Here is a 52439-nt window from a genome sequence, read left to right as displayed (position 1 = left end):
AAGCATCAATCATTAGTTTCTCATTGGGACACCTTAGTTGTTCACTGATTGCTTTCTCATATGTGCCTTGACTGTGGGGCTATAGCAGACCAAGTAACCACTTGATTGAGCCAGAGACCTTGGGTCCAAGCTGGTGAGCTTTGCTCAAAGCAAATGAGCCCGCGCTCAAGCTGGTGACCTCGGAGTCTTGAACCTGGGCCCTCTGTATCCCAGTCCAATGCTCTATCCACTGTGCCACCACCTGGTCAGGCCTGGCTTTTCTAATTACCCCTTTCCTGCTGGCAAAATCTTTTTCTAATTGGTTGTGAATAAACCTTAGGCAACAGGGTTCTAGTAAAAGTCACTAAAATTTCCTAAAAACTCCACTAGTTTTAGGCCTATTTTACTGGTAGTATCATCAGCTGCTTGGTTTTTCTTGAGTTTCTAGGGAGTCCCCCTCTTTTGGTGCTCTGGACAGTGGATGATGACCACTATTTCAGGGGAGCAGGCTTCCGCATTGTTGGGTGCAGGTTTGAGCCTCACCTTTGTTAGTTCTTAAGCCTTCTCCGGATGGTCCCTTTTCGACTGTGCCTGTCTTTTAGGTTGTTCCTGCCTTCAGGAATCTTACCCGTAGTTGACTAATCAGTCATCTTAGGGGCCAAGCAGAGTTATGTGATTGAGGGAGGTACAATGTCCCTTCCAAAATGCTTAGTATTATTTATTTTTAGCAGCTGACGATGCTAACTTTTTAAAAACTTTTAATACATTTCTTTTCTAATTTCTAGAGCTGATTGCTAAGCTGACTGCCTCAGTATCTTTTCTGATCTTGGCTAACAGGAACTGGTGGAAAGTGTCTAAGAATATCCTCACTTGTGCCTGACCAGGTGGTGGCGCAGTGGATAGAGCACTGGACTGGGATGCAGAGGACCCAGGTTCGAGACCCCTGAGGTCGCCAGCTTGAGCGTGGACTCATCTGGTTTGAGCAAAGCTCACCAGCTTGGACCCAAGGTCTCTGGCTCAAGCAAGGGGTTGCTCGGTCTGCTGAAGGCCCGCGGTCATGGCACATATGAGAAAGCAATCAATGAACAACTAAGGTGTCGCAAAGCTCAATGAAAAACTAATGACTGATGCTTCTCATCTCTCTTCGTTCCTGTCTGTCTGTCCCTGTCTCTCCCTCTCTCTCTGACTCTCTCTCTGTCTCTGAAAAAAGAAAAAAAAGAATGTCCTCACTTGTTTGGGTGCTAGAATCCCACTTAGGCCAGGCAACAAGAAATATTTTCTCGAGGTGTTCTTGATTGTCTTAAGTGGGGCAGCGTATGTACAGTACAAATTCTAACAGTCCTGTTAGGGTTCGAAGCTTCCCTGATAAAGGGGATTCTGAGCTTTCTAATTGTATAGGTCACTTTGGGAAAAAAAGGATTTAAATTATTTCCTATTACATTTATGTCTCAAATTCTAAAGGTTTAATTAAAAGCACCAACTGAAATGACCAATATTTCATAGAATAAATCTTATATTCTACTTACTCACAAATTTCTTTTACATTCCAAGAAAACCTACCTTCTTTATGCTGTAACTTTACGCACCCTAACAGATAATGTCTAAAAAGCTCAAGAGAAACAGGTTTCTGTTCACATCCTTTAGCCCTTTTAATCTGGGCTCAAAACTTAAATGTTTCCTACTACCACAATTAGTTACCTATTTTCTCCTTTCCACCTATTATGTTGAGAATTCTACCATTAAGCCAATCAATACTAGTATTTGTCACTCTGGGTCTGGTGACCTAATATTGAACAATACTGCTTCAAAAATGATAATAAGCTAAACATTTATATACCACATAAAAAGATATCATTAATAATCAATATATATTCCCTAATATTTAAGCCAAGATTTCAACATCACAGGGCTATGAAATAGCAAATAAAGAGGAGACTTAACAAAAGACTCTTAAAATAACATATACAGGCCCTGGCCGGTTGGCTCAGCGGTAGAGCGTTGGCCTAGCGTGCGGAGGACCCGGGTTCGATTCCCGGCCAGGGCACACAGGAGAAGCGCCCATTTGCTTCTCCACCCCTCCGCCGTGCCTTCCTCTCTGTCTCTCTCTTCCCCTCCGGCAGCCAAGGCTCCATTGGAGCAAAAATGGCCCGGGCGCTGGGGTTGGCTCTGTGGCCTCTGCCTCAGGCGCTAGAGTGGCTCTGGTCGCAACATGGCAACGCCCAGGATGGGCAGAGCATCGCCCCCTGGTGGGCAGAGCATCGCCCCTGGTGGGCGTGCCAGGTGGATCCCGGTCGGACGCATGTGGGAGTCTGTCTGACTGTCTCTCCCTGTTTCCAGCTTCAGAAAAATGAAAAAAAGAAAAAAAAATAACACATACATTTCTAATATAGAAAATAGAGTGTGTATGTAAAGTCATGGTGCACTTTTGACCAGTCACAGGAAAGCAACAAAATACAATAGAAATGTGAAATCTGCACCAAATAAAAGGAAAACTCTCCCAGTTTCATACCTATTCAGTGCAGTTCGATGTGGGCTCATGCACAGATTTTTTAGGGCTCCTTAGGTAGCTATCCTGTATAGCCTCTACAGACTTGTCACTGACTGTTGGCCTACCAGAATGGGGTTTCTCCACCAAACTGCTGGTTTCCTTCAACTGTTTATCCCACCGAGTAATGTTAGCTTCGTTATAAATGCGCCGATATTCACGTTGCACTTTGGTCACGAATTTGAATTTAGCGAGCCACAGAACACACTGGACTTTCCTCTGTACCATCCACATCTCGACTGGCATGGGCGTGGGCTGCTCCGCTGTATACATGGTATTATGTCATCATCTGTGCATGCGCACATGCTACCACATCATCCTACAGAAACTGGGAGGGTTTTCCTTTTATTTGGTGCAGATTTCACATTTCTATCATCTTTTGTCACTTTCCTGTGACCAGTCAAAAGTGCACCATGACTTTACGGACACACTGTACTTTTTCTTTTTGCAAACATGGCTTCTTTCCCTGCAAAACTGGCTTCCTCTTCAGCACTCTGCATTCTCTCTGCTCTCCCTGCAAAACATTAGGTAGACAATAGCCCTTCCCCATAATCCTATCACTCATTCTCCTTCTTTTAGCTGTAATTCATTTCAAGAAACTGATAATCAACAAGGTCCACAGCCATAGTTTGTTATTTTCCAAACATATTTATTTGGCCCGGTTCCCTTTTCTTTCTCTAAGATTTTTCTAAAGAAAAGTTCTAATCTTTTTAATATTATTCCTACCTTGCACTTCTAAATGGGCAAAACTTCTTTTGTCCAGTAAGTGGACATCTGAATATCTGAAACTAGTTTCTACTCTATACTTCCTCCAGTCCCCCCACCCTTAGTTGTCCCAGCCACCTTACTCCAGCACCCTTCCTCGCCGCTCCACATACAGCACATCCCAGCCCATCCCACCCACTGTTCCCTCGCCCAAACCGCTTACTTGCCAGCCCTTTGCCCCCAGAGGCTGAAGAAACATTTCCCAGAGTGCATTCCTCAGCCCTCTCCTCTTTGCAGTATGTGCACTGATTCTTTCCTAGCAGTGTCCTAGTCCTTCTCTCGAATTGCTTCCTTCTCCTCCTTTATTTTGCTCCCTTGGGGGCCCCTTGTCCTTAAAAGAGTTCGTCTCTTGGAGTGCTGCTACTACTACTTTAGCTATCCTTTTATCCTGTTTTAGACTCAAATCTAGCCGGACTAGGAAGATGTGGCACTCTCTCTGTATGGAGCATGCTTTTAGCCATTGTGATGGGTTCATTGTTAAGTTTAGTCATTGATCAATGTAGGGAAACTGGTCAGGGTAGCCTGGATCCCTGGTCACCATATTCCAGACTGCCCTTACCACCCGGGGATTAAAAGTCCTGGCCTGTGGCCATCTAACCCTGAAGTTGGGCCATTCTGATTCACAGATAGTGTGAAGTCTTCCTTTCGACCATTTAATTCCATACCCACGATTGTCTCCATAGGCTTCTTGAAAGTGCTTTAGGAGACAACCTATGGGGGTCTTTTGTGCACTGGGCCCTCCTCCCATATTTAATAGCTGGGGCACTGATTTATAAAATTGAAACTGTCTGGGAGGATGCAGGAATCAGCACACCAATAAAAGGCAAGAAAGATGAGACAGATAATTAACTAGCACTCAGAATAAAAGATGTTTGACTACAGAAGTGTCAATCATCATCAGAAAAAGACAATTTCTTCAGGAAAGAAGTCAGAGTTTCTTGAAGCCAGAGGTCTTGGATCCAAGAAAAGAGATTTAGTGGGTCTGGGGAAAGAGGCCCATACCATGAAATGTCACAAGAGGTTTCTTGGACAAAGAGAATCTACAGTACAGACAATTCACCATTTAAGAATTTTTAATACTTCTATGAATTTTGCTAGTTTTATAATTTGTGGGCTTGTTTAGGAATTTCCCTCCACTTTTGCCCTCTGGTTTTAAGCCAGAAATTTCCAATTTTTGCATGCAAGAACTTAATTCAGGCCTTAAAAACAGACATGTTTAGACATTAAACAAAGACTTCACATACAATCACACAAATCAAGAAATTTAAATGAGCACACTTTACTTATTCCAATTAAAATTACACCAGAGATTTTCCTGACAAAGAGAACTTACAAAACAGATCATTTACTATTTACACTTACACTTGACTTTTAGGCACACAGTTTAACAAAGGAAGCAGTTCCCCATGAGGGGCCTCTCAGGTGCTCACCTAGCTGTGTACCTTTGGAACTTAGGCTCAGGCATCACTTACACACCATCACTCAGGGGTTTTAGACAGAAACAATAAAAGCAAAGAATGAGATCTCGACAAGCACAAAGGTGTCCCTGGAAGTTCAGAACAGGACTGAATAACTCAGTCCCCACTCAGGTCTCTTCCTGAGAGCACTACCAAATGTCCCCACTAATGTCTTTTCCTGAGAGCACATTAAACTCTCCACCAACGTCTTGGTCTTGGAGAGTCTACTGCATGAGTAAGACCACGTCCAATCCCCACGCAATAGTTCCAAATTGACTAGTCCCAAACAGAAAAGCTAGAATTCAGAACAAACAAAAAGCTAGAATTCAGTAAAGCAAAAGAGTTGCTTTACTTACCTCCTGGATTTCTTTGCTGAATTGTCAAATTTGGGGACTGGAGGTGTCTGCCGAGTTGTTGTCCGAACTCCACAGGAAAACAGAAGCCCTGAAACATCTCAGGTGGTGCCTCTCCTCAAGATCCAAGCAGGGTCAGGCAACCCTCTGGAAAGACCAGCCAATCCAGGTGTCTTTACCTGGTGACACAGAACACCGGCACCCCAGACAAGCCCCCAAATATTGTAAAGTAATGTACCTTAATTCCACAGGTTTACGCAGAGACACCAAGACAGGATACAGAAGAATATTTAGGAAGAGATTTATTAATAAGCCGGCTGCATATGACTTACATGGAGTATAGCTGACCCAAATCGTGTGTGTGTAAAATATCCCTGCAGCTCGTTATATAGACTTGATCACATACAGGTTGGGGGGAAAAGGAAGGGGAACATGACACAATAATCAATTATTAACAAGCTTATAACATTTGTCTATGGGATCTATAAAAAACATTCCTACACATTAAAACTTACAAGGCGACACAACAGCAATGTCGCTCTACATATCAGACATTCACAAATCTCTTAGTGTCTACCTCCCATCCCTTTGTCTAGAGGTATATGTTACTCTCAGGATTCCAGAAAGGGAGGAAGAGTTAAAATCAGTAGGATATGTAAATATTGTCTCTTATTGAAAGGGAAAGAAAGTTCTTCAGACAACCTTTATTCTTTCAGAGAACTATAAACTAAAGACCCAGTTGTCCTTGTAAGCTAGGAAGCTCCCACATCCTTCTCCCTCCATTCTCTAAAGAGGGGGCAAGAAACCTGACTTTTCCTCTTTAAAATGGCATTGCCAGTACTAAGTTTTACAGTTCTTTGGCACCTTATCACATATACAAGAACCTGCAAGCCCAGTATATCTGGAGGACTCTCTAACCAACTATTGGGCAAACCAACGTGTTTCAAGTGTGAAACAGTGTGTTTAGGTTTGCTTGCTTGTATTTTGCATTGGTGTGGGGCAGCGCCATGTAAGTGTGGTCTATAAAGGCTGTGGGTTCTTGCCCTCAGGGCGACAGATTGCAAAAAACGGATTGCCTGCTGCTGTGGAGAGGGGCAATTATTTGCTATTGTTTGCTGAAGATGGGGTATTTCCACCTGGCCTGTTGTGCTGGGGAGTGCTGAGGCTGGTGGGGGACCGATGAGTCCAGTGAATCTGGAGTACTGAGGGGCTTAGGAGCCCTGGGAGTGAGAGAGAAGCGGTCTTCCCTGCCTGTTTGTTTGTCTGCCATTATGAGACTTTAATAAACAAAATGGCCCACCATTTTCTGGCTCCACTGTTCCTTTACCGTCTGCCTGAATCCAATGGGAACCTGTATCTGCATGGCCATGGTCATGGCCACTGGCCTTACATCAACCAAGCTACCTGGCCAAGCCCAAGAAAGTAAAGTTTCTATCTTTTTCTTTTTTTAAGGTTTTATTTATTGCCTGACCTGTGGTGGCACAGTGGATAAGTCATCAACCTGGAATGTTGAGGTTGCCAGTACAAAACCCCAGGTATAATGCTGGTGGCCGAGACCCAGCAGGTCCACATTGGATTCGAGCAGATAGTAGAGAAACTGCAGAGCCAGAAAGCGTTGGGTTATTACCAATTAGTAAAATCTCAGAACAGCGGACAAGCACACAGTCAGGGGAAACTACCTCTCAGGCAAACAAATAGCAAAATGGCCTCTCACAGCAGTGCGCAGGCAATGTGAGCATCCATGATCCCCCGTCTCGCATCTCTCTCTCTATATATAGCGCAAGCACCCATACATGTGCCTCTACCACATGCTGATGTGCTAATCAAGTACAGTGCTTGCAGCTGGTAACCCCACAAGCAGGCCTAACACAGCTGCCCCACACCAGGTGTATGGTCAGTAGCCTCAGCCACCATCACAGCCGCGCCGCCTGGCCCGTGCTGGTTTAGGTTCGCATTGAATTTGGACGATTGTAAAAAAACAGTGGAGCCCAAAACTGGTGAGCCATTTTCCTTTATTTTAGACTCATACCAGCCAACAAGTAAAAAACAAACACACAATACACCAAAACCCATTCTTTCTGGTTTTTCCCTAGAATCAAAGGCCCTCACCAGTTTTATTCACCTCTGTTCCCCATCTCCTTCTCCTGCACAAACTGGCTTCTCCTTCAGCATTCCACCATTTTGGCTGCCTCCTCTCCTCCACGTGGCCTCTCAGCTCTGAAACAAGGTGATCTCTTCTCTTCTCTCTACAAGAACATGGTCTCCGCTCCTTAAAATGGCCTCCTAGCTCCTCCTTTAAAACTTTTCCGCACAAAAGCCCTCCCCCAACATACATTAGCATAACCAAACCCCTTCCCAAGCATGAAAGTAATTAGGTGCCCCACGTGCACAGTGGCCATCTTTTTTTTTTTTTTAACTTTATTTATTCCATTTTTAGGGAGGGGAGAGAGAGAGAGAGAGAGAGAGAGAGAGAGGAGGAGCAGGAAGCATCAACTCCCATATGTGCCTTGACCAGGCAAGCCCAGGGTTTCAAACCGGCAACCTCAGCATTCCAGGTTGATGCTTTATCCACTGCGCCACCACAGGTCAGGCCGCAGCAGCCATCTCTAACAGAATGAGCATAAAATAACTTACCTGCCTAACACTGGGCTTGCCCAGTCAAGGCACACATGAGAAGCAACTACTATGAGTTGATGCTTCCTGCTTCTTTCCCATTCTCTCTCTCTTTCAAATCAATACAGTATCAATTCACAGTTGCTTCATTTTAGTTGTTGTTTGCTTATTGTATATGCCTTGACCCCAGGGTTTCAAATTGGTGACCTCAGCATTGCAGGTCTGTGCTTTATCAACTGTACCACGATAGGCCAGGCCTAAGTACATTTTTTTTTAAACCACCAGAAAACTTTCTGAAGGCTGCAACTTCCTCCTTTCAGTATCCCACCCCGTTTTCCTCACCCCACTCCAAAGCTTCTTCAGCTTTGTTTCCCAGTTGGTCTATTAAACTATTTATTTGCCTGAGGCAAATTTTCCTCATTCTTTCAGTTTCACTCCTCCCTGCTTGAGAAATTCTGGGCTTGCTCTGGATGTGGTTTTTTTTTCAGTCTCAAAGTTAAAAAAAAATTTTTTTTTCTTTCCCATTAGGCACAGTCCAGGATTTTTGTGGCTTTGTTGTCTGCCTGTTGATCACTGACAGGGTTAATGCCAGCAGGTCCTTAAAATACCAAGGGATGGTCCAGGTGGCATTTTCACCCACACCCTAAAACTCCTCATAATTGTATCAGTGCTCACGTACCTATGTGGAAAATACTTGTGGACTGTCAGGCTTAGGGTTTACTGGTTTCAGTTTACACCTTAGGGGAGCAGAGTCCTCATATACATGTAGCCCTGGTACAAGTGGCTCAACCAGCTTCACTCCAGGAGTGGCATCCTAAAGAAAGCAATTCCTTCTACTCCACCCCTTTCATACACCGCCTTCAGCTCCTGCCAAATGGAACAGAAGAAATCTTAGATTACAAGTTTTCAAACTCAATTAATTATTCATTAATATCCAGGCAGGACAGATATATGGTTCTTCCCTTTTCATGGCAGGTCAAAGATGAAATCTGATTATGCTTTGAAGTATGTGTTTCACCTCTAGAAATTCCCTGCTGAATCTTTATCAGTGTTGTGTTGCCCAGACCAGCTGAAAGTGCCCTTATTTAACCAAGGGAGGCGCACTTGTCTGCATATATAGACAGGAGCCAGCACTGGGAGAAGTCAAACCTGGTCTGCACAATGAAGAAGCAACTACAGACAAAGGCAGCGCCACACTGTGAGCTAAGTAAGTAACCAGCAACAGCCCAGAGAAGTAGCCCAGCTGAGCCAACAAGGGCAACAAGGACTCCAGCCATTTTATTCCCTAGTTGCAGCAGAGGTTCCCAAAGGAAAAGTTCTGGTTTAGAGGGACTTTCTGAAACTCCCCAGATGTGTTATAGATTCTCAGGACTAATTTGTGCATTTTCTTTTCTCTCCAGGAGAAAATCTGTATGCAAACAAGCCTGTACCAGATAACTAACAATGCTCAGCCCAGTTTTTGGTCCCCAAGTTTTTTTGTACTTTATTTGGATTTTTCTTTTTGCAGTTCATTCTCCTTTTCTCCTCTTGTGAACTTTTTTTTTTTTTTTTTTACCAACTATTAAATTTTTATCCTAGCAGTTTTTACATGAAAAAAGAAGTTGGAGTTTATGCTTTTCCTCTCTAGGATAGACTTGGTTAATAAGCTTGGTTATCTTTAATATAAGCTGGGGCAGGGGGTTGTCTAAGACTGTTTCTATAGTTCTGAACAACATTGTAGTAAATTAGGAGGTTTGTCAGACCATTTGTTTTTTCCCCCTCTAAAGTAACCACTCATGTGGCTACCATCTTCAGCAAAAGACTGTAGGGCAGTGATTTTCAACTAGTGTGCTGTAAGAATTTTTAAAACATGCAATACTTGACTTATTTAGTCAGGGGCATTGACCTCTTTTCCCTTGGATTGTAAAAAAACAAAACAAAACAAAAAAACTGACAACAGCCAATACAACAATAGCCATCGTGTGGATGAATCAATATTACACCTATTTTTTGTCAGATCGGTAAAAAATTATATATATTATTTTGGTGTGTCGCAGAATTTTAGTAATTAACTTATGTGTGCCATGAGATGAAAAAGTTGAAAATCGCTGCTCTACATTGTAAAGTTGAGGCGGAGGATGGAGTAGGATTGCTTTGGGGTAGTTGGAGATAAAGCTTGGGGAAAGAAGCGCAACTTTTGGGTAGGATGGAGGAACACAATTCATTACCAAGGCTTGGGAGTAGGACAGCTAATGCGGTCAAACTGGCTGCACTAGTTGATATTTCGCAGTTCCTCCCAGGTGTGGGGTGCTCTTGGTGGGGCACAGATACTATGATAATGTGGCTCTGGGGGCGAGAGGAAATGGCTCTGCAGGTGGCTACTATATTTTATAGGGTGGAGCTGTACTTTGGCGAACCACGTCTCCAGAAGGAACAAGCTTGACTGCCAGTAGCTGACGTGAAACCGCATAAAACTATCGCAAGAAACATACCTCTCTTCGGGGTGGCAGCCTCCAGACGTACACTCCGTGGGTGGACTGGAGCAGGCACCTGCTTTGTAGGCTGCGGCTCCGCCCAGGCCGCTGGGATCTCGCCCCCAGCATGAGCTCCCGCTGGGCGGAGCCTCGGGATTCGCAGTCGGGCTGCCAAACGCGCGGGCGCTACCGGGAATACGGAAATCGAGCCAATAGGAATGTGCGGCTGCTGTCCTGTCGGCCAATGGTGGGGCGTGCAGGGGTTGTGGGGGCTTGGCGTTGGCTCCTGGGTTTTGGAGTCGCAGGCGCAGGGACAACTCCTTTAGTGGCGGCGGAACTGGTAAGGTTAAAGGCAGGCGAGGTCAGGGGTCAAGTGGGTGCTCGGTACTCCCCAGACGAGGTGGTAGGGCGTAGGTAGGCTCGAGGACCGGCCTGGGAAATGGCCCCGCGGCGCAATAGGGCACGTGGGCGCGGCGCAAGGCTGCGAGGGCGGTGTGGCCCGGCGGCCCTGAGGCGCGCGGACTGACGGAGCCTTATAACTCGGAGAGAGAAGAGGGCGCGGGCAGCACGGTTCCGAGTGGGCGGGGAGGGAACACGAGAGTTCGCGGGGCTTCGCCCCTCCCACCCCGCAGTCCGGGAGGAAGGCCGAGCTCCTGGCCGGACGAGGGGCGGCGCGGGCCGGTGGTCGAGGGTGCGGTGACCCGCTTCACGACGCGGAAAAGGCAGATGAGTACAGGCAAAGTCCAGGTGGCCTCCTTTTTATTGCGGAGCCGTGGGGCTGCGTCTGCTCCCTGGGCTGCCCAGTTCTACATGAAGTTCATTTTTGTGCAGCCGACCAGCAGCCCTTGTGGAGGGCCTGGGCAGGCCGCCGCGGACTTGTGTGCAGAGTGGTTTTAGGCCTGTTTTTCGCATATACTGTGTTAAGTGGGGAGGACACTCTTCCTCTCTTCGGTTTCACATGTACCTATTTTAAAGCCATCGCTTACGTTTTGTTATATCGCCTTTGGACTCTTTTTCAATTTGTTTTTCCCAAATACCCTACCTCATATATCAGACTATTTCAAAGAGCATCATTAGGGAGAATTCAAGGAACCTGGGCTTGAGAGTTTCCTCTGTGTGTGTGTGTGTTTGTGTGTGTGTAATGAAGATACTTTCATATTGTCCACTGCTTGCAAAGGACTGTAATGAAATTAAAGGAATATGACATCTCTTTAATGTGGAAAGTTAAAGCAAAAGTTATATGGAAGGAGAGAGGAGAGACAAGGGGACATAGGCTTCCGGAAACTAGCTGGCCATAGTTGGTGAAACTAGGGGACCATATGTTTACCTGACTCCTGTGGAATCTGAAGCCCTAACAGTTTGCACCGCATTTTGGCTGTGTAAACCTTTGAGTAAGTGGCTTAGCCTCTTTGTTCTTTTGTTTCTACTTAAAATAGGGATTAATAATAGCAGTTTTATAGTGTTATTGTGAATATTAAATGAGTTAATATGGAGTGCTTAGAACTGTTCTGGCATGTGAGAGTATTTCTAAACTATTTCCTACATGTGTCTCAAACATTCTAAACTTAACAATTCTGATCTTATTACTTAACCTTTGCTCAGAATCCTGTTAATCTATTGCCAGTGAACCCTTGTCATTAACATTGATCTGAGTGTATAATATAAATTACTTGTGACTAGAGGTTTTATGCTGGGTGTTTATTTTATCATTAAATAACGTTGGAAACCGTCACTATGCTAGGTCTGTTGTGATAGCTGCGTTGGGTAAATTAAACTTGAGAACTTCTTTGGTTTAGTTTTTCATTGGATAACATTGTATTTACAGCCTTGGGGGCCTAGGCACAGTTTATTTTGGATCCAACACCAAAAAGGCTATGATTGCAGCACACTTGATTTCTCCTGTTTCCGGAATGGCCAGGTTGGGACTGCGGAGGGGAATTTCTGGGCAGCCTGGCAGCACTTCTTGTTAATGAATGGGGAAGCGTGGTATGAATCTCATCTGATTCCGCTGTTAGGAAATCAGCGATGTTCCTTAGATGACATATTTATAGGGCTACTAAGCAGCTTTGGTTCAGTTTGACTCAGTGATGTGAAGGTTAGAGGTTACAATGATACCACAAAGTAAGAGCTTTTCTGTTTTACTCTTAATGCTAAGAGCTCGGGTGGGTGCTGTGGAATCAAAGACATCTTTATTTCCTGCCTCCTTACCATTTGCCTAAATACAAATGTGTGATAGCAGATTTATGCTTTTTCTAATGAACCTCAAAGTCCCTCTCAAGTTCTATCTGGAAGGCTCTAATGGAAACTTTGAATTCTCTTCCTCAAGGAAGCTACTTTTTATACATGTAGCCTTATTGGGAACTAGTTGCAGAATGAGAAACTGAATTTATAGAAAAGAGCATGGCTTACTCTAGCAGTATGCTGGCCTGACTTGCTGAAAGTTTAGTTATTTAGCTTTGCAGTAAGACAATCTAGTACTCCTGTAGGGTTGAAAGTTGTATATTGGTGTGGTGAGAGTGGAAGACAGTGTTGTGAAATCTCTTAATTTGTACTTAAATAAGGAGGAAAAAGAGTGACATCTTTAAAGAGTTTAGTGTTTGTTGTAGAGAGGAGAGCTTTTACCCTAATATTGTCATCTTTCTCATCCAAGTTGCTTTGGTTTGAATAAAATATTTTGGAAAAGAAGGCTGGCAGCATTTGAATGTATAGAATATAACAAGGGTCGGGAACCTATGGCTTGCAAGCCAGATGTGGCTCTTTTGATGGCTGCATCTGGCTCGCAGACAAATCTTGAATAAAAAAATAATAACATTAAAAATATAAAACATTCTCATGTATTACAATCCATTCATTTCCTACCGCTCATGTTCATGGTTGCGGGTGTCTGGAGCCAATCACAGCTGTCCTCCGGGACAACACCAAATTTTTATTGGATAATGCATAACGTACATGGGTCGTTGTATGGCTCTCACGGAATTACATTTTAAAATATGTGGTGTTCATGACTCTCTCAGCCAAAAAGCTTCCCGACCCCTGGAATATAAGAAGTTAGAAGACCTATACTCCTGTCTCACTCACTGGATGCCATTTATTCTTTTAATAATTTAACACACTATATATTGAATAATTCACATTTATTGGCCCCTGGAGTCACAAAGAAGAGCCTTACAGGTGTCATCAGGAATATCATTGATAAAATAAAACAGCATATGTGTGTTATAAGCTATATTCAGAATGGAATATAAAGGAGTTGGCCAGGAATGATAAAAATGTATTTATTGTCTAATTCTGCTTCCACTTAAAAATTTTAAAATGTTTTATTGATTTGAGAGTGACAGACAGACATCAGTCTGTTCCTGTATGTACCCTGACTGGAGATCAAACTGGCACCCTCTGCTCTTTGGTACAATGCTTTAACCAACCCAGCTATCCGGCCAGAGTACTTAAAATTTTTTTTTAATTGCTTTTCGAGAGAGGAAGGGAGAGAGAGAGAGGAAGAAAGAAACATTACTTTGTTGTTTCACTTATTTATACATTCATTGGTTGGTTCTTTTGTGTGCCCTTGGTGTATGAGGATGATGCTGTAACCAACTGAGCTGCCTGGCCAGGGCCTCCTCTTCTACTTTTAATTTAAGACCAGTGTAACTATACCAGTTATCAGGAAGACTTAGGTTGGGAAGTTAGGGCGTTCAGTCTTTGTGCCTGTCGCTAGTGGGTCATCTTGTATGAGTAATTTTTGTTTGTTTTGAACCCATTTATTGCTAATAATCAAGTATCTGTTAAAACGCCAGGATAATGAAAGGAGAAAGCTACAAGTTAAAATTTTAGCAGGTTCCAAAGAGCAGAAGGAGGCATGTTTGAGGCTGGAGAATCGTGTTGCATGTGTTGGCTGTCTACACATAATTTTTCTTTGCTTTGAAGAAAGGTGGAGGAAAATATGTACTTAAAATTGTTAAGGCCAGTCTACATTGGGGAGCTAATACTACCATTAGAATAAATGAGTGGAGTGTAATTTAATGATAATAATTTTTTTATAGGTGCCAGAGAAGAAACTACTTAAGCAGGTATGAGAGCAAAACATTTTTTTCCCCCCTGAGGCCAGAAGTAGGTAGACACTGATTTAATAGACTTTATTTTAGCCTGACAAGGCGGTGGCGCAGTGGATAGAGCAGGGGTCCCCAAACTACGGCCCGCGGGCCACATGTGGCCCCCTGAGGCCATTTATCCGACCACCTCTGCACTTCCGGAAGGGGCGCCTCTTTCATTGGTGGTCAATGAAAGGAGCACATTGACCATCTCATTAGCCAAAAGCAGGCCCATAGTTCCCATTGAAATACTGGTCAGTTTCTTGATTTAAATTTACTTGTTTTTTATTTTAAATATTGTATTTGTTCCCGTTTTGTTTTTTTACTTTAAAATAAGATATGTGCAGTGTGCATAGGGATTTGTTCATAGTTTTTTTTATAGTCCGGCCCTCCCAACGGTTTGAGGGACAGTGAACTGGCCCCCTGTGTAAAAAGTTTGGGGACCCCTGGGATAGAGCGTCAGACTGGGACATGGAGGACCCAGGTTCAAAACCCTGAGGTCACCGGCTTGAGCATGGGACATGGAGGACCCAGGTTCAAAACCCTGAGGTCACCGGCTTGAGCATGGTTTGAGCAAGGCTCACCAGCTTGAGCCCAAGGTTGCTGGCTTGAGCAAGGAGTCCCTCGCTCTGTTGTAGCTCCCTGGTCAAGGCACATATGAGAAAGCAATCAATGAACAACTAAGGTGCTGCAACAAAGAATTGAAGCTTCTCATTTCTCTCCCTTTCTCTCTTTCTCTGTTTCTGTCACACACACACACACACACACACACACACACACACACATAGACTTTAGTATAAAGGGGTCTTTGAAATTGTATTTAGGGCTTAGAGTTGTATTCCAGGATAGATGTGTCTGGCCAGAAGGCCAGGTTGGTCCCCCAAAGGGAAATGTACTGCTGTACATTTCTGGTTAGGAGGAAATCAGAGGAAGCTCACACTGTGAGAGCTGGGAGGAATAAAGGCCAAGCTGTATGTAGTCTCAAGAAGTAAGACTTTAGTGAGAGCAGTGAAGGTTTGGAAGCTGGTTAACTCTCAGTGCATTGAGCGGAGAAAGTGAAGAGTTCTATTTAGCAGGTCTCAGGCCCTTTGGATTCTGAAGTCTCTGGTTGATGAGTGATATTTTTGGCTAAAATATCTGTACTTCTTGACAGCCTGGCCACATTTCTTCCTACTGTTATCATCTTTCACACCCAAGCAGCTGGTTTCATTATCAACTGTACAGTTGCTCCACATATCTTACTCCCTCATTCCTTTTGCTAATTAATTTTCTTTTATCATTATTAGATGTTCTCTCTTTTTTAAAGATTTTATTTATTGATTTTATGAAGCAGGAGAAGTAAGAAGTAGCAACTCATAGTTGTTTCAGTTCATTGCTTATATTGTATGTGCCTTGACTGGGCAAGCCCAGGATTTCAAACTGGCGACCTCAGCGTCCCAGGGTGATGCTCTCTCTATCCACTGCATCACCGCAGGCCAGGTTAGATGTTCTCAATGTCAGATATTTCTTTCAACTAGAAAACATTCTCAAAAGTCCAACTTAGGTGAGAAATAGCAGACTTGATGTTAAGTTGAAACTGGGGTTCTCTGGTAAACCATGCAGGATTATTACTCTGGCACACAAAGTCAGTAAAATGAACAGTCTAAGCTGGTATTTCAATGGCCTTGTGCCAGAGAGAGAGACACACACGCACATGCAGATGCTCCAGTGCTTGTTAAGCACATTATCAATAGTAGCACTGTTTGTACTTTATGAACTAGACATTCTTGTGCGGCTTTCAGTTGAAGACATTCTGATATTATCCACTTAGGTACAGAGGAATAGTTTCTAGGCCTTTATTTTAAACTAACACCCACCAGAGAGGCTTTTCAGTTTTGTTCTTTCTGTCAGGCAGTAGATGTAAGCATTCTTCATCATGTTTTTTTTTCCTTTCCCATTTTATTTATTTATTTATTTACTTATTTATTTATTGTGACAGAGAGAGAGACAGATAGGGACAGACAGGAAGGGAGAGATGAGAAGCATCAATTCTTGGTTGTGGCTCTTTGTTGCAGCTCCTTAGTTGTTCATTGATATTGCTTTCTCACATGTGATTTGACCGAGGGGCTACAGCAGAACCAGTGACCCTTTGCTCAAACCAGCAACCATGGGTCATGTCTATGATCCCACGTTCAAGCCAGTGACTCTGCGCTCAAGCTGGTGAGCCCATGCTCAAGCCGGATGAGCCCGCACGCACTTAAGCTGGTGACCTCAGGGTTTCAAACCTGGATCCTCTGCACCCCAGTCCAATGCTCTGCCCACTGTGCCACCACCTGGTCCGGCTCTTCCCCATTTTATATAGAATTTATTTTCATAAGAAAAAAATAGGATACACTTACTCAAATTTATTAAAAAAAATTTTTTTTTAATAGAAAGGGAGAGTGTAAGAGAGAGAAACATCATTTGTTGTTCTCCTTATTCATGTGTTCGTTGGTTGATTCTTATATGTACTTTGACCAGGGATCAAACCTTCAACCTTCACATGTTGGAACAATGCTCTAATCAGCCGAGCTACCTGGCAAGGCTACACTTATCCAAATTAAAGAAAATAATTCCAAACTTCACATCTTCAAGAATAATTTAGAAATTCACATGGCTTTTTAAAGCTTTTTCTCCTTACCTCCATATATTCCAGTGGAGGCACACTGAGTTTTGGAATATATAGATGGATGTCCTAAATAAAAAAATTTTTTTTTTTTTTTGTTTAGCAAGAGAGAGACCCCAGGGACAGAAAGACAGGAAGAGAGAGAGAGATAAGAATCACCAGCTTGTAGTTGCTGCACCTTCGTTGTTCATTGATTGCTTTCTCATACGTGCCTTGACCAGGGGGTTCCAGTTGAGCCAGTGACCTCAAGCTTAAGCTCGCAACCTTAGGCTCAAGCTAGCGACCTTGGGCTTCAAGCCAGCGACCTTTGGGCTCAAGCCAGCGACCATGGAGTCATGTCTTTGATCCCACAGTCAAGCAGGTGAGCCCATACTCAAGCTGGTGACCTCGGGGTGTCGAACTTGTGTTCTCAGTGTCCCAGGTCAATGCTCTCATCTATTGTGCCACCACCTGGTCAGGCCTAAATAAAATTTGTTTTAATTTTTTTTTTTAGGTTTAATTTATTGATTTTTAGAGAGAGAAGCAATGAGAGAGAGAAGAGGCGGAAGCATCAACTCAGTAGCTTCTCGTGCCTTGACCTGGCAATCCCTGGGTTTCAAACCAGTGACCTCAGCATTCTAGGTCAATGCTTTACCCACTGTGCCACCACAGGTCAGGCAGATGTCCTAAATGAAAAAGACTCAGAAAATAGTGTGTCTTCATTGACCTGGAGTGGGAAAATAGAGGAAATAATAATCTTTCATTTAAAAAAAAGTGGCTTGTGGGCTTGCTTGGTTGAGGCACATACGGGAGTTTATGTTTCCTGCTCCTCCCCCCATTCTCTCTCTCTATATAACCCTCCCACTCTAAAATGAATAAAAATAAAATCTTAAAAAAATGTGTGGCCCTGGCCGGTTGGCTCAGCGGTAGAGCGTCGGCCTAGCGTGCGGAGGACCCGGGTTCGATTCCCGGCCAGGGCACACAGGAGAAGCGCCCATTTGCTTCTCCACCCCTCCGCCACGCTTTCCTCTCTGTCTCTCTCTTCCCCTCCCGCAGCCAAGGCTCCATTGGAGCAAACATGGCCCGGGCGCTGGGGATGGCTCCTTGGCCTCTGCCCCAGGCGCTACAGTGGCTCTGGTAGCAACATGGCGACGCCCAGGATGGGCAGAGCATCGCTCCCTGGTGGGCAGAGCGTCGCCCCATGGTGGGCGTGCCGGTGGATTCCGGTCGGGCGCATGCGGGAGTCTGTCTGACTGTCTCTCCCTGTTTCTAGCTTCGGAAAAATGAAAAAAAAAAAAAAAAAAAAAAAAAAAAAAAATGTGGCTCGTAACCTTGCTTATTAAAACACACAGCGTTCAGAAAACAATGTACTCTATGTTTGAACCACTTGGATATTTCAGAGTTTTATTGACTCCCTGTCATCCAAGGGTAGGAGCTTGCCTTAATAAAAAACATCCTTTTTAAAAAATTGTATTTTTTGATTTTACAAAGAGAAGCGAGGTTAGAGGAATGAGAAGTATCAACTCATAGTTTCATTTTAGTTGATCAGTTGCTTGTTGTATGTGCCTTGACCAGGCAAGGTTTCAAACCAGTGACCTCAGAGGTCCAGGTTGACTATCCACTGCATCACCACAGGCCAGGCCATAAAGAACATTTTGGTCAACATAGGTGTTTAGATTAATAGTAATGGTTCTTGTAGGAGTATCAAGTACTTGAACCTTATAGTAGACCTTTAGAGAGAAGGGAATTTTAGTACAATCTGGAAATCTGACATTTTCTTCAAGATAATGTATGAGTGTTAAAAAATTGTAACTCCTTATTATTGTCTAAATCCCTCAGATATCACTTTTTAAAGCCTTGATCTGTGCCTCTGGCAGTTTCTCTCGTCACCAGCATTTTGCTGGCACTGAACATTGTCTGAGGGAAGCATCTAGAGGAGTCAACTTCAAACATTCCTGTTCACATTTATTTAATCATTTGCTTTCTTGAAAACACTTTTCCTGTTTGCATCTTTGAAAGTTCTTTTGCTACTTCAGTGATTTTTCAACCTTGCACATCTCGTGGCACACTTACTACTAAAATTATATGACAAATTTATTCTATTTTCTGCCTGACAAAATAGGTATAATTTTGATTCATTCACACTGGCCAGCTATTATTGTCTTGGCTGTTGTCATTTTTTTATTTGACAATCTAGGGCAGGGTTCGGGAACCTATGGCTCGCGGAATTACATTTTAAAATATGTGGCGTTCATGGCTCTCAGCCAAAAAGGTTTCTGACCCTTGATCTAGGGGAAAAAAGGTCAGTGCCTCCAACTAGTCAGGTATTGCATGTCTTATTTTATTATTATAATTCCCCATTCCGCCCCCGAAGTTAGAAGGGGGGAGGCAGTCACACAGACTCCCGCATGCGCCTGACCAGGATCAACTCGGCATACCCACCAGGGGGCGATGCTCTGCCTATCTGGGGTGTCGCTCCGTCGTGGCTGGAGTCATTCTAGCACCTGAGGCAGAGGCCAGGGAGCCGTCCTCAGCGCCCGGGCCAACTTTGCTCTAATGGAGCCTTGGCTGTGGGAGGGGAAGAGAGAGAGAGGAAGGAGAGGGGGAAGGGTGGAGAAGCAGATGGGCGCTTCTCCTGTGTGCCTTTGCCGGGAATTGAACCAAGGACTTCCACATGCCGAGCGATGCTTTACCACTGAGCCAACTGGCCAAGGCTTTTTTTTTTTTTAGAGACAGAGAGAGAGTCAGAGAGAGGGATAGGGACAGATAGACAGGAATGGAGAGAGATGAGAAGCATCAATCATCAGTTTTTTTGTTGTGACATCTTGGTTGTTCATTCATTGATTGCCTTCTCATATGTGCCTTGACTGCAGGCCTTCAACAGACCGAGTAACACCTTGCTTGAGCCAGTGACCTTGGGTCCAAGGTGGTGAGCTTTTTTTTTTTTTGCTCAAGCCAGATGAGCCTACGCTCAAGCTGGCGACCTCGGTCTTGAGCCTGGGTCCTCGGCATCCCAGTCTGACACTCTATTCACTGCGCCACTGCCTGGTCAGGCAGAAGTTGCTTGATTGGGCAAGCTGGGGGTTTTGAAGTTGTGTCTTCATCATTCCAGAGGATCAGTGCTTTTTCTACTGCGCCACCACAGGTCGGGCAGATGTTTTAAAAATTCTTGTGGCATACTAGTAACACCCAATAAATAAGTAAAAATTTTGTGGCACACCAATGTGTCTCTTGTGGCATACTAGGTGAAAATCGTTGTCCTAGTTAATGCTATCTTTGACTTTATTTATGTAGAGGAGGGGAGGAAGAAAGAGGGGAGAATTACAGTGCTGTTCAAAAACATTTCTCTCTAAACTTTACAATTTTAGTTGGAGACCATTGAACATTGACTGGAGCTCTAAAATAAGTGAAATAGTTTTGAGTGCCGTTGCTCTCTACAGGGGAATTTTACAAGAATAAAATACTTCAAATGCAAACTATTTTTTTTTAACCACTGGTTGGTGGGGGAAAACTTAATGTTATGTATATTTTAATATTCATTTCTTGGGGCAATTTTTTTTTTTTTTTTAATGAGAGGAGGGGAGACAGTCTCCTGCAATTGCCCAGACCTGGATTCGCCTGGCAGGCCCACCAGGGGGCAATGCTATGCCCATCTGGAGCCATTGCTCTGTTGCTCAGCAACTGAACTCTTATTGCCTGAGGTGGAGGCCATGGAGCCATCCTCAGCACATGGGGCCAACTTCCTCCTACTGAGCCATGGCTGAGGGAGTAGAAGAGAGAGAGAGAATGGGGGAAAGGGGAGGGTAGAGAAGCAGACGGTTGCTTCTCTTGTGTGCCCTGACCAGGAATCAAACCTGGGACATACACACACTGGCTGATGATCTACCACTGAGCCAACTGGCCAGGGCCTTTTTTTTTTTTAAGTGTGAGAGAAAGGAATAGACAGGGACAGAGACAGGAAGGGAGAGAGATGAGAAGCATTAACTCATAGTTATGGCACCTTAATTGTTCATTAATTGCTTTCTCATGTGTCTTGACGTGGGGCGGGAGTTGCAGCCTTGGGCTTCAAGCTAGAGACCTTTGGGCTCAAACCAGAGATCTTTGGGCTCAGGCCAACGACCATGGGATCATGTCTATGATCTCACACTCAAACTGGTGATCCTGCGCTCAAGCTGGTGAGAATGTCTCCAGCTAATGACCTCGGGGTTTCGAACCTGGGCCCTCAGTGTCCCAGGTCAGTGCTCTGTTCACAGCACCACCGTCTGGCCATAATTATTCTTTTTTTTTTTTTTCTCCGAAGCTGGAAACAGGGAGGCAGTCAGACAGACTCCCGCATGCACCCGACCGGGATCCACCTGGCACGCCCACCAGGGGGCGATGCTCTGCCCATCAGGGGCGTCGCTCTGTCACGACCAGAGCCACTCTAGCGCCTGGGGCAGAGGCCAAGGAGCCATCCCCAGCGCCCGGGCCATCTTTGCTCCAATGGAGCCTCGGCTGTGGGAGGGGAAGAGAAAGACAGAGAGGAAGGAGAAGGGGAGGGGTGGAGAAGCAGATGGGCGCCTCTCCTGTGTGCCCTGGCCAGGAATCGAACCTGGGACTTCCTCACGCCAGGCCGATGCTCTACCACTGATCCAACCGGCCAGGGCCCATAATTATTCTTAATAATAATGTTCTCAGAGTTGATGGATATATGAGGAAGGGCTCTTTGCCTCATACCAAATGGCTGAAGACCTTTTCCTTTAAGAGCCTTAGTTCCAGATCTGATTTGTGGTTTCTAATTTATTGTGTGTTAGGATAACCTCATTGCCTGGCTTCTTAGAATTGTATGTAAAATAAAAATAAAAAGGTGCTAAGTGGGGCCCTGGCCGGTTGGCTCAGCGGTAGAGCATCGGCCTGGCGTGCGGGGGACCCGGGTTCGATTCCCGGCCAGGGCACATAGAAGAAGCGCCCATTTGCTTCTCCACCCCCCACCCCCTCTGTCTCTCTCTTCCCCTCCCGCAGCCAAGGCTCCATTGGAGCAAAGATGGCCCGGGCGCTGGGGATGGCTCCTTGGCCTCTGCCCCAGGCGCTAGAGTGGCTCTGGTCGTGACAGAGCGACGCCCCGGAGGGGCAGAGCATCGCCCCCTGGTGGGCAGAGCGTCGCCTCTGGTGGGCGTGTCCGGTGGATCCTGGTCGGGCGCATGCGGGAGTCTGTCTGACTGTCTCTCCCAGTTTCCAGCTTCAAAAAAATAAAAATAAAGAAAGAAAGAAAAAAAGAAAAAAAAAGATGCTAAGTGGTGTTTAGGGGCTGTGCTGTGATTGAAAGCCAAGTGGCTGCTGCTACTTTTGAGTTGTCCGATGTGTAAATCTCATTTAGGTGAGGAGCTGTTGTAAGTGGAATTGGATTTAGTCACTGTTATTGGGGTCTATTAGCTGGTGTTTAGTTATCTGGAGGCTCAAAATCTGATGGGAGGGACATGGCTAGTTGTATATTACAACAGAATTGTTGACATTGGTTACTGTATTAATGGAAAATGTTTAGCAAATTAGCATGTTGGTGGTATGTCTTACACCCCAGAATGTAGATAAAACCTAAAACCTTCTTTGGGTCTGAATTCTGTAATTCTATAAGATAGGTATACTATAGACTATGTAGCTAGATGACCTAAAACGAAAGTGGAGGACTGTTCAGTTAGGAGGAACAAAGGGTTAAGAGTGAAAAACAATTTAAAGAATAAAAGATAGCTAAGGGGAGGTTTCATAGCTTTTCCAGTAGGATAGTTATGGGGATATAAGTGTGTGGGGGTGCTACAGTAAGTATTACCTCATCTTTCTGCTTCTGAATTTGGAATTGACTGAGAAGTAGATTCTTTAATCAGTAGATCAAAATTTTTAAAAATCAGCCTTATTGGTGGGGTTGAAGAATACACCATAGTTCTGTGGCCAATTGAGCTTATTAATGCTCCCTTCCCCAAAGCTGAACTTAACCCAACAGAATGCTCAGCATTTCAGACACCTCATCCCCACAGGCTGCTTACTGCAGGACTAAGAAGTGCTGACATCTCCGGACCATTCCTAGCCGTCCTAGTGCATCAGCTCTCCTTGAAAGCCGAGGAGGGGAAGGCTGTGGCCATTAGTTTCTGCTTCCAGTTGTTTAAGGTTGGAGAATGAGACATAGCTAAAGTCTCTCCTCAGGGAAATATGAGGCTGGGAGATAGTGGTCCTCCACTACTGGTATGCTGGTGAGGTGCTGTTTCTCCCCTTTCCAGATAATTGAAGCACAAGTCCTTTGAATAGATCTTTGTCATTTATTTCTAGTCATAGCCTCCTGGGTATGAGGCAATACCGAGGAGAAGGAAAAGTCAGTGTTTTACAGTAAAAAGTACATTCTTCTTGAAAATCAGTTCTGCATTCTTAGCTCCCACACTGGTCCAAGATGATTAGTCATCAAATGTCTAGTGGTTTAAGCAGTGGAACATTTACTTTTTGAGGTCATTTAGATGGTTAACTGGAGGCATCAAAGGCACAATGTACTGATATATTCAGGTAGGACTAGAAACTTCAAAAGCTTAAGTTCCCAGAGTCGGTTAAAACAAAAAAAAATTTTTTTGATGCCTCACCCTACTTGAAGTTAATAATTTAGCAGCTTGATCACTGTGCCTCTTATGTCTTTCCTCTATTTCTCAAGCCAAAATTGTAGGTCAAAGAGAATTATAGATCTCTGCCCTTAAAAATTCATACAAATGGGAAGAAATCAGTCTGATTTTAAATTTGGTTTAGTCTGGAGGCAAAGCAGATACAGGTGATTGCCTTTGTGGAGGTGTGGAGAGCCCCTTGCCCATTGTGCAAGAAGCACATTAGTGGGGAACCTGGTGCTAAACCATTCTATACCGCCTGCTTCTTTTAAAAAAAGCATTTGCCTGCTTCTATGAATGCCATTAGCCTCAATTTTATTTTAAATAGAGAGAGAGACAGGAAGGGAGAGAGAAAGAGAGAGGGTGTTGAAAGAGATGAGTTGCATTGCCTTAGTTGTTCATTGATTGTGTCTCATATGTGCCTTGACGGGGTGGTGGTGGGCTCAAGCTGAGCCAGTGACCCCTTCCTTATGCCAGTGACTTTGGGCTTCAAGCCAGCAACCTTTGGCTGATCCCAGGATCATGTTGATGATCCCGTGCTTAAGCTGGCGATCTTGGGGTATAAAACCTGGGACCTCAGTGTCCCAGGTCATTGCTCTATCTACTACTGCACCACCACTGGTCAGGCTCATTTTTTTAAAAAAAATTATTGATTGCTTTTAGAGAGGAAGAGAGAGAGAGAGAGAGTCAGACAGAAACCTTTATCTGTTCCTGTATGTGCCCTGACTGGGAATTGAACCCACAACTTTGGCATATCAAGATGACACTAACCAACCGAGATATCTAGCCAGGGCTTCAATTTGATTTTGAAGTCTTGTCAGCAAAAGCATGATTAAAACTTACATTTTAAATTAAATATCTCTTAATCATACTCTGAAAACTATAATTATTTTCAAGTTTATCTAATTTAGTAAAATAATTATTTTCATAATAAGGATATGGTTGTACAGAGTACAAAAAGCTGTTTCTGAACTTGTTAATTAAGTCTTTTCCCTCTTTTTTCTACTTTGCAGAATCTTATTCTAAGAAAACCATGGTGTTGGGTCCTGAACAAAAGATGCCAGATGGTAATTTACAGTTTTTGTGTTACTGTCTAATTTTTATTTGGAATTAGGCTTAAGTCAATAACAGAAATTTACTATATTTTCCCTCTTTTGTCTATTCCAACATAAATTGTCCCCATTTGCTCTCCCCAGCCAACAATATCTTTATGGAGACCTGCTCCATCAGAAGGCACAATCTGTGATTTATGCTGTAAATGAAAAAGGTTTTATAACCACAGAGACCTGCCTCATCTTGTTTCCAAGTCTGAAATGAGACAAGATTAGCTACAAGTCTGGTTTCTATAGCAGTAATGCTTGCAAAAGCAGTATTATTCACACACCTGTTATAAAAACCTTGGGTGCTTTGGCTGATGATGGCATTTCAGATATTTATGGGGCAGTAAAATACTGCCTGTGCACCTTATACTGTGTATTTGATTAGAGCTTCTTGACTGCTTTGACTAATCCTTCCTAATTCTAAATTTCCCTTTTAGAACTTTCATTCCCTTTCTTATAAATTTTCTTATCAGTTCAGGGCCACCTAAAGTAAAGTGGGTCAGCTTTCTATAGAAAGAAAGCTTTTTGTTTTTATAATTGGGGGTTGTAAAGATTTCTTGGAAACACTGAGAGTAAAGCTTTGTGGTTCAAAATATCCATTTGATGGCTACAACAAACTGGGTTTTGTGTCCAGTTCCTCCCCCTTTTCCCTCCCTGCATCTAAGATTAACTGAAAAATGCTGGGCTCAGGGGAACACTGACCTTGGTCATAGATGAACCCTATCACGAGGGTCACCCCGTGACATGAAGCTCTTTACTATAGGCCTTAGTCAGGAGGCAAAGGGGTTCCTACTTGGTGGTTTCCCCGGAGCTTCACATTTTAGACTGAACTGTGGCAGGATTTTGTAACTTCTACATTTTTTGAGAAGCCTCCCGGAGGTATAACGTCCAAGGATGTTTCTTCAAGTAAGTCATACCAAATATTGGGAAGAGTGGTGGTGGTGCTGGTGGTGTGTGTCCCACTAGACTGACCTGGTTTCTTTCTTCTAAGAGTTAGGATTTAGGGTAGTAATGAAGCTAGTCTGGAAATCTAATATATTGAGCTATAGACATCAGTGTTATTAGAGGAAAATTAAATGTTTCTAAAAATTACCAAGTTGGGCCCTGGCTCATGGCTCAGTGGATAGCACATTGGCCTGGCATATGGACATCCCAGGTTTGATTGCCAGTCAGGGCACACAGGAGAAGCAACCATCTGCTTCTCCCTGTCCCTCTTTCCCTCCTCTCTCTCTTCCTCTCTGCAGCCAGTGGCTCAGTTGATTCATGTGGGGCCCCAGGCGCTGATGATAACTTGGTTGGTCAGAGCACGTCTGCCTCAGGTGCTAAAAATAGACCGGTACTTGAGCATCAGCCCCAGACAGGGTTGCTGGTTGGATCCTGGTTGGGGCACATGTGAGAGTCTGCCTCACTATCTCCTCTCACCTAAAAGAAAGAGAGAAAGGGAGGGAGGGGGAGAGAGAGAGAGAAAGAAAAAGAAAGGAAGGGAGGGAGGGAAGGAGAGAGGAAGAAAGGAAAGAGGATGGGAAGGGGGAAGAAGGGGGAGGGAGAAGGAGGGAGGAAGGAAGGAAGGAAGAAAGGAAGGAAGGAAAGAAGGAAGGGGAAGGGGAAGGGAAGGAAGGAAAGGAAGGAAATTTATAAGTAAGAAACCCATTGTGAGATTAGTGTTAAAATTGATCTTGAGCTGGTGACTGGGGAAGGAAATGAGAGGGAGCTTTTTTACCATAAGCTTTTTTGTATTTCTCAACTTTTCAATCATGTGAATGTATTGTTTATTCAAAAATTAGTTTATTAAAAATATAAATAAAAATAAAGTGTTAGAAGTAAATTGAGATACAGTCAGGTTATTGGTCTTGTGCCTTGAATTAATTAAATTAAAAAGATTTAATTTCAGTAGTACTAAGGATGAATTGTTAGCGTATTTTTAAAAAAATTCTTTTAAAAATCTGTTTATTCAGATGAATCTTCTGAAGAACATGGAGACTCTGCCAGTCTTGGTGCCATCAACCCTGCTTACAGTAACTCCTCTATTCCACAGTCCATTGGGAACTCAGAGGAGCCCTTCACCACCTATTTTGATGAGAAGATTGCCATTCCTGAGGAGGAGGTTAGTGACAGGTCCTTGGAAGAAAAGTTATGTAGGAAAAACATGATTGAAAAGTCTGCTGAACGACTCAAGGTCAACAGCCTCAGATCTAATTTTTGCAAGCAGTCTCTGAAGACTGAGTTTTGGTAATCAGAATAATAGAAACTGTTAAGGAAAATGAGGGTTTTGAAAACAGTTGCTAAGTTGTATTAGCATTATTTTGATAAAGGAAGTATGAGTTTTATGTTCCAATTTTACAATGGGTTTTGTCCCATTTGGATAGTGGTTGGCACAGAAGTACTGATACTGTTGTTACCCTGGTTTTAAAATGAGAAGCTGATGGAAAAAAAAAAGAAATGAAAATAAAGCCACAACAAAATAAAATATCTTTTCAAACTCCCCCCCCCCCCCCCCCCCCCCGGGCAAATGAGAGGCTGATAGAAAAGAGCAGGTAAGGGAAGGGCTCTTCCTTGGACAGAGAAGTGGCCAGCTTATTGACAAGAAGTGGATAAGATGGAAGTGAAACTTGGGCATACCCAGTAGTCAACATCCTAAATCTTTTGTTCTTATGAGGCTGATGTTGTTGCTTTATGTGTGGTAAAATAGATTGGCAGTTTGGAGGTGATAATTGGTTTGATCTCTTCCTCTTGTACAGTACTCTTGTTTTAGCTTTCGTAAACTCTGGGCTTTCACGGGACCAGGCTTTCTTATGAGCATTGCCTATCTGGATCCAGGAAACATCGAATCTGATTTGCAATCTGGAGCAGTGGCTGGGTTTAAGGTAAGCGTCTAGTCCTACCTGTGTCCCTTTTAACACATACAATACATTTTCACATCCTTTTCCTCCGTTCTACCTTATTGGATATCAACCTCTAGACCGACATGCAGATATTTCACTAGTGTGACACTTAGGTGAAAAGTACTGTCCTATCAGGTTTTTTATTTTATTTCACATAATTTCCTTGAATAAAGGAGAAACTGCAGATGAGAGAAACTAAGGCTCAGAGAGGTACAAGGAGACATACCAGGTTATGTGCAGAACCAGAACCTGATAATAGAACTCAGGTCATTTGATTCCTGACCTGAGCTCTTTCCTAAATATACTATTTCCCATTCACATTACCAAACAACCAAACAAAAAAACTCAGTTGTCTAATGAGTGTCTTGGTGGGATTTTGTTCTCTAGCTGCTCTGGGTTCTTCTGTTGGCCACCATTGTGGGTCTCCTGTTGCAGCGCCTTGCAGCTAGACTGGGAGTAGTCACTGGGCTGCATCTTGCTGAAGTGTGTCACCGTCAGTATGCCAAGGTGAGCAATGTACTGTTCTGGTAGTCTGTCGCTCACGTCATAGGAATTAATGTGCCTGGCAATTTGTGCTGGCCCTACTACTGTGTGCTGAAACAATGGAGGACTTCGGGCTCAGTGGCCCTGAGGACTGGAAGTCCCAAGGGAAATTCTGTAGCCTCCTCTGGCTGCTAAGCAACATTTCTATGCTCCTTCAGAATTTTTTTTTTCAGAGACAGAGAGTTAGAGAGAGGGATAGACAGGGACAGACAGACAGGAACGGAGGGATGAGAAGCATCAATCATTAGTTTTTTGTTGCGCGTTGTGACACCTTAGTTGTTCATTGATTGCTTTGTCATATGTGCCTTGACCGCGGGTCTACAGCAGACTGAGTAACCCCTTTGCTTGAGCCAGCAACCTTGTGTCCAAGCTGGTGAGTTTTGCTCAAACCAGTTGAGCCTGTGCTCAAGCTGGCGACCTTGGGGTCTCGAACCTGGGTCATCCGCATCCCAGTCTGACGCTTTATCCACTGCGCCACCACCTGGTCAGGCGCTCCTTCAGAATTTAACTTGAGATTGACTTTTTTCCAGAAAGTTTCCTTAGAAAAGATCTGTTTAAACATTTACCATTCACTCTGCCTTCTGGCGCCTGTGGTGCCCAGCCCATGGAGGGGTGGGGGTGGAGGGGTGTTCTTTAAGCACTTTTATTCACACATTCATATCACTCTTACCACCTCACATTATCCATATTTTCTTTCTGTTTAACTTTGCCATAAATTTGAAAAAAGTTTCTTCTTTATAATACAAACTATTTGTGGCATGATCTTTAGGTTTGCTAATAATTATTTTTCAATTCAACTGACCCTGGATGTTACACAGTCTTCTACAGCTTCCTTCTGCACACCTTGCCTTTCTTACTGCCACCTACGGCGGAAATGGAGTCTGTGTCTGGAAGATAGCTTTAACCTAGCTTCATCTTTAAATTTAATTTTTTAAATTTAATTTGCATTTATTAATTTAAAGGCCCTGGCTGGTTAGCTCAGTTGGCTGAGTGTTGTCCTGAAACAAGAAGGTTCCAGGTTTGATCCTCATTAGGGCCCATACAGGAAGCAACCAAAACATGCATGACTGAGTGGAACAACAAATGCTTCCCTTCCCCTTCCCCTCTCTCTCTCCCTTCCCTTCTCTCTGTCTAAAACACACACACACACACACACACACACGCACGCACGCACACACACACGCACACACACACACGCATGCATGCCTGACCAGACAGTGGCGCAGTGGATAGACCATCAACCTGGAATGCGATGCTGAGGACCCAGGTTTGGAACCCTAAGGGCTCATTGGCTTGAGCACAGTGTTGCCTACTTGAATGTGGGATCATAGACATGATCCCATGATCGGTGGCTTGAGCCCAAAGATCACTGGCTTGAAGCTCAAGGTTTCTGGCCTGAGCCCAAGGTCGCTGGCTTGAGCAAGGGGTCACTGGCTCAGCTGGAGCCCCCCTGCAAGGCATGTACAAGAAAGCAATCAATGAACAACTAAAGTGCCACAGCTATGGGTTGATGCTTCTCATCTCTCTCACTTCCTTTCTGTCTGTCCCTGTCTCTCTCTAAATTAAAAAAAAAAATCAATAAAGATTAAGCCCTGGTCAGATAGGTTGGTTGGTTGGAGCATCATCCCAGTGTGCAGAAGTTGCTGGGTTTGAGTCCCCGGGATCCCCCTGGCAAGTCCCCTACAGAGTGATACTCTGCCCATCTGGGGCCGCTGCTCAGCAATTGAGCTATTTTAGCGCCTGACATGAGGCCATTGAGCCATCCTCAGCACTAGGGCCAACTTGCTCCAACCAAGCCATGGCTGTAGGAGTGGAAGAGAGAGAGAGATGGAGGGATAGAGAGAGAGAAGGGGGAGAGGTGGAGAAGTAGATGGGCGCTTCTCTTGTGTGCCTTGGCTGGTAATTGAACCCAGGACTTCCATACACACTGGGCCAATGCTCTACTGCTGAGCCAACTGGCCAGGGCCTAAATAATGTTTTTTTGTTTGTTTGTTTTTTTGTGTGAGAGAGACAGAGTCAGAGGGACAGATATGGACAGACAAGAAGGAATGGAAAGAGATAAGAAGCATCAATTCTTCATTGTGGCTCCTTTAGTTATTCATTGACTTCGTTGACTGAGGGGGGTGGGCTATAGCAGAGCGAGTGACCTCTTGCTCAAGCCAGCGACCTTGGGCTCAAGCCAGTGACCATGAGGTCATGTCTATGATTCCACAATCAAGTGAGCGACCCTGTACTCAAGCTGGATGAGCCTGCGCTCAAGCCGATGACCTTGGAGTTTCAAACCTGGTCCTCCATGTCCCAGTCTGATGCTCTATCCACTATGCTACTGCCTGGTCAAGCCTAAATAAATTTTTTTTATAAGTTTATTTGAGCCAGGCTGACAACATGTACCAGGAAGCAAAATCTCAAATGATTTTTTTTTAAATTTGACTTTTTTATTTTAGAGGTGGGGGACACATCAATTTGTTGCCCCACTTATTTATATACTCATTGGTTGGTTCTTTTTTTTTTTTTACAGAGAGAAAGTCAGAGAGAGGGATAGATAGGGACAGACAGGCAGAACGGAGAGAGATGAGAAGCATAAATCATCAGTTTTTTGTTGCAACACCTTAGTTGTTCATTGATTGCTCTCTCATATGTGCCTTGACTGTGGGCCCCCAGCAGACTAAGCAACCCCTTGCTCGAGCCAGCGACCTTGAGTCCAAGCTGGTGAGCTTTTTGCTCAAACCAGGTGAGCCTGTGCTCAAGCTGGCGACCTCGGGGTCTCGAACCTGGGTCCTCTGCATCCCGTTCCGACGCTCTATCCACTGCGCCACTGCCTGGTCAGGCCAGTGGTTGGTTCTTGTATGTGCCCTGAGTGGGGATCAAACCCTCAAATGTTGGCATATTGGGACAACACTCTAACCAACTGAGCTACCCAGCCAGGGCTAACCTAGCTTCCTCTTTAGATGAGATACTGCTGATCTACCTCTGGTTTGTCCTAAATGTTTAATCTCTCCTAGCTGTGAGAAAGTATCCCTATCTTTTTTTCTTAAAAGAAAACCTTGGTAATTTTTAACTTTTCTAAGCTTCTCTTTCTTTATGTATCTTAACAGTTGTTTTTTGTGACAGATTTTTGGGTAGTGGATACCTGGAGGTGTTCTTACTCTGGCCTCAGTAGGCCAGCATTAACCAAATTTATCCTTCACTTGCATTGTTTGACCAGATTAATTTCCTATTTTATTATATACCAGCCAATTCTAGCCACTTTGCCCTGAGTCCTTTTGTGTTATCTGTCCTTTTTTACTTGCTTCCATATTATTACATTAAGGATGACCCCAGCCTTTTCACATTTGTTTTGTCTCTTCAGCTACAGTCAAGATTGATATTTTTTTCCACAGTCATTTTTTATTATCTGTGAACAATATTTTGACAGTATTAGCATCCTCATTTCCTCCTAAGACTTTTAGCTTGATTTTAGACAGGAAATTAATGAATGAAAATTCCATTTTTTCTCTTGAATGGAAGGGAAAGAGAAAAAATTAGGATCAGCTCCTGCCCAGACCTTGACTTGTAAGCTCCACCACATAGAAGCAGCCTTGCCTTCTCCAACTGGGGGCCATAGTGCAATAAGGGTCAAGTGGAGCCAAGTTGTGGTACTTTTATCTCTAGACTGAAGGCTTATAAAGGACTGTTTATAGATTAGTTCCAAAATGTGAATTTCAAACTATGGGGGAAGTTCTGAGAAATGATGATTTTGAACCATGTCTTTCTTTTTGGTATTTAGGTCCCACGAATTATCCTTTGGCTGATGGTGGAGTTGGCTATCATTGGCTCAGATATGCAAGAAGTTATTGGCTCAGCCATTGCCATCAATCTCCTGTCTGTAGGAAGGTGAGGGGGCTTCCCTCTAGAAAGTAATCATATTTTGCTAGATTTCATAGCAACTGTAAAAACAAAAATCCCACTTATATTCAATTTTCAAGATTCAACTCAAGCTTATTATATATACTTTCTGTGGAACCTTTCTGGGACCACCTTCCTCTTTCATGGCAGATGTAGGCTGTATATCTTCCATGTTCTCGTGTTGGGTTATAAATACCTTTATTATGCATATGTCTTTTATTTGTGTAGTATTGTATATCATAATTATTTGTATATTAGATTATCTCACTAGACAGTGAGCTCCTTGAGGGGTAAGACCCCTTCTTTTCAGCTTTGTATCCTAAATGTCTGATATAGTAGATATTCAAGTTTGAATGAATATTATTCAGTTGGTGCTGTAATCCTAAACTACCCAAAGCCTGGCCTGCTGCCACTGTCCTCTCTCTCCCATGTCCTTGCTTCTCCAGATGTATGTATGAAGAGCTTTTGGGAAGAAAGTGCTTCTCAATGTTTCCTTTCTTTCCTTTAGTTTCCATATCTTATCTTTGACCTAGGGTCCCTCTCTGGGGTGGAGTTCTCATCACCATTGCAGATACCTTTGTATTTCTCTTTTTGGACAAATATGGTAAGTAGAGTGGGAATGGAGGGATTAGACAAAGAAGCTACTTTTTCATTATGTGGCTGATGGGGAAGTCTGTCTCCTGTGAACTCACACTTTTACATTTTCTCCTTTAGGCTTGCGAAAGCTGGAAGCATTTTTTGGCTTTCTCATCACTGTTATGGCCCTCACATTTGGATATGAGGCAAGTGTTCATTAGCATTTTAAAACAAAAATTTTATTTTGCCTGTATTATAAAAGACAGTATAAAACTAGCATGTGTTAAGGAAAAGCTAATTGCTTCCTCTTCTTTAAGAGGCTTGAGGTGACCTCTAAAAATGGTTTGCTATTTTTTTGACCCAGAAACCATGCAAAAGCATCCACATGTAGAGGTTCATATCTTTGTGTTCACTTTAAGAATACTCTCAATGAAACTGCCCAGGCCATCAAGAGTATACATATCAGAAAGGCCGTCGAGTATTTGAAGTATGTAACTTTACAGAGGCATTCTGTCATGACAATGGTGGAGGTGGTAGGTGTACCTAGGCCAAACAGTGGGGCTGGACACAGGGTGATGTTTCCAAAAAAGTGCTGAATTTTTGCTGCACATGCTTAAAAAGGCAGAGTGCCCTAGCCAGTTGGTTCAGTGGTAGAGCATTGGCCCAGTGTAGGGATGTCCCGAGTTCAATTCCTGGTCAGGGCACACAGGGGAAGTGACCATCTGCTTCTACCCCCTCTCTCCCTCTCCGTCCTGTAGCCATGGTTCTATTGGTTTAAGCGAAGTTGGCCTTGGGTGATGGCTCCATGGCCTCGCCTCAGGCACTAAAAAATGACTTTGTTCCTGAGCAATGGAGCAACTGCCCCAGATGGGCAGAACATCGCCCCCTAGTGGGCTTGCCAGGTGGATCTCAGCCTGGGTGATTGCGGGAGTCTGTCTCCCTCCCTTCGCTCACTAAAAAGAAAAGCAGAGAGCAATACTGACCTTAAGGGGTTTAGGTATAGATTCTCCTGTGGTCATTGAGCACATCCAGGTGAACAAAGCTCCCAAGATGTGGGCAGAACTTACAGAGTTTATGGATGAATTATCCCATACAAGAGCTTTCCCTGCCACACTGAGATGATACTTACTGAAAAAGAGCAGGTTGTTCCTACACCAGAAGAGGAGATAGCACAGAAGAAAAAGATATTCCAGAAGAAACTGAAGAAACAAAAACTTATGGCCCAAGAATAATTGTAGCATAAAATGAAAAATGTTAATAAAAGTAAAAGCAGAAGGAAAAAAATAAAAGAAAGAAAAAGCCAATTAAGCCTTGGGCCAAACTTGATGGACTATAATCTATTATCTGTAGCAAAGACTAGTGTCCAGGAAGGTCTTCAGGGATTCCTATATGGAAAATAACTAGACATTTTAGGACTTTCCAGATTAGACTCCCTACATCCAAATTGGCCATGTTGACAACAGAACAGCTTTGGAGAGGGTTAGAAAGGGTATTACAGGGTGGTTCTGTTTTTGCTCCTTCTGGTTTTTTACTAGCTGCAGTTTGAACTTTTTCCATATTGCAACCATAGGGGATACAGTGGATGTTTCCTGGTTTTGCTCCAACCCAAGCAGTCCTAGGAATCAGTACCATTATGTGCAGTGATAGCACCTTTCAATGACTAGATTAACTGATTTCTGTTTATTGGCCTGGCTAGACTTTCAGAAATATATCTAATCTATGAGTAGATTATACAGCTTGGTGTAAAGCTTTCAAGAGAAATGCTGAACCAGGAAAAAGTATGTATGAAAAGTGTTTATGAATGAGCCAGTTTATGCTAGTGGTAAACACAGGGATTTTTAGATGAATATAGGTGAACTAAGAATAGTGTGGACAATTAAGAATCAACTGGCTTGACTAGGCAGTGGTGCAGTGGATAGAGCATTGGACTGGGATGTGGAGGACCCAGGTTCAAAACCCTGAAGTTGTTGGCTTGAGCACAGGCTTATTTGGCTTGAGCACGGGATCGCTGGCTTGAGTGTGGGGTCATAGACGTGACCCCACTGTCACTGGCTTGAGCAAAGGGTCACTTGCTCTGCTGGAGCCCCTGGTCTAGGCACATACAAGAAAGCAATCAATGATCAACTAAGGTGCTGCAATGAAGAATTGATGCTTCTCATCTCTCTCCATTCCTGTCTGTCCCTGTCTGCCCCTCTCTCTGACTCTTTAGCTCTGTCAAAAAAAAAAAAAAAAAAAAAGAATTGGCTATATTCTTGGGTCGTCTCATAGAAGTTATTGTAAAATATCTATAAGGCCCTTAGCAGCCATTTTATTTCTTTAGAATATTAATTATATTCTCTATACACCTATTTTGTGTATTTAAAATATGATGTAAAATATCTAGCTATCCTAGTTGAATTCTCTGATCTCCGGTAGCAAACACTTTATGTTGCTTGGTTTGTGATAGTTCTGTATTCCTAATTATCCTAGGTAGTTGTTGAAGAAGAAGGGGTTGTAAGGAAGAGTAAAGATGCTGAGTGTTTCCTAGTACCGTTATCCCTCAGTCTCATATTCCAGTAAAGGCTAATAGTTGTTATGTTGGTATATAGTATGTTACAGTGCGACCCAGCCAGAGTGAGGTACTCAAGGGCATGTTCCTGCCATCCTGTTCAGGCTGTGGCACCCCACAGATCCAGCAGGCTGTGGGCATCGTGGGAGCTGTCATCATGCCACACAACATGTACCTGCATTCTGCCTTAGTCAAGGTGAGCAAGGCCTTTATATTTCAGCGACCTCCTGGATAGTTTATGGGATGTTTTCCTTTAGTTGCAAGGGACACGTACTTAGTTTATAACTCTTAGAGTCCTGAAGGACCAAGGTATTTTTCCATGGTTGGACATTTATAAACTGCAAACACATGGACTCTGTTTTATGACCAGAGATAACTAACCCAGAGAGAAACTAGGACTAAAGTTCTTCATAAAACAAATAAAAGGTCTGAAAGTGCACCAATTCTCTTGTGTTTTAATCTCAATACCCTGAGTGCCTTGAGGAGGTCAGGAGTAAATTGCCCAACCAACCTTTTACCAGCCAGTATTACATAATAGTTTGCTGAAAGATTTCAAAGACCTTTATAATTAAGGTTATGCATTCCTTAGGGCAGGTTGTTTTTTGGTTCTTACAGCCGCAATAACAGAGCTCAGTAGTCAATTACTTTTACCTATTTGAGGAATGTGCAATGTCATCCAAGGGTCATGAAGTTCTTAGTGAACGAGGATGTACGCAAGTTCTCTCACATTTCATTTGATCAGTTGTTTGCCCTCTAAATCTTTCAATTGTCTCTAACCTCATGAAATATTACAATGAAACTTGTTCCAAATAGTCCAAAAAATGACTACTGTTATTATCTCTCCAGTCCAGACAGGTAAACCGAGCCAAAAAGCAGGAAGTTCGAGAAGCCAATAAGTACTTTTTCATTGAATCTTGCATTGCGCTCTTTGTTTCCTTCATCATCAATGTCTTTGTCGTCTCAGTGTTTGCTGAAGCATTTTTTGGGAAAACCAACCAGCAGGTGGTAAGTAAGCCAGGGTCATAAGTGGTCATGTATGTGAGGGTAATATGAAGGCTGGAGTAGGGTAGGAAAATGTGACAGTGACTTGGAGCTCCGAAGAATAGATGTGTAGCCTCAGTGCTGTCCCCTAAGTCACTGCACTAGTCAGTCTCCAGTCTGGGGACTGACTAACCCCAGACCCTTTTTTCCTGCTTTTGCCTGATAAGGGAGATTGGCTCAGACTAAAGATTACCTCATGCTATTTTGTTAGTGGCTTCACATCTACAGTATTTGGCCCTTTGTTTTCTGTTTATCAACTGCCAGCCTCTCTGCCAGTCCTGCCATTTGGTGATGAGGATAGGTTGGGAGGAGTCAATCAAACAGATACTGTTGCTAGTACAGCCTTTTTGAATTTTCTATCTTCTCAGTTCCTGATTGCCTATCTAGTTTTGTTTTTTTTAAGATTTTATTCATTTTTTAGAGAGACTAGAGAGAGAGAAAGACGGGGGAAGTGGGAGAGGAGCGGGAAGCATCATTTGTAGTTGCTTTTCTTATGTGCCCTGACTGAACAAGCCCAGAGTTTCAAATAAGCGACCTCTGCATTCAGGTGGACACTTGATCCCCTGTGCCACCACAGGTCAGACAAGCCTATCTAGTTTTGATCACCACTTTGCTTCCTATCTATAGGACCTCAGACTCCTGGCTCTGCTTTGACTAAGGACTACCTATTCTGGGTGTCCTCTCATATTTGAAGCCTAATTAAGGGTCCTCTCTTCCTGTCATTTAAAATGACCCAACAATGCACACTCTTAATTCAGTAAAAAAATTTTTTTTGACAGGACAAAGAGAGAGTCAGAGAGAGGGACAGATAGGGACAGACAGACAGGAAGGGAGAGAGATGAGAATCCTCAGTTCTTCGTTGTGGCACCTTAGTTATTTACTGATTGCTTTCTCATATGTACCTTGACCAGGGAGTTACAGCAGAGCAAGTGGTGTTGCAGTGGATAGAGGACTGGGACATTGAGGACCCAGGTTCAAGACCCCGAGGTTGCCAGCTTGAGCACAGGTTTATCTGTTTTGAGCAAGGCTCACCAGCTTGGACCTAAGGTCGCTGGCTTGAGCAAGGGATTACTCTGTCTGCTGTAGCCCACAGTCAAGGCACATGTGAGAAAGCAATCAATGAACAACTAAAGTGCCACAACAGAGAATTGATGTTCCTCATCTCTCTCCCTTCCTGTCTATCTGTCCCTATCTATCCCTCTTGCAGACTCTCTCTCTGTCTCTGTTAAAAAAAAAAAAAGAGTTGCTGCTAAACTGCTTTCTCTTCTAGATTGAAGTCTGTAGAAATAGCAGCAGTCCCCATACTGGCCTTTTTCCTGATGACAACTCAACACTGGCTGTGGACATCTACAAAGGGGTAAAGTTACTCAGATTTGTATTCTTTGCCCCTGAATCATTATTCCCGGCATAGTATCTGGTCTTTCCTGTGGGTTCACTTCAGAGCTGAGTGTGTATCTTCTTTGGAGTGTCATTTATTTCAGAGGTCCAGATGCTAGACAAGTATAGAAGGAATAGAGGATCAGCTAAAAAAATGAATTGTTTCAGCTCTTCCCAAACTTGTGCCGATAGTATAGTGTTCTACAGGATGTTAATTGCGGTGATTAAAGAAAGTGTACCTAATCAAGTGTTCTTTATTGAGGCCTTAGTCCATTTTATGCTGGCACATTGTGAACCTCCAAGAGTAGAATATGTATGAATGTAGCATTTTCCAAGTTTTTCTGACCTTTCTTTTCACTCTTGTTATCTTCTAAAATAGTTTTTAAGTGGTATTATTTGGGAAATGTCATGTAGACTTGTTTTTAAAAATGTTTATTTTGTTGATTTTAGTGAGAGAGGAAGGCAGAGAGGGAGAGACAGGAACATTGATCTGTACTTGCAGGTGCCTGGCCAGGGATCGAACCAACAAACTCTGCTTCGTGGGCCAGGGCTAGACTTTTTAAGTATTTAAGGTATGGCTTGAAGATGAAGGCTTTAGGAGCTTGGAGAAGGGAAAGGAGTAGGCTGAGGAATGAGAATCTTTTAGCAAAATATAGGTTGAAAGCTTTTAGAATGAGGTTAGGACCTGAGTCAAGCTTCCGGGACAGTGCCCTGTACAGCGCTTGGTGTAGGTGGTGCATAGTAAAGAAGAGAAAAATGCTGTTTTGGATGTTGTCTAAGCAGTTCACTGACACCTGTTTCTTCCTTGCCTCTCCCAGGGTGTTGTTCTGGGATGTTACTTTGGGCCTGCTACACTCTACATCTGGGCAGTGGGGATCCTGGCGGCAGGACAGAGCTCCACCATGACAGGAACCTATTCTGGCCAGTTTGTTATGGAGGTATGTGCTGTTTTGACTGGTACAGACTCGAGGAGAGGAAACTGCCCTTTTGTTACTTACTAATCCCATGCTTCTGAGGTCTTCCTGAACCTATCCAAGCCTTTCTGTTTCCTATTCTAGACATTCATCCTGCTTTTGTGCTTTCTTCCAGGGATTCCTGAACCTAAAATGGTCACGCTTTGCCCGAGTGATTCTGACCCGCTCTATTGCCATTATCCCCACTCTGCTTGTTGCTGTTTTCCAAGATGTAGAACATCTAACTGGAATGAATGACTTCCTCAATGTTCTGCAGAGCTTACAGGTGAGAGGGGAGCTGGGAAAACTTACATCTATTTTAGTCAGACAGCATTATGTGTTGCCCTTAGGTATCACGCCTAGTGCCAAGTGCTGGGGAAAATCTATTTATTTTTAATTGCATTTATAGGAGTGACACTAGATACCATAATTATACAGGTTTCAGGTGCCCAATTTGACAGCACATCTCTATACAGCCCCCTAGAGGAGGAAAGAAGCATGGCTTTATCTGCACTAAATTTATATGTAATCCCTGGCATCTAAAAGGATTTTAGAAATGATTTGGGTTTTTTAAGCCTGTTGAATGGGAATTATAAACTATAATTACATATAGAACAAAAATTATTATTCATTAAGCTAAGCAAATATTAAATCATATAGGACACTGGTTCCCAACCTTTTTTGGGCCATGGACCGGTTTAATGTCAGAAAATATTTTTACTGACCCGCCTTTAGGGTGGGACGGATAAATGTATCACGTGACCGAGACAAGCATCAAGAGTGAGTCTTAGAGGGATGTAACAGAGGGAATCTGGTCATTTTTTAAAAATAAAACATCATTTAGACTTAAATATAAATAAAACGGAAATAATGTAAGTTATTTATTCTTTCTCTGTGGACCGGTACCAAATGGCCCACAGACTGGTACTGGTCCGTTGCCCGGGGGTTGGGGACCACTGATATAGGACACTGCTAGGTCTTACGTAGGTTAAGACAAGGCAGATACAAATATTCATAGACACTTATGGTCATAATTGATACTAGGTTAATGACAGCCGCATAGATTTCAACATAATGCTTGAACATTTGGGATGATGGGAATAATTTCTCATGGAGTAGAGAGGCAAGGTCTATGTTTCCCTTTCACTAGCAGTGCTGCTCTCTGGGGTGATACAGGGACCCCGGGTAGTCCCATCTGATCTTAGTTTTTTCTTTTCCAGCTTCCCTTTGCTCTCATACCCATCCTCACATTTACCAGCTTGCGGCCAGTAATGAATGACTTTGCCAATGGAATGTGAGTGTACTCTTCTCAGTCTCCCAAAGCTATATGGGGGAAGGTTATCTTCATCAAATAGACTAGTCAAAAAAATGAGTCATATAGGGATTTGAGAGGGGGTTGTGAGCACTGCCCCCTCAATCTTTGGCTTAGAAAATGGAGACTGTGAATGTAGTAGAGGACAAGCTTATCTTTATTTTCAGGGGGAGAAAGTTTAGCTTTTAAGGCTTTTTTTTTTTTTTTGCATTTTTCTGAAGCTGGAAACAGGGAGAGATAGTCAGACAGACTCCCGCATGCGCCCAACCGGGATCCACCCGGCACGCCCACCAGGGGCGGTGCTCTACCCACCAGGGGGCGATGCTTTGCCCATCCTGGGCGTCGCCATGTTGTGACCAGAGCCACTCTAGCGCCTGAGGCAGAGGCCAAGGAGCCATCCCCAGTGCCTGGGCCATCTTTGCTCCAATGGAGCCTTGGCTGCGGGAGGGGAAGAGAGAGACAGAGAGGAAGGCGCGGCGGAGGGGTGGAGAAGCAAATGGGCGCTTCTTCCTGTGTGCCCTGGCCGGGAATCGAACCCGCGTCCTCCGCACGCTAGGCCGACGCTCTACCGCTGAGCCAACCGGCCAGGGCAGCTTTTAAGGCTTTACCTCTAGCTTTAGCAACTGAAGTATAAAGCATTTTATTTATTTATTTATTTATTTGCATTTTTCCGAAGTTTGGAAACGGGGAGGCAGTCAGACAGACTCCTGCATGCGCCCGACCGGGATCCACCCGGCATGCCCACCAGGGGGTGATGCTCCGCCCATCTGGGCCATTGCTCTGTTGCAACCAGAGCCATTCTAGCGCCTGAGGCAGAGGCCATAGAGCCAGCCTCAGTGCCTGGGCCAACTTTGCTCCAATGGAGCCCTGGCTGCAGGAGGGGAAGAGAGAAACAGAGAGGAGGGAGAGGGGAAAGGGTGGAGAAGCAGATGGGCGCTTCTCCTGTGTGCCCTGGCTGGGAATCGAACCCGGGACTCCTGCACGCCAGGCCGACACTCTACCACTGAGCCAACCGGCCAGGGCAGTATAAAGCATTTTAATTCCATGTTAATGATCTGAGTGGGAAATGCCTAAACTATTACCTTTTATATACGTCTTTAGTGGACATGGAGGTAGTTGAAATGACTTGTTGCATCTCTAGGTGCTCTCATACTGCATTTTTAGGGCTTGTTGCATTTTTAGGGACTTAAATAATAGGAGTTATTTCAGGGGTAGTCAACCTTTTTATACCTACAGCCCACTTTTGTATCTCTGTTAGTAGTAAAATTTTCTAACTGCCCACTGGTTCCACAGTAATGGTGATTTATAAAGTAGAGAAGTAACTTTACTTTATAAAATTTATAAAGCAGAGTTACAGCAAGTTAAAGTATATAATAATAATTACTTACCAAATACTTTATGTTGGATTTTTGCTAAGTTTGGCAGAATAAATCTTTATAAAACAACTTACTGTAGTTAAATCTATCTTTTTATTTATAATTTGATTGCTCCGCTACCGCCCACCATGAAAGCTGGAACTCTCACTAGTGGGCAGTAGGGACCAGGTTGACTACCACTGGGTTATTTGGTAGTACTTTTCCTGTTCTTTATCCCTAATAGTGTGTCTAACTTTGGCTTATTTAACCAAATCTGGGACATACTAAGAGTGATATTTCAGTTCATTTTGAAATGCTTCTTTCTCTTGTCCTGTCTATTCCACAAGATGTAGTGTCCTTTTCTGTTTGTGGACCAGCTAGACTATTCCACCAGTGACTGTGCTGATTTTTTTACAGAGGCTGGAGGATTGCAGGCGGGATCTTGGTCCTTATCGTCTGTTCCATCAACATGTACTTTGTTGTGATTTATGTCCGGGATCTAGGGCATGTATTATTGTATGTAGTGGCTGCTGTGGTCAGTGTGGCTTATCTAAGCTTTGTATTTTACTTGGTAAGTCCATTTGGGAGGGGCAGGGCATAGTTACCAGGGGTGGCAGAGGTGGGGCTGACTAACATCCAGAAAGGACCCAAAGGAGTACAGGCTATTGAGATAATTTAAAAACTATAGAAATGATCTCTGAAAGTATAGTTCTTGAGATAATTTACATGAAATTGTTAAATTAGCTGTCATTAAACTATAGCTATTCTTTTTTGGTTAAACAATATATATATATTTTTGTGACAGGGACAGAGAGAGACAGAGAGAGGGAAAGATAGGGACAGACAAACAGGAAGGGAGAGAGATGAGAAGCATCAATTCTTTCTTGCAGCACCTTAGTTGTTCACTGATTGCTTTCTCATCTGTGCCTTGACCGGGAGTTACAGCAGACAGTAACCTCTTGCTCATGCCAGCAACCTTGGGCTCAGGCTGGTGAGCTTTTTGCTCAAACCAGATGAGCCTGCGCTCAAGCTAGTGACCTCAGGGTTTTGAACCTGGGTCCTCCGCATCCCAGTCTGACACTCTGTCCACTGCTCCTCCACCTGGTCAGGCTAAACAATATTTTTAACCGTAAAATTTGGTTCCTAAGAGCTATCTTCTTATTTCTATTACTTTAGTCTAGTTTCCATTCTTTTTTTATTTTTTCTTCTAGTTTCCATTTTTGCTAATTCTTAACAAGATAGTATAGGAACTAGAAGAAGAGGAGCTGTATAGGAAAGAGAGAGTGGTACAAGATGGGGTTGGAGAAAGGTCTGTGCAGTGTGATTTCAGAGCTTTGGGTGGATCACATGTGGATTCACAGCCCTTCTCAGCTCTGCCACTTAGTAGCTGTCCAATAATGAAATAATTAAAAATTGGTATTCTCACATTAAATTATTTTAGAATTACTAAAAAATGATGGTTACAGCCTGACCTGTGGTGTCATATTGGATAAAGTGTCGACTTGGAACACTGAGGTCATGGGTTTGAAACCCCGGGCTTGCCTGGTCAAGACACATATGGGAGTTGATGCTTTCTGCTCTTCCCCCCTTCTCTCTCTCTCTAAAATGAATAAGTAAAATCTAAAAAAATAATGATGGTTACAAAACCACATAGAAAGGAATGCAGAATTATATATATATAATCAAAAATTTTCATAATTCTGGAGTCAATTATATAAAATTGGTAATAGTACTTACTTTAAGATGGTGGGATTATGGATGTATTCTCTTCTTTTTCCCCAAGTCATTTGTAACATTACTTATATTAATGAAAAATGGTTATAGCAACAACAGCAAATCCACCTCCCTGCTCTATGCAGCTTTCTCTGAAAAACACAAGGGTTGAAGATTAGGGACAGCAGAATTTATACCATATCTGCTAAAGAGAATGCTTTGAGGATGGAGGCTAGAAACCCACTGCTGATTTTTTTAACTCGTACCTGGTCCCCATGCCACAGGTTAGGTACTTGACTGAAAAATCACTGGAGTGAATATTGAAAAACTATGTCCTAGATTGACACATTCCTTTTATTTTGCTCTCCAGTAAACCTTGGGCACACTAAGATGATGCTGACCCTGTAATCTAGGGACTTACTCCAAGGCAACCCAAGGAACTAAATATGTCCTTGACAGGAATTGTTTTTAAAATTTGCTATCAAGGTTAAGGAGATCCTTCTTTCATGTAAATTGTTTATGAAGGTTCTGAGTGGTCCTCAGGCACGCTGAGACTATTGAGATTGTTGAAGACAGTTTTTAAGGCCGAGGGCTCTTTCTAGAGTGGTCTACTGCTGTTTTGCTCCGAAACTTCATAGAGCAGCTTACGGGACTCTTCACTTGGCTGTGTGCTGTGCAGGAAGCATGGTACAGAGTTGTAGTTACTCGTGGATGGATTTTAGTAGAAAATTTATTATGATTAATAACAATTAAAATAGTCAAGGCAAAAATCAAAAGGATTTTGAACTTATGTAACCTAAAGTAGAATAAAGAAAAATACTCAACAATTTACACAACATCATGAGGGCCCTTATCTTCCCTGGCGTCAGGGGGAACTGCAGCAGAGCATCTTATCCCACCCTGAAAAACTGACTCAGTCATTCCTGCAGCCATTTCATTTTGTGACCCTTTTTGTTTGTGTTCAGTTGAGTTCAAATTCATATATTTATATTACTGTTCCTCCATAGTCTGTCATTCATTCCCCTCATCATGAGGAATGAGCTAGGACGGAAGAAAAGTAGTCTTCAGGGACCTCCAAGTCTGATAAAAGAAACAAACTGCAAACACAAAGCAGTAGGAGCAGAGGGAACTTAGTATTGTAACTAGTATGAAAAAACTTTGCTGAAGAAGGCAGATTCCAGGATGTTTTGAAGGGGTGGTGGATTTGGAGAATGACTTGGTGACAGAAGATAGGCAAAATTGGATGTTCAAGGAAGAGAGCAAGTTTGCCTCTGAGCCTTACAATGTGAGCAATCACAGTGGGTAAGAGACTCCTAAGAGAGTTTGGTGAATGATGGCTGTTTTGTCTTTCAGATTTGGCAATGTTTGATTGCATTGGGCATGTCCTTTCTGGATTGTGGGCGCACGGTAAGCACCTCTAGAGTCCTGACTGAAGAAGCCTCCAGTGACTACACTAAGTAAACACTGGGTCAGTCTGTCTGATCCAGGTAGCCATCAGAGCCAGTGTGTTTCTATGGTTTACTGTGTGAACATAGCCCAAAGTATGTGCTGTTGCACAGAGTACATTTAGGACTCAACTGTGTGTTGCGAAAGACTTTATTTCACATACATTTGAAAGGTGGAAATTTTTTTTTCCCTGACCTCATAATCTGGAAACTGGATTAGATAGGATCTTTGAAAAACTGATAATTTGCTGCTGTCGTTCTAACACTACACTTTTCAGGAGCTGCTGAGGGCCAGCTTATTTTATCCTTTTGAGAGATAAATCTATATGCATGATTCTTAACTAGGGAATATGTTAAAAAAATTTATGAAATGCAATAAATTTTATAATAAAAGTACAGAATGGGTATGCAGATTTGTTTATTAAAAAATAATGGCCTGACCAGGTGGTGGCACAGTGGATAGAGTGTCAGACTGGGATGTGGAGGTCGCCAGTTTGAGTGCGGGCTCATCTGGTTTGAGCAAAGCTCACCAGCTTGGACCCAAGGTCGCTGGCTCAAGCAAGGGGTTACTCAGTCTGCTGTAGCCCCCCGGTCAAGGCACATATGAGAAAGCAGTCATTGAGAAACTAAGGTGCCACAGCAAAGAATTGATGCTTCTCATCTCTCTCCCTTCCTGTCTGTCTGTTCCTCTCTCTGTCACACACACAAAAAATTAATGGACTATAAAAGGTTGAAAATTACTTATGCATACCCTTATAATTATTTTAATTATAAAAATATGAAATTTCAACTAGAGTGGTTTTATTTATTTTAAATATGAGATTAAGAGACATCTACCTCTATCAGGTTCAGGATTCTTTTATTTCTACTTCAGATTTCTCAGTGGAAGTTAAGAGGGGTGAGAAAGCATAAAGGTGATAAGTGGACAAATAGCAAAACTTATCTGTAGGTGGTTACAAATCACCTTGAAAATCACTTAGATTTTCTTCAGAGATTGAACACTTATCAGGATTTTCTTGAGAGTCCTGATTTTAATAACTTCTCTGTTAATACACAGAGCTTTCCTGATACTTACTCTCGAGCACATATACTTGTAAAACCTTTACCTTCCTCCTTCCTCCTTTCATGATTGAAAAAGATGGTAGCATTTATAAACTGATGTTCTCATAAGACTTTGGGGTGAGGAGAAAAGACTTGAAAAGACAAGAAGAGCCATCTGTTAAATTCCTAAATGCCACCTCCTACCAGAGCCACATGTTTTCCAGAAGTATGCCCAGGACGACTTGCAAGGCAGTCTCAGGCGCTGTGGACCTAACCTCTACAAAGCTCTCTTTCAGCAAGTCAATAGGTATCACCATGGTTGCAAAGTTCTCTCTTGGCAAGGTTGTACTGGGCTACCTCTCTTCAGCCATTCCCTCAGAGGGAAAAGCTTTGAGACCAGATGGTGGAGCTCTGGAGTCAAAGGAAATGGGTCCCTTCAGCATGAAGCTGCTGTTCTTCAGCCACTTGGACATTGGAGCCTGAGACTATGTGATTATGTTAAATCAAATCACATTATCTGATGGAGTTAGATAAGTCTTTTATAGCTGTTGACTTGGTGAGGACAGTAATGGCAATGGCATTGAATGACTTCTCATTTTGTGGGGGGGCTTTCCTTCTGGAGTCCTGGTGAATTGATGTTCTCTGTTCAGTTGTGCATGTAAAAGTATCAGCATTATTGCTGGTACTTTTCACACAGACTGTATAAATTGTCTTTTATAATCATTAAGGGTAAACTGCTATTTCAGTGACTGTACCTTTATCTTAGCCGCTCAAGTAATACAGCACAGGATAAGGAAAGACACATTTCCTTAACTCTTTTTTTCTCATACCCACCCATTTCCCTTGTGACAATATCAGAGTTATATCCTAAACTGTATTAGGTCTGGCCAAATTGACCAAAACATTGTTTATAAAGATGGTACAGAAATATTTACCTTTGCTCTCAGTCTGTGGGCCCAGTCAGTCTCAGATTCATAAATGTTTAGAAGCCCAGGTAAAAACTTCCAGTTTTCTTTTAGAAGTTGTATTTATGACTTGCAATGATAAATAACTTTTTCCCAATTAAATGGCATTTTTTAATACTATGTATGTAGTATTTCACAACATTAAGCACTCCCATACTGTATTCCACTTGATCCTCAGATAATGTACTTCAACCAGTGCTCTGGGTGCAATGAAAAACGTTTAGCCCTTTAATCTTTTCCAGGGCCAGCATGTGCAGTATGTTTTGGCATTGTCTTTGTGTGGAATGTTTAAGGATGTACAGTTGTACTTTATGTAAATTGGTCTTCATTCTCCATCGATGTGACATGAAATAATTGTGCCACTACAGCACATGAGGAATAACAGGGATGAGGAATGCAGTTCGGCTCCTGTGAGGTCCTGCTAGTGGCTTTAGGAGTAGTTACAACAAAGCTCTTAGTAACCATTTAACAGACAATATGTAAACTTGGTTTGTAATTAAAAACATTTTTCTTTTTCCAATTTGGTTTCCTGGTATTTTTTTTTACCTTGAAAAAGTTTATTAATGAGAGCCTCAACAACTTTGAAATACTGAACATCAAGTACCACCTGGAATGACATGTTAAGCCCACCCACACTCTTCGTATTTTCTCTTTAGAAGGGATAGAGAGATAAATGGGGTTAGTCCCTAGAAGACTTGATGAGCTGCATACCAAACACTAATTTCTGCTTACCCGCCTCATCAGATAGTTCTGCTTTTGCTAAAGGTCACATTATTATCATATTTAAACTTGAAAAAAATTGTTACCCGAACCCTAACCCTCTGCCTTTCTTTGCTCTAAATTTAGTAGTGGAATTCAAATAATTTAACAACTGAGTCTCTGCCCTGATGACCATTTTAAGTATAAAAAAGTGATATACTGAAAGGTAGTTTATTATTTCATGCATGTAATACTTAAATAAGAACAATAAAGGTACACAAACTAGATTATAAGAAAGTTTTAAAATATTAATGAAAAAATATTAAATAATACTTGACAAAAATACAATAAAACTGTTATTTAAGATATTTCCATATTGCTTCGTGATTGGCGTCCTCACAATTTTCTTTGCTTTTTAAAAATTTTTATTATTTTTAATTTTTATTTATTCATTTTAGAGAGGAGAGGGAGAGAGAGAGAGAGAGAGAGAGAGAGAGGAGAGACAGAAGGGGGGAGGAACTGAAAGCATCAACTCCCATATGTGCCTTGACCAGGCAAGCCCAGGGTTTTGAACTGGTGACCTCAGCATTTCCAGGTCAACGCTTTATCCACTGCGCCACTACAAGTCAGGCAATTTTTTTTGCTTTTATCTGAGCATCATCGGCTGTGTGATTTATCTTTAATCATCTTTTCAATGTAGTGGTAGGATCCCATTTTTTTAGAATGTAAATTTGTGATTTCCACACTGGGCGGCTGCCCAGGTTCCCAACTTGAAGAGAACCCTGATTACAAGTGCCATTTTAACAACCACTTTGCTGATCTCAACAAAAAGATTAGGTATTGGTTCTGCTGAATTGGTGCCAACTGGCTGAATCCCACCACTGTCTAGACTGAACATTTTTCTACCTGTAATCATATTTCACCAATGAAATAGGTGTATATATTTTGTATATATTGCTAATAAAAAGGAATATTTGAAAAGAGAAAATCAAAATTGTTTAGCTTAAAAATGAGCATTTTGGTAGACCCAGTATAAATGGGAATATTGGCACCATTTAGTAAAGACAAGTTCAGGCATAGTGAATTACTAGCCCTGTCACCAGACTCATGACAGGAAAATCTGAGTCAACATTTCATATGTCCGAAGAGTATCACTAAAACTTAATTTTATTTTTTTCTGTTGCAAGCTTTCCCTGTCTTATATCATAGGAGTAATATGGGAATATTGCTCTCTTTCTTGTCCTACCTCATTTAACTGCTTTAATTTGGGTTTAATTTCAAAACAAATAAAATGCATAACAATTTGAAGATCCTGATTTGAGAGATCTCCTTTAGCTCTGTCCTGGAATTCTTTCTGCTTCTTCATTGGCTAGGCCCTGTGAATCGAAATGTGTCAGCTTCTCTTGACACCTTAGCTTCTGAATGTATAAAACAGCTGACACTTAATACTATGTGCTAATCCTGGTCTAAGCATATGTGATCTCATTTAATTCTTAAAATTAGAGGATCAACTTCATAAAGATGAGGCAACCTAGAGGCCAAAAAATAAAATAACTTCCCCAATTACATTGCTAATGTACAAGTGGCATATGAACTTGAATAGCTTAACTATAAGGCCCATGCTATTAATTAGCAAGCCGTCTTACATAATATCTAGTACACCCTTCATGTGAGTTTAAAACACCAAGCTTTGACATTTAGCAGCACCAGAAACAATACACAGAAGCATTTGCTTGATACTTAGTGTTGGAATATTTTTAGCTCAGAAGTTGCCAACTGGTAGTCGAATTTTGTTTGTCCTGCATTAAATTAAAAGAATAACAGTGCTTTTTGGCAGGTAGAGAAAATGGGCAGGATCCTATCCCATCAATAGCTAAGAACTAATTAATAGTAAGTTGACTCATTTGTTTTACCTCTCTGCCCCTGAAAGGATTTTAGCCTATGTCTGTGCCATTTAGCCTCATTTCTCAGTCTCATAGCAATATGACAAACTTCTCTGTGAAGTTCTGTTAAGTCACCTAAGTGATATACTCTGGGGATCATGGAACTAATAATGCAGTCCTTGCTTACTACATAATGAGGAAGCCCACCACGGTTGCTCACTTGTGAAAAGGCTGCAATGAATTGTCAGTATATCTGACAACTGCTGTTGGTTAGAAAAACCTGAAATGTAAAACACTAAAGTGAGTAAGTCTGAAGATGATATTTTTCTGTCTTAAGGCCAGTGTGACTTAGTATTTCCTAGCCCATTAATTGAAAATAGTTTTATCTTCGGCTCCATTTGGACTCATCTTTATGCAGTCATCACATGCCTGTGAGGTATACAGGACAGTTTGTAAACATGGTAAAAGAGATTATGTTTTTCTGACTAGGTGGTAGCACAGTGTATAGAGTTGACCTGGGATGCTGAAGACCCAGGTTTGAAAACCTGAGGTTGCTGGCTTTAGAGTGGGGTTGCTGGTTTGAGCATGCAGTCGCTTGGCTTGAGTGTGGGATCATAGACATGACCCCGTTGCACTGGCTTGAGCCCAAAGCTCGCTGGCTTGAGCAAGGGGTCACTGGCTTGGCTGGAGCCCCCACCCCCATCAAGCACATATGAGAAAGCAATCAATGAACAACTAAAGTGCTGCGACTATAAGTTGATGCTGCACATCTCTCTCCCTGTCTGTCCCTCTCACTTGCTTAAAAAAATTATGTTTATTGTACACTGACATGAGATAGCATATTAACGTACTTGAAATTTGCAAAGGTAGCATTTATTTCCATTTTGCAATTAAGTTGGATAAGGCTCAGAAAGTATAACATGACTTGCTCAAGGTCATAGGAAGTGGCAGAGTTGGAGCTTGAACCCAACTCCAGTGTCTTTTTCAACTCTGCTATGATAGGAATATTTTCTTCCTATGGATTCATAGTCTGCATTCTGCACTCATTCACAGGCTGCTGTTGTCAAGGGACAGTAACATTTCTAAATCCCTGAGTAGTAACAGTAGGGCTAAAATGAGATTCAGTGATTATCCCACAGTGTATGCAGAGGAGAGGAAGAGTATGAAATACAGCTTCACAGATCCTAGCATGTGTTTTAAAAGCAGGTGAAGTTATTCTGATTCAGATTGACAAATATTTGGGACCCATAGGTCATTTTTTCTCTTAGCACATGCCATTTTATGTTTATTTGTTTTGTTTTTTAATGACTTTGTTCAGATGCCAAAGGATAATTGGACTCAGGATTTAGACCATTTGAAATTTGATTTCCTACACACAATACTAAAATACAAAAGCAGTCAGTACATTTTCCCTTAATATCCTTATCAGAAGCACCCATCCTGCAGCAAAGTGTGTTTATAAGAATAATCAAAGAGTTGGATTGGGACGTAGAGGACCCAAGTTTGAATCCCTGAGGTCGCTGGCTTGAGTGCGGGCTCACCATCTTGAGCGCGGGGTTGCTGGCTTGAGCGTGGGGTCATAGACACGACCCCATGTTCACTGGCTTGAGCCCAAGGTTGTTAGCTTGAGCAAGGGGTCACTTGGTCTGCTGTAGACCCCTGGTCAAGGCACATATGAGAAAGCAATCAATGAACAACTAAGGAGCCGCAATGAAGAATTGATGCTTCTCATCTCCCTTCCTGCCTGTCCTTCCCTATCTGTCCGTCCCATTCCCCCCCCCCCCGCCGCCCCCTGACCCTGGCTCTCTTTCTTATAAAAAAGAAATCAGTGTAGCAGTACTGAACAGAGGCCATACTGATATGCTATTTATAGAAGCTTAAGTGCCAATTTGAATACTTCAATACTTAAAAATCAATCTAACCTTTTCTATTTTTTTGTCCTTAGTACCATCTGGGATTGACAGCTCAGCCTGAACTCTACCTTCTGAACACCATGGATACTGACTCACTTGTGTCTAGATGACTGACAGCCTGAGAGACTGTATAAGAACCATTTTCTCTTAGTCCATTTGTGTCAAGCGTCCTGTTAACATCTCTGTTAGTTCAGAGGTGAGTTTAGTTCAAATGTTTAGAACAAAAGGTAAAGATTTCCTCATGGGAAGGTTGTTAAAAGCTGAGAGCTGTTAAGTATAGGTCAGAGACCCGCCTACCTCACAACAGTCCTGTAATGGCCAGAGTTCATTGATTGGCCTGTGATAGCCACACATCCCTATGGGCTTGTGTCTTAACTTCTGGAATTGAAAAAATATATATGTGTATGTATTTATGTAAACCTGAACATATCAGTTTGGGTAGAGTTCTAAGGGTGTAAAAACTGATATATCTTTTGTATTTTTAAAAAACATTCAGACAAACAGATACTTGTTTTGTCTGGATCACAGTGAGAAAGGAAAGGGAGTAATGCTCTTTTTCAGATGAACTGGTCAAACTGACTTACCTTTTAAAGTGGCACATGACTATGGCCAGTTAAATATCACTTCAGTTTAAATCAACCAGAGACTCTTAGTAACTGTTGATACTAGCACATCATTTCTAAAGGAAACATTTCTTATGTTTGGCAATCATAAGAATAATTCTAGTTATTGATGTGTTTTTATAATTATTATTCTCTTGTTGCTTTTTTTGAATTATTTTTCAGAGATATGATGGTATTTTCCAAAGAGCTTAATACCTATTAACAAGATCCAGAAGCCAAAGATCAGTTTTTCCTGCTGCATTATTTAATGCAGATCATTCTAGCATTCAAGTTTTAGACTTAAAAAGAAGAACCATCTAATATTTTAACTTCTGTTGTAAGTTCCAACAGAAGATAATGGAGATGTTAGTTTTCTTTCTCATATTTGTATAGTCCCATCATGTTTTCTCTTCCTGCTTTTCCCATTAACAATCCAACATCATTTCTAGGTCCAAAGCTTATTTCCAGGGTGGCTTATATTTCTGATGTTGAATCTCTTCAGGAATGCTAAGTATTTTATTTCAAGATATTTGTACCAAGTAGTAATATGAGATTAGAACTAGACTGGCACTTGGAAGATTAGTCAACTGCCTATTTCCATGTGATTTTTTTGATCCCTTTTCCTAACCAGAATTGCTTTTCCTTAAAATTTTTATAATAAAATTTTATATATATAAATGGGAAGTTTTTGCATGATTATCTGAAAAGTCGGAAGATTTTCAACACTGGGCTCACAGCCCTGCATGGAAGTGCGGTTGGCCGGAACTGAATGGCAGCTGTTTTCAATAGAATGAACTTCAGGGTGGATACACCTCTTCACTCAGTTCCTTCCAGCCCCAAAGGCACTGAATTTATAAACCTTGCAGCGTTTGTTTGACTTTGAGTAACATTTTCTTCTTTCAACATAAAAGTTAAATATCTGACCTTTCTGCCTTATTTTAAAACTTGTATCTTTCAATAAGACTTTTAAAAAATCTAGACTTCAAGATAAAAAATGCTTATCTTCATTTATAATGATTTGGTCGCCAAGACGCAGTGATATCTCTAAGATGGTACTCCCCCCACCCCTTATTTTATTTATTTATTTATTTTTTTACAAAGACAGAGAGAGAGTCAGAG

General features: G+C 42.5%; 1 protein-coding gene across 5 annotated transcripts; it reads left to right on the top strand.

Annotated features, from left to right (window-relative positions):
* The first annotated feature begins 8820 nt into the window (after positions 1-8820).
* On the top strand, positions 8821-52000 carry SLC11A2 (solute carrier family 11 member 2). Of its 5 annotated transcripts, none has more exons than XM_066264997.1 (17): positions 8821-8919; positions 24501-24554; positions 26543-26691; positions 27326-27451; positions 27857-27976; positions 31779-31885; positions 32431-32501; positions 32612-32679; positions 35062-35217; positions 35868-36026; positions 37333-37419; positions 38258-38377; positions 38529-38678; positions 39613-39686; positions 41477-41630; positions 44126-44179; positions 50751-52000. In XM_066264997.1, exons 1-17 carry the CDS (start codon positions 8874-8876, stop codon positions 50826-50828), a joined length of 1773 nt encoding a protein of 590 aa, XP_066121094.1. In that variant the 5' UTR covers positions 8821-8873; the 3' UTR covers positions 50829-52000. The 5 variants fall into 5 exon arrangements, with proteins under 5 accessions (XP_066121094.1, XP_066121103.1, XP_066121112.1 ...); XM_066265006.1 differs by lacking the exon at positions 8821-8919 and adding an exon at positions 10386-10505; XM_066265015.1 differs by lacking the exon at positions 8821-8919 and adding an exon at positions 10540-10912.
* The last annotated feature ends 439 nt before the right edge of the window (positions 52001-52439 follow it).

The sequence above is a fragment of the Saccopteryx bilineata genome, chromosome 1 (assembly GCF_036850765.1).
Source record: "Saccopteryx bilineata isolate mSacBil1 chromosome 1, mSacBil1_pri_phased_curated, whole genome shotgun sequence".
NCBI classification, from domain to species: domain Eukaryota; kingdom Metazoa; phylum Chordata; class Mammalia; order Chiroptera; family Emballonuridae; genus Saccopteryx; species Saccopteryx bilineata.
Note: the sequence above shows the minus strand (reverse complement) of the source record. Positions and strands in the feature narration are given on the sequence as shown.

What these genes read in the sequence shown, in the direction of transcription:
- SLC11A2 (XM_066264997.1), top strand. Translation starts at nt 8,874, where the DNA reads ATGAAGAAGCAACTACAGACAAAGGCAGCGCCACACTGTGAGCTAA. An exon ending in TTGCCATTCCTGAGGAGGAG is followed by an intron (nt 26,692 to 27,325) that starts GTTAGTGACAGG and finishes CCTCTTGTACAG; the next exon opens with TACTCTTGTTTTAGCTTTCG. An exon ending in ATGTTCTGCAGAGCTTACAG is followed by an intron (nt 38,679 to 39,612) that starts GTGAGAGGGGAG and finishes TTTCTTTTCCAG; the next exon opens with CTTCCCTTTGCTCTCATACC.